Source organism: Eumetopias jubatus, unplaced genomic scaffold (genome assembly GCF_037043125.1).
Source record: "Eumetopias jubatus isolate StellerSeaLion01/CBP00866 unplaced genomic scaffold, mEumJub1_p1.0 scaffold_11, whole genome shotgun sequence".
NCBI classification, from domain to species: domain Eukaryota; kingdom Metazoa; phylum Chordata; class Mammalia; order Carnivora; family Otariidae; genus Eumetopias; species Eumetopias jubatus.
This window is the reverse complement of record NW_028274817.1, coordinates 21,257,498-21,329,586: the sequence shown is the minus strand read 5'-3', so window position 1 is coordinate 21,329,586 and position 72,089 is coordinate 21,257,498. Positions and strand designations below refer to the sequence as shown.

Genomic DNA, 72,089 nt, shown 5'->3' with positions numbered 1-72,089 from the left:
ATCTTGCCAAACCCTACCCCTGGTGTGACAGTAGTTTTGAAGGTGGCAGTTTGTATTCCCAGTGAGCGTACCTGTATCTTGAAGCAGCAGAATAGACCTTGTTTTCAAGTAATTGTGTTTGTCGTTTGACCTCTCTGTGGTTTCCCCTCGTTGTCCACTAAGAGATGCTTGCCTTTGTTTCACCTCAATCAGAACTCTCTCATGAAAGAAAAGCAGCTAAGTAATGTTCATCAAAAATGGTGAAAAGGAAATTAACAAACCCTGTTGCCTGGATCAGGATATTAGACTTGAGTCAAGCAACAGACATACCAAAATCTTAGGAAGAAAAGCTGGGGAGAGTATTACTTTGGGGGATATGAGTTTTAAAGCTCCTGAACTAATGGAGTATCTAGAAAACTGCATGCATGCCCATGGCTAAACATATGTTCTGAAAAGGACTAGGAAGATGATAAGCCTTCATCTATGGTTTATTTTGAGGATAGCCACGAGCAGGAAGTGAAAGCTAAGACAGAATTATAATAGACTTGGCTGTGTATTAAAGGTGTATTCCAACAGAAAGCCAATCTGCAAATATTACATAAGTATTTTTGAAATTATCTTTTGTTCTTTTTTTGACTCCATATTTTTCTTTTCAGAATTCTCTATCACACCACTAACTGACCAAAACTAAAGAACAGAGACTTCAGAGATCATATATATTAAAGAATACAGTTTTAAAAAATAGTTAGGAAAGCAAATTAAAAAAAAAAAAGGCAAGGACCAGTCACAGCAAACAACAAAACCTAGAGGAGGAGGGAGTATTTGATTTCTAGGATTACCACAATATATTATTCAAAATTTCCACTTTTGATAAAAGATTTATGAGTTGTTTAAAGAAACAAGAATATATGGCCCATTCACAGAAGAAACTGACAGAAACTGTGCATAAGGAAGAACAAGACATTGGACTTATGAGACTAAAATTTCAAATAAACTTTCTTAAGCTCAGAAAGCTAAAAAAAAAATCATGGATGAAGTAAATGAAATTGGCAAAACAATGTCTCAACAGAGAGGATATCAGTAAAGACAGAAATTATAGAAACTGAAAAAAATTTAAGATAAGAAGTATAATAGTTGAAATTAAAAAATACATTGAGTAAATCATTTGAACAGCATATTTGAGAATGCAGAAAAAACAATCAGTGAACTTAAAAACAGATTAAATTAGGGGCACCTGGGTGGCTTCTGACTCTTGATTTCAGCTCAGGTTGTGATCTTGGGGTCTGTGGGATGGAGTCCCACTTTGAGCTCTGTGCTCAGCATGAAGTCTGCTTGTCTCTCTCCTTCTGCTTCTCCCCCCACTCATGCTCTCTCTCTCTCTCTCTCTCTCAATCTCTTTCTCTCTCTCAGGTGAATAAATAAATAAAATTTTAAAAAAATAGGTTAACTGAAATTATCCACTCAGAGGAATAGAAAGAAAGAAAATGAGCAGAGGATGGGGGTGGGGAGGGAGGAAGGGAAGTGGGAAGGTCCAAAAAGCTATGTGAAGAAATATTGGCCCAAAACTTCCAAAATATGATAAAATACATAAATCTACAAATTCAAGAAGTTCAGTGAACTTCAAGTAAGATAAAAACAGATATACAGCAAGATACATTATAATCAAATTGCTAGGAACCAAAGATAAAGAGAGAATTGTCTTTGAGAAACAAGTTGTATACAGAGATCCTCAATAAGATTAGCAATTTCTCAACAGAAACCATAAAAGCCAGAATGCACTAGGATAACATATTTAAGTGGTGAAATAAACTTCAACCAATAATTCTAATCTGACAAAACTATATTTAAAAAATTAAGGAGAAATTAAGAAATTCCCAGATTAAAAAAAGGTTAAGTATTTCATTGTTCATAAATATTCCCTAAAAGAAATGCTAATAAAAATTATTTAGGCTAAAATTAAAGAACACCAAACATTAACTCAAAACCATAAAGAGGAATAAAAATAAAGAAAACACTGATAAAGTATCTTTTGAGTACTTGCTGAATTATTATTGAATTTCGAGTATTATTATTGAATTTTTAGTCATAACTCCTTTTCTTGAATATTATTTAAAACATAAATAAATAAAATAAATTATAAAATATAAATGGACACAAAATGTATAAAGATGTAATTTGTTACAGCAACAACGTAAAGGGAAAAGGATGGAGCTATATAAGAACAGAATTTTTGTATATTATTGAAGTTCAGTTTGCATTAATTGAAACAAAACTGTTATGTTTAAGATGTTAATTGTAATCTCTAGAAACAAAACAAATGAATAAAGGGGGGAAAGAGAGGGAGAGGTAAACCAAGAAACAGACGCTTGACTATAGAGAACAATGTGATGGTTACCAGATGGGAGTGGGACGGGGGATGGGTTAAATAAGTGATGGGGATCTAGTTGTGGGCGCACTGGCTGTTATATGGAAGCATTGAATCACTATATTGTACACCTGAAGCCAATATTACACTGTAAGTGAACTAACTGGAGTTTAAATAAAACTTTAAAAATACAGAAAAGAAAATAATAAAACTAAGGCGTTCTGTGTCAATAATTGGTATAAATGAGAATGAATTAAACTCTTTAAATAAAAGACAGAGACTGCAGTCATAATAGTTTGTTGTTGTTTTTATTTCAGCTGCAGGAAATAAAGGAGCCATATTTAGAAAAATGTTGGTATAGCTGATGTCAGAGAAATTACTCCCTGTGCTCCCTCCTAAGATTTTTATAGTTTCAGGTCTCACATTTAGGCCTTGAATATATTTTGGGTTTATTTTTGTGTATGGTGTAACAAAGTGGTCCAGGTTCATTCTTTCACATGTAGCTGTCCAGTTTTCCCAATACCATTTGTTGAAGTGACTTTCCCATTGCATATTCTTGCCTCCTTTGTTGAATATTAATTGACCATATAAGCATGGGTTTATTCCATAGTTCTCTATTCTATTCTATTAATCTATGTGTCTGTTTTTGTGCCAGTACCATACCATTTTGATTACTACAGTTTTGTGATATAACTTGAAGTCTGGAATTGTGATACATCCAGTTTTGTTTTCTTTTTCAATATTGTTCTGGCTATACATCAAAATAAAATGCTCCTGTGCAGCAAAGGAAACAAATAATGAAACTAAAAGAAAATCTACTGAATGGGAGAGATACTTGCAAACGACATATCTGATAAATGGTTAGAATCCAAAATATATAAAGAACTTATACAACTCATCACCAAAAAACCCACAAATAATCCAATTAAAAGTGGACAGAAGACATGAACAGATATTTCTCCAAAGAAAATATACAGATGGCCAACAGACCCATGAAAAGATGCTCAACATCACTTATCATCAGGGAAATGCAAATCAAAACTGTAATGAGATATCACTTCACACCTGTCAGAATGGCTAAAATCAAAAACAAAAGAAAAGGGGCACCTGGGTGGTTCAGTCATTAGGTGTCTGCCTTCGGCTCAGGTCATGATCATAGTGTCCCGGGATCAAGCCCTGCATTGGGCTCCCTGCTCAATGGGAAGCCTGCTTCTCCCTCTCCCATTCCCCCTGCTTGTGTTCCTGCTCTCGCTATCTCTCTCTGTGTCAAATAAAGAAATAAAATCTTAAAAAAAAATAACTGTTGGTTAGAATATAGAGAAAAAGGAGTCTTTGTGCTGGGAACGCAAACTGGTATAGCCAGTATGGAAGACAATACAGTTTCCTCAAAAAGTTAAAAATAGAACTATCTTATGATTCAGGGTATTGGTATTTCCCCAACAGTAATTCAAAAGGATACAAACACCCCTATGTTTATTTCAGCATTATTTACGATAGCCAAATTACAGAAGCAGCCCAAGTGCCCATCAACACATGAATGGATAAAGAAGAGTTTAATCATAAAAAAAGAATGAAATCTTGCTGTTTGCAGCAATATGGATTGAGCTAGAGAGTATTATGCTGAGGGAAATAAGTCGGTCAGAGAAAGAAAAATACCGTATGATTCCACTCTTATTTGGAATTTGAGAAACAGAACAAACAATGGAAAGCAAGAGAAAGAGACAAACCAAGAAACAGACACCTAACTATAGAGAACAAACTGATCATTACTGGAGGGGAGATAGTTGGGGGGATAGATTAAATAGGTGATGGGGATAAAAGAGTACACCTATCATCATGAGCACTGAGTAATGTATAGAATTGTTTTGTGCACCTGAAACTAATAAAACACTGAATGTTAACTATACTGGAATTAAAATAAAAACTTCATGTAAAAAGCTAAGTGGACACATTATGACAAAAATTAAATGAATTATCATATGTAGTGTTCTTTGAATATTGTCTGACACATAGTAGTTTCCCAATAAATGATTGCTATGAAAAAATAAATAAATACATAAAAGATATAGACTGGCAGAATGGGTAAAATATATATATAATCCAATTTTATGCAGTTTAGAGAGACTCATTTTAGATCCAATTTATACAAATAGATTAAGTGAAAGGATGCAAAAAAAGTTAAAAACTTATGAGACAAAGAAAGATATTAAATAGCAATAGGATTGTATATTCATCAAGAACATAAAAAAACATAAACTATTAATGCCTAACAACTGAGTCCCCAAATATATGCAGTAAAAATTGCCATAAGTGAAGAAAGAAATACAGTTCTACAATAATAGCTGGAGACTTCAACACTCCACTTTCAATAGTGCATAGAATAACCAGAAGATCAATAAAAGAAAAAGAAGATTTAACACTATAAATCAAGTATATCTAACAGATTAAACCTAGTACTATACCCCCAAACAGCAGAACATACATTATTTTCAAGTTCACATGGGGCATTCTCCTAGACCACATGTTAGCCCAATAACCAACTCTAAATAAATTTTAAAAGTTTGAAATCATACAAAGTATCTTTTTCAACTACAATACAATGAAACAAAAACAAAAAAAAAATCAATGACAGAATGAAAACTTGAAAATTCACAAGTATGTATTTTGGCAATAACTTTTTAGATACAACATCAAAGATGTGATCCATGAAAGAAATAATTGATAGGCTTGACTTTATTAAAATTAAAATCTTCTGGGGGCGCCTGGGTGGCTCAGTCGTTAAGCATCTGCCTTTGGCTCAGGTCATGATCCCAGGGTCCTGGGGTCATGCCCCACATCAGGCTCCCTGCTCAGTGGGAAGCCTGCTTCTCCCTCTCCCACTCCCCCTGCTTGTGTTCCCTCTCTCGCTGTGTGTCTCTCTCTGTCAAATAAATAAATAAAACCTTAAAAAATTAAAATCTTCTGTGCTCTGGAAGACATATTAAGAGAATGAGAAGACAAGCCACAGACTAAAATATTTGCAAAACACATTTCTTATAAAGGACTATTATCTAAAACATATAAAAAAAAACTCTTAAAACTCAACAACAAGAAAACAAATACTTCAATTAAAAATAAGCAAAAGTCCTGAATAGACATCTGATCAAAAATGTAGATATAGCAAATAACCATTTTTTAAAATGCTCCACATAATTTGTCATCAGGAAAATGCAGAAGAAAGCCACAATGAAATATCACTACAAACCTATTACAATGGCCAAAATCCAAAACATTGACACCACCAAATGCTGATGAGAATATGGTATAACAGAGTTCTCATTCATTGTTGGTGGAAATGTAAAATGATACAACCACTTTGAATGAGAGTTTGACAGATTATTACAAAGCTAAACATGTTCTTACTATACAATCCAGCAGTTGTACTCCTTGGTATTTACCCAATGGAGTTGAAAACATGTGTTTGCACATAAAACTTTATAGCAACTTTATTCATGATTGCCAAATCATGTGAGCAACTAAGATGTCCTTCAGTAGGTAAATGGATAAATAAACTGGCCCATCCAGAAATTGGAATAGAATTTAATGCTAAAAATAAATGAGCTATCAAGCCATGAAAAGACATAGAGCACACAAATACATATTCCTAAGTGTAAGAAGCCAATTTGAAAAGGTTACATATTCTGATTGCAACTACATGGCACTCTGAAAAAGCAAACCTATGCAGAAAGTAAAAAGATAAGTGGTTGCCAGAAGTTACTGGGGAGGGAGGAATGACTGGGAAGAGCACAGAAGATTTTTAGGACACTGAAACTATTCTGTATGATACTACAATGGTTGATACATGTCATTAAAGTTTATCAAAACCCACAAACTGCACAAAACCAAGAGTGAATCTTTATGTAAACTATGGACTTTGAGTGAAATTGTTTCAATGTAAGTTTATTGATTTAGACAAATGTACTACTGTGGTGCAGAATGTCAGGAGTAGAAGAGGTTATGTGTGGGTAAAAGTGGGAGACAGGGAAATATGAGTACTCTGTATTTTCCACTTAATTTTGCTGGTAACCTAAAATTGCTTTAAAAGATAAAGTGTTTTCTTAAATTTTATTATGTTATGTTAATCACCATACACTACATCATTGGTTTCTGATGTAGTGTTCCATGATTCATTGTTTGCATATAACACTCAGTGCTCCATTCAGTACATGCCCTCTTTAATACCCATCACCAAGCCAACCCATCCCCCCAGCCCCCTTTCCTCTAGGACCCTCAGTTTGTTTCTCAGAGTCCATAGTATCTCATGGTTTGGAGACGAACCAAAAATAAAGTTTTTAATTTAAAAAATCCAAATAAAGAAATCTCATTAAATAGATGGTTCATTTGTGAATTATATCAAACACTTAAAGAATACCAATCCTACTCAAACTCTTCCAAAAACAGATGATTAGGGAGCACTTGCTAATTTATTCTATGAAGATATATTTTCATAAAAGTTGAAGTACTCACATTCCATAGCCTTCTACAAAGCTACAGTAATCAAAACAATGTGGCATAAAGATAGATGTATAGAACAATGGATAGAATAGGAAAGAGCTGAGATGCCCTTCAATAGATGAATGGATAAAGAAGATGTGGTCCATATATACAATGGAATATTAGCCATCAGAAAGGATGAACACCCAACTTTTGCATCAACATGGATGGAACTGGAAGAGATTATGCTAAGTGAAATAAGTCAAGCAGAGAATGTCAATTATCGTATGGTTTCACTTATTTATGGAATATAAGGAATAGCACTGAGGACATTAGAAGAAGGAAGGGAAAAATGAAGGGGAGGGAATTGGAGGGGGAGACGAACCATGAGAGACTATGGACTCTGAGAAACAAACTGAGGGTTTTAGAGGGGAGGGGGCTGGGGGGATGGGTTAACCTGGTGATGGGTATTGAGGAGGGCATGTACTGCATGGAGCACTGGGTGTTATACGAAAACAATGAATCGTGGACCACTAATCAAAAATGAATGATGTATGATGGTGACTAATGTAACATAATAAAATTAAATTAAATTAAAAAATAGGAAGTCTAAAAGAAAATCATATATCTATGGATGGTTGATTTTCAATAATGGTATCAAGACCATTAAGTAGGAGAAGAATATTATCTTCAAAATCTTGTAAGAGGATAACTGAGTATTCATATGAAAAAAGCATGAATTTATATTCCTCACTATACACGAATACAAAAATTCACTCAGTTAAATATTATGAGAATGAGAGATATACTCCAGAAAGCTGGAGTAGCTATGTTAATTTCAGACAAAGCAGAACTCAGAGCAAAGAAAATTATCAGGGATAAAGAGGGACATTACATAATGAGAAAGTGGTCAATTATCCAAGAAGACATAACAATCTTATTTATGTGCCTAAAAACAGAGTGACAAAATATTTGAGGTAAAACCTGATTAAACTAAAGGGGAAAATAAACAATACACTTTTACAGTTGGAGATATCAGCACCTCTCTTTCAATAATTGATAGATCATCAAGCAGACAAAAAAATTAGTAAGAATATAATTGACCCAAACAACACTGTCAATCAACTCAATCTGATTGACATTTAGAGAATACTGTCTCCAAAAACAGTGGGATATACATATTCACAAACTCACATGGAACATTCCCAGAGTTAGAACCAGTCTGAGCCATAAAATAATATAACAAATTTAAAGTATAGAAATCATGCAAAGTATGTAATCAACACACAATGACATTAAACAAGAATTTAACAATAGATGATAGAAAATTCCGGAATAGTTAGAAATTTAAAAGCACACTCCTAAATACTATAAGAAGAACAAGTCTCAAGAGAAACTTAAAAATACTCTGTTTTAAATTAAAATGAAAATGATTTCAAACTTTTGGGAGCACACAGTAAAAGTATCAAAGTATAGAGCAATAAATTTGTATGTAAGAAAAGAAGATCTGAAATCAATAATCTAGGCCTCCATCTTAAGAAACTAGAAAAAAAAAGCAGTTTAATCCTAAAGTGATTATTAGAAAAGAAATAATGAAAGCTACAGCATAAATCAATGATATTGAAATCAGGAAAATAATAGAGAAAATTAATGAAGCCAAAAGCTAGTTCTTTGAAATGATCAATAATTTTGATAAACTTCTAACAAGGAAAATAAAGACACAAATTATCAATAAAATAAATGAAAGATAGTTCATCACTGTTATTACTATATTACTATGAACCATAAAATGATAAAATATAATACTATGAACAATTCTATGCCCACACATTTAATAACAAATAAAACGGACCAATTCCTTAGAAGACAAACACTACAAAACCTCATAGAAGAAGAAGAAAATAATCTTAATTGGACTATATTAAAGTATATGAATGAATAATAAATTTCCAAAGATTAAGCACCAAGAAAATCTAGTCTTAGTAGTGAATTGTACCAAATACTCAAGGAAGAAGTGATAGTAATTGTCACAATCTTTTCAAGAAAATAGAAGTAGGAGGAACATTTCCTAATTAAATCTATGAGTCCAGCATTACACTAATATTAAGACCAGATAAACACATTACAAAAAAAGAAAACTATAGTTCAGTATCTCTCACAAGCATAAATGCAAAAATCATCAAGAAAATAGTAGCAAATAATATCCAATGTGTATGAAAAGAATTATAGAGCACAAACAAAAGCTCCCGAGAGCAAACCCAAGCAGATTAATTAGCCTGACCCCAGCAAGGGTGGGGCAATTCCAACTCCGGCAAAGACATTTGAGAACCATGGCAACAGTCCCCTCCCACAGAAGATCAGCAAGAACAGTCAGCCAAGACCAAGTTTACTGATCAATGAGAACAGCAGAAATCCAGCATTAGGGCAATGGCTTCTTCCCATGATTCTTTAGTCTTACAAAGTTAATTTTTTTTAATTTTCTTTCTTTTCTTTCTCTTTTTTCTTTCTTTCCCTTTCTTTTCCCCGGTTTCAGGTCTCTTCTGATTTGTTTAGTATATTTTTTTCTGAGGTTGTTTTTACCCTGTTAACATTTTGTTCTCTCATTCATCTATTCTCCTCTGGACAAAATGAAAGGACAGGAAAAATCACCTCAAAAAAAAAGAACAAGAGGCAGCACTGACTGCCAGGGACCGAATCACTATGGACATTAGTAAGATGTCGGAACTAGAGTTCAGAATGATGATTTTAAAGATACTAGCTGGGCGTGAAAAAAGCATGGAAGATATTAGAGAAACCCTTTCTGGAGAAATAAAAGAACTAAAATCTAACCAAGTGGAAATCAAAAAGACTATTAATGAGGTGCAATCAAAAATGGAGGCTCTCACTGCTAGGATAAATGAGGCAGAAGAGAGAATTAGTGATATAGAAGACCAAATGTTGGAAATAAAGAAGCTGAGAAAAAGAGATAAACAACTACTGGATCACGAGGGCAGAATTCGAGAGATAAGTGATACCATAAGACAAAACAATATTAGAATAATTGAGATCCCAGAAGAAGAAAGAGAGAGAGGGGCAGAAGGTATATTGTAGCAAATTATAGCAGAGAACTTCCCTAATGTGGGGAAGGAAACAGGCATCAAAATCCAGGAGGCACAGAGAACCCCTCCCAAAATCAAAATTAGGTCAACACCTCGACATCTAATAGTAAAACTCACGAGTCTCAGAGATAAAGAGAAAATCGTGAAAGCAGCTCGGGATAAGAGATCTGTAACCTACAATGGTAGAAATATTCCATTGGCAACAGACCTATCCACAGAGACCTGGCAGGCCAGAAAGGACTGGCATGATATATTCAGAGCACTAAATGAAAAAAAAAATGCAGCCGAGAATAATATATCCAGATATACTGACATTGATAATAGAAAGAGAGATAAAAAGCTTCCAGGACAAACAAAAACTAAAGGAATTTGCAAACATGAAATCAGCCCTAACAGAAATATTGAAAGGGGTCCTCTAAGCAAAGAGAGCTTAAAAGTAACATAGACCAGAAAGGAAAACAGACAATATACAGTAACAGTCACGTTACAGGCAATACAATGGCACTAAATTCATATCTTTCAATAGTCACCCTGAATGTAAATGGGCTAAATGCCCCAATCAAAAGACACAGGGTATCAGACTGGATAAAAAAAAAAAGACACATTGATATGCTATCTGCAAGAACCTCATTTTAGACTCAAGCCACCCCCAGATTGAAAGTGAGGGGGTGGAAAACACTGTACCATGCTAATGAACACCAAAAGACAGCTGGGGTGGCAATCCTTATATCAGACAAATTAAATTTTAAACCAAAGACTATAAAAAGAGATGAGGAAGGACACTAGATCCTACTTAAAGGGTCTATCCAACAACAAGATCTAACAATTGTAAATGCCTATGCCCTTAACATGAGAGCAGCCAATTATATAAGCCAATTAATAACAAAAGCAATGAAACACATTGACAACAATACAATAATAGTGGAGGATTTTAACACCCCTCACTGAAATGGACAGATCATCTAAGCAAAAGATCAAAAGGAAATAGACTTTAAATGACACACTGGACCAAATGGACTTCACAGATATATTCAGAACATTCCATCCCAAAGCAACAGAATACATATTCTTCTCTAGTGCCCATGGAACATTCTCCAGAATTGATCACATCCTAGGTCACAAATCATGTCTCAACCAGGACCAAAAGTTTGGGATCATTCCCTGCATATTTGCAGACCAAAATGCTTTGAAACTAGAACTCAATCACAAGAGGAAAGTCGGAAAGAACTCAAATGCATGGAGGCTAAAGAGCATCCTACTAAAGAATGAATGGGTTAACCAGGAAATTAAAGAAGAATTAAAAAAATTCATGGAAACCAATGAAAATGAAAACACAACTGTTCAAAATCTTTGGGATGCAGGACAGGCAGTCCTAAGAGGAAATTACATAGCAATACAAGCCTTTCTCAAGAAACAAGAAAGGTCTCAAATACACAACCTAACCCTACACCTAAAGGAGCTGGAGAGAAAAAGCAAATAAAGCCTAAACCCAGCAAGAGAAGAGAAATAATAAAGATCAGAGCAGAAATCAATAAAATTGAAACCAAAAGAACAGAACAGATCAACAAAACTAGGAACTGGTTCTTTGAAAGAATTAACAAGATTGGTAAACCCCTGGCCAGACTTATCAAAAAGAAAAGAGAAACGACCCAAATAAATAAAATCATGAATGAAAGAGGAGCGATCACAACTAACACCAAAGAAAAACAATTATAAGAACATATTATGAGCCACAAATGGCAGCAAATTAGATAATCTGGAAGAAATGGGTGCATTCCTAGAGATGTATCAACTACCAAAACTGAACCAGGAAGAAATAGAAAACCTGAACAGACCTATAACCACTAAGGAAATTGAAGCAGTCATCAAAAATCTGCCAACAAACGAAAACCCAGGGCCAGATGGCTTCCCAGGGGAATTCTACCAAACATTTCAAGAAGAATTAATACCTATTCTCCTGAAACTGCTCCAAAAAATAGAAATGGAAGGAAAACTTCCAAACTCGTTTTATGAGGCCACCATTACCTTGATCCCAAAACCAGACAAAGACCCCATCAAAAAGGAGAATACAGACCAATAACCATTATGAATATGGATGCAAAAATTCTCACCAAAATAGTAGCCAATAGGATCCAACAGTACATTAAAAGAATTATTCACCACGACCAACTGGGATTTATTCCTGGGCTGCAAGGTTGGTTCAACATCTGCAAATCAATCAATGTGATATATTAACAAAAGAAAGAACAAGAACTATATGACCCTCTCAATAGATGCAGAAAAAGCATTTGACAAAGTATAGCATCCTTTCTTGATCAAAACTCTTCAGAGTATAGGGATGGAGGATACATACCTCAATATCATAAAAGCCATCTATAAAAAGCCCACAGCAAATATCATTCTCAATGGGGAAAAACTGAGAGCTTTCCCCCCAAGTTCAGGAACACGACAGGGATGTCCACTATCACCACTGCTATTCAACATAATATTAGAAGTCATAGCCACAACAATCAGACTACAAAAAGAAATAAAAGACATCCAAATTGGCAAGGAAGAAGTCACTCTCACTCTTTGGAGATGATATGATATTTTATGTGGAAAACTCAAATGACTCCACCCCAAAACTGCTAGAACTCATACAGGAATTCAGTAAAGTGGCAGGATATAAAATGAATGCACAGAAATCAGTGGCATTCCTATACACAAACAAGACAGAAGAAAGAGAAATTAAGGAGTTGATCCCATTTACAATTGCATCCAAAACCATAAGATACCTAGGCATAAATCTAACCCAAGATGCAAAGAATCTGTACTCAGAAATACTGAGTACATGAGTATAAAATACTCATAAAAGAATTTGAGGAAGACACAAAGAAATGGAAAAACGTTCCATGCTCATGGATTAGAACAAATATTGTGAAGATGTCAATGCTACCTAGAGCAATCTACACATTGAATGCAATTCTTATCAAAATACCATCAACTTTTTTTCAAAGAAATGGAACAAATAATCTAAAATGTGTATGGAATCAGAAAAGATCTCGAATAGCCAGAGGAATGTTGAAAAAGAAAAGCAAAGCTGGTGGCATCACAATTTCGGACTTCCAGCTCTATTACAAAGCTGTCATCATCAAGACAGTATGGTACTCGCACAAAAACAGACACATAAATCAATGGAACAGAATAAAGAGCCCATAAATGGACCCTCAACTCTATGGTCAACTCATCATTGACAAAGCAGGAAAGAATGTCCAATGGAAAAAAGACAGTCTCTTCAACAAATGGTGTTGGGAAAATTGGACAGCCACATGCAGAAGAATGAAACTGGACCATTTCCTTACACCACACACAAAAATAGACTCAAAATGGTTGAAAGACCTAAATGTGAGACAGGAGTCCATCAAAATCCTAAAGGAGAACACAGGCAGCAACCTCTTCGACCTCAGCCGCAGCAACTTCTTCCTAAAAAGACTGCCAAAGGCAATGGAAGCAAAGGCCAAAATGAACTATTGGGACTTTGTCAAAATAAAAAGCTTTTACACGGCAAAAGAAACAGTCAAGAAAACCAAAAGACAACCGACAGAATGGTAGAATTTATTTGCGAATGACATATCAGATAAAGGGCTAGTATCCAAAATCTATAAAGAACTTATCAAACTCAACACCCAAAGAACAAGTAATCTAATCAAGAAATGCGCAGAAGTCACTAACAGACATTTTTCCAAAGAAGACATCCAAATGGCCAACAGACATATGAAAAAGTGCTCAATATTGCTTGGCATCAGGGAAATCCAAATCCAAACCTTAATGAGATACCACCTCACAACAGTCAGAATGACTAAAATTAACAAGTCAGGAAACGACAGATGTTGGTGGGAATGCGGAGAAAGGGGACCCCTCCTACACTGTTGGTGGGAATGCAAGCTGGTGCAGCCACTCTGGAGAACAGTATGGAGTGGAAAAAGTATTTCAACTTTTCCTCAAAACGTTGAAAATAGAGCTACCATATGACCCAGGAATTGCACTACTGTGTATTTACTCCAAAGATACAAATGTAGGGATCCAAAGGGGTATATGCACCCCGATGTTTATAGCAGCAATGTCCACAATAGCCAAAGTGTGGAAAGAGCCCAGATGTCCATCGATAGATGAATGGATAAAGAAGAGGTGATATATATATATAATGGAATATTATGCAGCCATGAAAAGGAATGTAATCTTGCCATTTGCAATGCCATGGGTTGAACTGGAGGGTATTATGCTGAGCGAAATAAGCCAATCAGAGAAAGACATGTATCATATGATCTCACTGATATGAGGAATTCTAAATCTCAGGAAACAATCTGAGTGTTGCTAGAGTGGTGATGTGTGGGAGGCATGGGTTGGCTGGGTGATAGACATCGGGGAGGGTATGTGCTATGGGGAGCACCGTGAATTGTGTAAGACTGTTGAATCGCAGACCTGTACCTCTGAAACAAATACTACATTATATGTTAAAAAAAAAAAAAAAGATAGCAGGAAGGGAAAAATGAAGGGGGAAATCATTGGGGGAGATGAACCATGAGACACTATGGACTCTGAGAAACAAACTGAGGGTTCTAGAGGGGAAGGGTGTGGGGGGATGGGTTAACCTGGTGATGGGTATTAAAGAGGGCATGTACTGAATGTAGCACTGGGTATTAAATGCAAACAATGAATCATGGAACACTGCATTAAAAACTAATGATGTAATGTATGGCGATTAACATAACATAATAAAAAAATTCATTCCAGCCAAAATAAAAAAACTAAATCTAAATGAATTGAGTTTTGTGTGTGTTTATGAACTGGAAGATGCTATATTATTAATATGTCCCATCTTCCCAACTTTATCATTAGATTAGACACAACTCCAATCAAAAGCATAAGGCTCTTTTGTAGATTTTAAGAAACTAATTCTAAAGATTATATGGAAAGGAAAACACCTAGACTATCCAGCATAATATTGAAAAAGAAAACAGTTGGAGGACTCTCACTATCCAATTTCAAGGTTCCATATAAACCTACAGTAATGAAAATAATTTGGTATTAGTACAATAATAACTACATAGTTTAGTGGAACAATATAGAAATTCCAGAAATGAACCCACACAAATATAACCAACTGATCTTTGAAAATGGAGCAGAGCTAATTTAATGAGAAAGAATAGTCCTTCCAACTAATGTCACCAGAACAATTAGATGTTCATAAGCAAAAACAAAAATAAATCTGACAAAGACCTTACATATTTCAGCATAATTAATTCAAAAGGAATCATAGACCTAAATTTAAAATGTGAAACTATAAAATATATAGAAGAAAACATAGGAAAAATATTGGTGACCTTGGATTTAGTAATGACTTTTTAGTGTAACACCAAAAACAAGATTAGTCAAAGAAAACAAAATAATTTGGACTTTATTAAAACTAAAAAAAAAAAATCTGTTCTTCTGAAGACACAAGAGTGAAAAGACAAGCTACAAACTGAGGGAACATATTTGCAAAACACTTATCTGTTATAGGGCTTCTTTCCAATATATGCAACTCAAAAATAACAGAACAAACAACCCATAATGGACAAAAGTATAAAAAACACTTCATGAAAGAATTATTCAGATGGAGAATAATCATAAACATATGATGATCAGCATCATTTGTAATTAGAGTACTGTGAATTAAAACGAGTTATCTCTATATATCAATTAGAAAAGTACAAATAACTAACAATGTCAATTGCTAATGAGGATACAGACCAACAGGAACTCTAAATCATTGATGATAAAAGTGCAAAATGGTACAGCCACTTTGGAATACAGCTGGCAGTTTCTTACACAGACAAACATAGATAAACACAGTTTTTTCTATAAATAAACATGTCATAAACATGAATTTATGAACCAGCAATCATGCTCCTAGGGATTTATACAAATGACTTCAAAACATCCACACAGAAAGCTGCAGGCTGAATGATAATGTTTACAGGAGCTTTAGTCATAATTGCCAAAAGTTTGAAGTAACCAAAATACTGTTCAATAGTGAATGAAAAAACAACATTGGTACATTTATAAAATAAAATATTATTCCATGATGAAAATGAATGTTACCAAGTCATGAAAAGCCATAGATGAATCTTAAATGCATATTGCTAAGTGAAAAAAGCCAGTCAGTATGGGTTGCATACTGTATTTATATAACATTCCAGAAAATGAAAAATAAAACATAGCAACAGTAAAAAGATTGATGATTTTTAGGGCTTCGGGAGAAAAGGGGAGGGTTGACTAGTTAAAGCAAATAGAAATTTTCAGGGCAGTGAAACTAATCTTTCTGATACTAAAAGTGTAGATACATGACACTGTGCATTGATGAAAACCCATGGAAATTTATAGTACATGAGTGACCCTAAATGAATATAAATTTTAAAAAAATCACTTAGGAGATTAAGGGACCTCAGGATAGATCACATTATGTAACAAAACAATCTCACTGTATCAAAAATGTATACAAAATGCATGAAACAGACACACTCTAGAGGGTGAGGGATAAAGTTTCTAACCTAAATAGTTTTGGAAATGAGTGGAGATTAAAGGCAAAAGACTCTGTATATAAGCACTGGACTATAGTGAATTAAGTTATTTTCCTCAGGGTGGAGGTAAACAATTCTGACTCCACTATAAACATATGCTGAAATTGAACAATTAAATAAACATATAGTGCAAGGAGGGAGTCAGTTTTCTCACTGTTGGACTGGGAGGTTATAGGTAAGAAAGGGCAGGAAGGTAACATGATCAATGTGTTCATAAATTAGAGTTTGAAACATCAATATAAACTCAATTTAGCTTAATATAGGTACAAATGATTTCTTATAAAAATACTTATAGATAACTATGTACATGGGTTAGTATACATACGCATATTTCCATGCTTTGTAGCTGAGAGGGATAGAAATAATGCCACCCCAATAGCAAAGTGCACATCTAGCTACCAGATCTTGATTTCTATTACTATATTCTCTAATCAAAAAAAGTCAGGACATGTTGAAGAAAAACCTTAAGTTAGGACTATGGAAGAAAGTATAAAAAAGAACCTGTAGTGCCAAAAAGTACAAAAGTGCTAAAAATATGACTCACAACAAATTATTAAATGAGGCAACTGAAAGTGAATTCACCGTGGCCAAAGCTGTCTAGAAATGTGAGCAACAGAGTAAGTAAAGTTGTATGAAATAATAATCTAATGTTGAAAATAAATACCTTCAAATTCATGTTTATATTAATGAATGGTTGCAAGAATAAATAAATTAGGAAGAAGAGACAGATAACCCATGCAGAAAAATTTCCAAATAATTCATTTAGATATTCCACGTCCAGTGAAGTGGAGCATGTCTCTCCATACCTTACCTAAAGTTATGCTTTGCATAATGACTTCTTTCCAAAGAATACAGCACAAAAAAGGAGGAAAAAGTAACTTTACAGTGGATGAAACTAACAAATATTTCCTCAGCAGAGTAATCATGGTTAATATCAGTGATAAGTGATGTTGACAGAGTGTACCCTTGATATCATGTGAGGGAAATGGCAATTTATCTCTGTGGTATTCCTCCAAAACATCATAAATCCCAATCTAACCATGAGAAAAATATCAGACATCTTAAACTTTATATTTTCTATAAAGGTAGACATCCTACAATATCAATATTCCTCAAAATTACCAATGCTATCAAAAACAAGAAATGTCTAAGAAACTCACTGTCAAGAGAAACTTAAAGCAACATGATGACTAAATATAAAGCATTATCTTGGATGGGATATTGAAGCAGAAAATGACATTAAGTAAAAACTAAGTAAATCTAAATAAATTGTGGTCTTTTAGTTATAATAATGCATCAATATTGGTCCCTTCATTGTAGCAAATATACCACAATAGGGTAAGTTGTTAAAAATAGGGGAAAGTAGGTGTGTGGGAAATGGGAGCTCTTGTACTAACTTCAAATTACTTTGTAAATCTAAAACTACTCTAAAGTAAAAAGAATATCAGAAAATATACCTGAAAACATTCAAAATTTGGTGAAAAATATCATTATGCAGCAAATTTAAAACATACAAATAAAATAAAATCTAAGAACATCATAGTAAAACTGATGAAAACCAGAATACAGTGAAAATCTTGAAAACAGAAAAAAAGGCTATATTATAAAAGGAGAGAAATTTACACAAAATTGTTGTGACCTTCTTAACAGAAACAATGGAGGCCACATGATTCTAAAATGATAAAATTTTTTATACAGTGAAAAAATTTCTTATAAATGAAGAAAAATGAAGATTTTTCAGATAAACAAAAGATGAGTGAATTAATTACAAGAATACCCTTAAGAAATAATGCCGGAGGAAATTTTTTAGGACAATGGACAACCATATTAAATGGAATCTCAAATCTCCAGGAAGGAATAAAAATGCCAGAAATGGTTAGTATGTGGTTAAATATAAAAGACTATTTTTCTCTTAATTTCCATAAAAACAACTGACTTTTCAAAGTTTTTTTTTTGTATTTTGTTTTAAAATACTCATGGGACTAGATATGAAAAACAACAGAACAATTAATGAGGGTAAATGGACCTCAATTCCTATAAGAATCTTATATTTTATGTGAAAGGGTAAAATATTAATTCTAAGAAAGATACACATGTTGATCCCTAGAGAAATCAATAAAAATGCTAAAAAGTAGATGTAATACACCATTAGAAAAAATAAAATGGAGTACTAAAGATATTTTAAATCACTTAAAATTAAGGTAGAAATGAATAAGATGATAGACAAACATGAGACAAATAACAAATATACATATGTATATATGTAATATATTTTAATTTATAAATACATACAAATTTATATATAATTATATTTACTAATTGATAAGATAGTGCTACTAAGTTCTTATATAGCAATAATTATTTTAAGTGTAAATGGTTTAAATTCTCCAATCAAAAGACATTGAATGGCTGAAATGATTTAATAAACATGTGCAAGGCTGGCTTCATAGCCCAAGATGCCCCCAGGGCTGTCTTCCCCTCCACCGTGGGGCAACCCTGGCACCAGGGTGTGATGGTGGGCATGGGCCAGAGGACTCCTACATAGGTGATGAGGCCCAGAGCAAGAAGGGCATCCTGACCCTGAAGTACCTCATCGAGCATGGTATTGTCACCAGCTGGGATGACATGGAGATATGGCACCACAACTTCTACAGTGATTTGCATCTGGCCCCCAAGCAGCACCCCATGCTACTAACCAAGGCCATCCTGAATCCCAAGGCCAACCATGAGAAGATGACCCAGATCATGTCTGAGACCTTCAACATCCCAGTCATGTAGGTGGCCATCCAGACCATGCTGTCCTGTACTCCTCTCATTATATCACTGGCATCGTGTTGGACTTTGGTGACTGGGTCACCCACACTGTGCATATCTACGAGGAGTACACCCTTCTCCATGCCATCCTGCAACTGGAATTGGCTGGCTGGGACCTGATGGACTACCTCATGAAGATCCTCATGGAGCATGGCTACAGCTTCACCACCATTGCTGAGCAGGAAATTATGTGTGACATCAAGGAGAAGCTGTGCTACATTGCCCTTGACTTTGAGCAGGAGATGGCCACTGTGGTTTCCAGCCCCTCCCTGGAGAAGAGTTAGGAGCTTCCAGATGGGCAGGTCATCACCATTGACAATGTGCAGTTCTACTGCCCCGAGGCACTCTTCCAGCCTTCCTTCCTGGGCATGGAATCCTGTGGTATCTGTGAAACTACATTCAACTCCATCATGAAGTGTGATGTAAACATCTGCAAGGACCTCTACACCAACAAGGTGCTGTCTGGTGCGGCCACCATATACCCCAGCATCACTGACAAGATGCAGAAGATCACTGTCCTGGCACCCAGCACAATGAAGATCAAGATCATCACACCCTCTGAACACAAGTACTCTGTGTGGATCAGCAGTTTCATTCTGCTCTCACTATCCACCTTCCAGCAGATGTGGATCAGGAAGCAGGAGTACCACAAGTAAGGTCTCTTTATCATCCACTGCAAATGTTTTTAGGCAGACTGTTACTTTAGTTACACCCCTTCTTGACAAAACCTAACTTGTGCAGAAAACAAAGTGAGATTGGCATGGCTTTATGTGTTTTGGTCTTTGACTTTTTTTAAATTTCTTTTTATTTTGTTTTTGTTTGTTTATTTGTTTTGCTTTGTTTTACTTTTTGTTTTGTTTTTGGTGATTGACTCAGGATTTAAAGACTAGAACAGTAAAGGTAACAGCAGTTGGTTGGGGAGAGCATCCCCAAAGTGTTACAGTGTGGTCAAGGACTTTAAACATTGTTCTTTTTCTAAAATAGTCACTCCAAATATCATGAGATTCATTGTTACAGGAAGTCCCTTGCCTTCCCAAAAGCCACTCCATTTCTCCCTGAGATAGAAAGGCCAGTACTTGTGGAGTTCACACAGGAGAGGGTGATAGCATTGCTTTTGTGTAAATTATGCAGTCCATTTAAAAAAATCTTCATTTTAATACTTGTTATTTTTGTTTTATTTTGAATGGTCTGCAATCATGGCCCCCTTCTATGCCCCCGCTCCCCACAACTTGAGATGTATGAAGGCTTTTGGTCTCCCTGGATGTACAGTTGAGGCATGGAAGCTGCCAGGGCTTACCAGTACACTGACTCACTGACTTGAGACCAGTTCAATAAAGTTCACATCCTAAAGAAAAGAAAAAACAAGGTCCAACTATATGCTGTATATAAGAGACTCACTTGAGCTTTAAGGATATATAGATATAAGGATATCTATATAGATATATAGATATAAGGATATATATATATATATATATTAGCTCAAAGAGAAGGGATGGAAAAAGATAACCTATGTAAATGAAAACTACAAGACAAAAAAGATAGTTATATTTATATCAGACAAGATATACCTCAAGTCAAAAACTATAAGAGACAAAGAATACCATTATACTATGATAAAGGAATAAAATCAAAATCCTCCCAAGAAAAAAAAGCCCAGGACTTCACAGGTGAATTCTACCACACTTAAAGAACAGTTGATGTCAATCCTTCTTAAAATCTTCTAAAAATTCAAAAAGGAAGGAAAACTCCAATATTCATTTTACAAGGCCAGCATTACCTTGATACCAAAGTCAGGTAAGGGCACTACAAGAAAAGAAAATTATATGCCAATATCCCTGATGAATATTGATGCAAAAATTTTCAACAAAATATAGAAACAAATTCAAGGGCACATTGAAAGGATCATACAAAAATATGAAAAAAAAATAAAATAAAAGGATCATACAACATGATCAAGTGGAATTTATCTTTGGGATGGAAGAATGGTTCAATGCAGGTAAATCAATAAATGTGATACCACATTAATAGAATGAAAGATATAAAACATGATCATCTCAATAGATGAGGAAAAAGCTATTTTACAAAAGTGAACATCCTTTCATGACAAAAATTCTAATAAAATAGTTATGGAAATAATATACATTAATATAATAAAGACCATATAGGACAAGCCCACAGCTAACATCATACTTATTAGTAAAAAAGCTGAAAGCTTTACCCCTAAGATCAGGAAAAAGATAATGGTGTCCACTCTCACCACTTCCATTCAACATAATACTGGATGTCCTGCACAGAACAATTAGGGAAAAAAATATTAAAAGCGTCCAAATGAAAAAAGGATTAGTCAAATTTATCTCCAGTTCACATAATCTTAAATATGCAAAACCTTAAAAATTAAAAAAAAAAATGTTAGGACTAAAATAAATTCAGTAAAGCTGCAGGACACAAACTTAATATACAAAAATCATTTCTATTTCTATATGCCATCAATGAGCTAATCAAAAATAAGATTAAGAAAACAATTCTATTTATAATAGCATTAAAGTCTCTGCTGGTCTTGGAAGCTCTTTGCCTTTCCATCCATTCTGAATGACAGCCTTCCTGGATATAGTATCTTTGGCTGCGTGTTCTTCTCATTTAGTTCCCTGAATATGTCTTGCCAGCCCTTTCTGGCTTGCCAGATCTGTCTCTGTGGACAGGTCTGACATTATTCTGATGTTCCTCTCTCTGTACACAAGAAATCTCTTCCCCCTCACCGCTTTCAAGATTGTTTCCTTGGATCTAAGATTTACTAATTGTACTATTATATGTTGTGGTGTAGGTCTGTTCTCATTGATCTTGGGAGGAGTCCTCTCTGCCTCTTGGACATGAATGCTTGTTTCCTTCCCCAGATTAGGGAAGTTCTCAGCTATGATTTACTCAAGTATATCTTCTAGGCCTCTCTCTCTCTCCACCCCCTCAGGGATCCCAATAATTCTGATATTGGAACATTTCACTGAGTCATTAATTTCTCTCAGTTTGATCCCTTGGGCTTTAATCTGTTTTTCCCATGCCTCCTCGGTGTCCTTCTTTTCTATCATCTTATCTTCTAGCTCACTAATTCGTTCTGCCTCGTTTACCCTGGCAGTCAGAGGATCCAGTTTAGATTGCATTTCATTCATAACATTTTTAAGTTCGGCCTGATTAGATCTCATTTCTGCCCTTAGAGATTCTATATTGTCATTAATATTTTTCTCATGCGTACATAACAACTTCATAATTGTTACTCTGGAGTTTATTTCTGATGTCTTGGTTATATCCATATCCATTAGGTCTGTGGCAGAGACCACAGTCTCTGATTCTTTTCTTTGTTGGGGGTTCCTCCTCTTAGTCATTCTGTTGAGGGGTGGTTGAGGAAATGTACAGAGTCCAAAGTATTAACCACAACCTAAGCAAGATACACCTGCTTTATAGGGAACTTAGGGTTGTCATCCTCTTGTTCTTCCAGCCTGTCTTCTGGGGGAGGGGCCTGCTGGGCTGTTATTCAGGCAACCCTTCTTGGGCAGAGTTGCCCTGTCCCCTGTGGGTGAGGGGATAGGCTCAGTGAAAAACGTTTTTTTGGGGGGATTTATTCTCTGGCAGCTTTCCCCGGTGGCTTTCTGCAAGTCAGAGCAGAAGTGACTGCATCCAAACCTCTGTCTCACAACAGAGAGATCACAGTCTGCTCTTCAGTGAGCTCTCCAGGCCACAGTGTATGATAGATTAAAAAGAATAAGATACTTGGGAATAAATTTAACAATAGAGGTTAATAACCTGTACACTGAAAACTGTAAGACTACAAGACATTTATGAAGGAAATGAAAGAAGACACAAATAAATGGAAAGCATCCTATGTTTATGGATTGAAAGTATTAATTTTGTTAAATTCTCCATGCTACCCAAAGTAATCTACAAATTCAATATAATTCCTATGGCATTTTTTACAGAAACAGGAAAAAGCAATCTTAAAATTCATATGCTACCACAAAAGACACTGAATAGCTGAAGCAATCTTGAGAAAGAACAAAGGTGGAGACATCACACTTCCTCATGTCAAACTGTTATTACAAAGCTACGAAAACTGTATGGTAATGGCATAAAAACAGACACATAAACCAATGGAACAGAATTAAGAGCCCAGGAATAATTCCTCACATATGCAGTCAATTAATGTTTGTCAAGGTTGCTGAAAATGCACAATGGGGAAAAGATAGTCTCTTCAACATCATTGGCAAAACTGGATAACCACATGCAAAAGAATGAAACTGGATCCTTAACAAAAATTAACTCAAAATGGATTAAAGACTTAAGTGTAATACCCAAAACCATAAAACTCCTAAAAGAGACATAAAGAAAAAGCTACTTGACATGGGTCTTGACAATGAATTTTTGGATATGACACCAAAAGCAAGGCAACAAAAGAAAAAATCAACCATGGAACTACATAAAATTAAAAAGTTTTCTACAGTAAAGGCAACAATCAAAATGAAAAGGCCATCTTTTGAATGGAAAAAAAATATTTGCAAACTGTATATCTGATAAGAGGATAATATCCAAAATATATTAGGAATACCTACGACTCAATAGCAAAGTAACAAATGACACAGTTTAAAAATAGGCAAAGTTTCTGAATAGACATTTCTACAAAGAAGACCTACAAATGGCCACCAGATATATTAAAAAGTGTTCAACATTAGTAACCATCATGGAATCAAAATCACAATGAGAAATTACCTTACACTTGATAGAATGTCTATTATCAAAAACACAAGAGATAAGTTTTGGCAAGTGTGTAGAGAAAATGGAACCCTTATACAGTTTGTGAGGATGTACATTAATACAGCCATTATGGGAAACAGTATGAATTCTCCTCAAAAAATTAAAAATAGAAATACCATATGATCTAGCAATCCCACTTCTGGGTATATATCCAAAGGAAATTAAATCAGGATCTCAAACAGATATGTACATTCCCATGTCCACTGCAGCATGAATAATGTTATTAACAATATTAATAATAATGCTGTTATGAATAACAATAGCCAAGATATGGAAACAACCTTAATATCTGTTGTTGATAGATAAATAAAGAAAATATTATATATAAATATAATATATATTATAATAGATATCTATATATCTATGCATTATATATTATTATTACATATCTATTACACTATGTATTTATTATATATTACATGTTATATATGTATCTATTACAATATATATATATATGTATCTACATCTACATGTATTATATCTATAATATATATAATTGAATATAATTTAGTCATAAAAAGAAGAAAATCTTGCCATTTGTGACAACATGGATGAACCTGGAGAACACTATGCTGAGTGAAATAATCCAGACACAGAAAGACAACACTGTATTGTCGAATACTCATAGGTGGAATCAACAAAATCAAACACCTAAAACCAGAGAGTCAAATGGTGGTTGTCAGATGCTGGGTGGTGGGGGAAATGGGGAGATGTTGGCCAAAGGATACAAAATTTCAGTTATAAGATGAATAAATTCCAGGAGTATAATGTACATCATGATGCTTATAGTCAACAACATTGTATTATATATTTGAAATTTGTTGAGAAAAATCTTAAGTCTTTTTACCACACACAAAAAAAAGATAATTAAGTGAGATAATGAATGTATTAATTAACTTGATGGTGATAATCATCTTACAGTGCATGTGTATATTAAACCACAATTTTGTTTACCTTAAAAAAGTTATAATGTACAGCCTATATACATATAATTTTGATTTGACAATCATATTTCATTAAGGCTGAAAGAAAATAAAAATATTTAAATTGGACTCATTTCTTAAATAATGTGTATAAATTTTCAGATAGCTTAATGAATCAAAATTGAATTCAACTCTAAAATTTTTAGGAATATAGGAATATAGTATTTATTTAAGAAGATGAATGAGAAAGAATTATGAAAAGACAAAATCATGGATGCCACTGTCCCTAGAGATATGCGGATTCCAAACTCATTCTCTGAAGCCATCACATCCTCAGTTATAAAACTTCAGTAGACTAAAGAAAAAGATACTTTTTATACCAAACTCACTTAGGATCAGATTTAATGTTCTTAAATAAAATATTAGATCACCAAATATAGCCACCTATTAATAATATTTGTCCACATCAATTGAATAAAGGAGAAAAATATGGTTGCCTTAGTAGATGCCAGAATTGCATTTTGTAAATTTTACCATTTCCTAATTTTTTAAAAAATAGAAAAATATTTCTAAATTTCTAAAATTTTATGATAGTAACTTTCATAAATTTCTGGTAAATATACTTAATTGAGAAATATGTGAATTTTTCTTAATAAAGCAAAAGGAAATATATGAGCACCATATATCACACTAATATTCCAATACTATTTACTATTTCACTAAGTAATGAAAAATAAATAAATATTCTATACTAGAAAGAAAGAGACAAAATTATGGCTTTTTGCAATTGTGATCATCTACTTAAAAAATCTAATAGAATGATTACAAAATATTTTAGAATTGTCCAGAAAAGTGTGAAATATGAGATTATCATAAAAAAGTATATAGATTACCTATGCACTTGCAATGGTCAATTTGAAAATATTATAGACATATCTCCTATTCATAAGAGTACAAAACCATAAAAAATGTGAGACTAAATCTAAGATTAAATTTGAATGACCCAAATGAAAAACAATCTATGAAGTTTTCCTGAGTAAATAGAAAGTCATGGAATATTCCTGCATTGGAAGACTTACTATTATAAAGTTAAAAACTCTACAAATAGGGGCACCTGGGTGGCTCGGTCATCAAGTGTCTGCCTTTGGCTCAGGTCATGATCCCAGGGTCCTGAGACTGAGCCCCGCATCAGGCTCCCTGCTCTGCAGGAAGCCTGCTTCTCTCTCTCCCACTACCCCTGCTTGTGTTCCCTCTCTCTGTGTGTCTCTCTCTGTCAAATAAATAAATAAAATATTAAAAAAAAACTTTACAAACAAATGTATGAATTAAATATAATCCTAATGAAGTTTAGAATACTTTTTGTGGAAAATAACAGACTGATTCATAATTCATCTGAAAAAAGAAAATGGCAGGAATGCTGATGATAATGAAGAGAAAAATAAAGCAGGTTTGTAATACATGTCATGATATATTATAAATATATAGTTAAAAAGTAGTTGAGTTTCAAACTTCAAGTTAGAAATGTTAGAAATGTAGCTATTCTTCACTTCCTTCTTCTGAAAAGCATTCCCCAAAATAGTAATAGATAACACTCTATCATCAATTTAAAACAATGTCACAAACTGATACAACATACAAAACATCTGTGCAATAAGGACCAAAATGAGAGATAATATTTATATCCAGATATAATTTCATATTTACAATATGATACAGCTTTCTCCAAAAGTAAAATTCAGAGTTATAGTAGACATATGCAATAATAATCTGGATAAGTAGTAATCCAAATAAATAAACCTGAGAACATGAACAACACCAAAGGAGAAATGGGGACTGTTTCTGCAGATCAGATCTTTATGGAAGAAAAGCAAAGGATGTGGAGGTGAAAGAGAAATCATATCAATGGAACATCGTGTGTGTGTGTGTGTGTGTGTGTGTGTTTATTAGTTTCCCAGCTGACAAAGAGTGGTGAGCAATGGCAATTTGAAGAAGAAAGGATAATTAGCATTTTCCAGGTCACAATATAGAAAAATACTGACTTAACAGGTTTCAACATGATTTCCCACATAATTTTTGAAGGTCAGAATTTGATGAGAGGATTTTCCCCAGGGGAGAAGACATAAATTTGGTAAATAGGTCAATAAACACAAATTTAAGTTAAGGATTGTCCAGAATCACAACTCTCTCATGATAGGAGGAAGGAGACAATGAAGGAAGTGTTACTGTGCTAATTTCCTCATCTTTATAATAGTCAATAGATAATATATAGAGTTGAAACATGTAGTTAAAAATAGCCCAGAGCCTGAAAACGAAATTAAGAAAACAAAGTCAGTATACAGTAGCATCAAAAAGAAGAGAAAGCATATTTAGGAATAAATTTGATTAAGGAGGTACAAGAATAGTACACAGAAAACTGTAAAACATTGTTGAAAAATAGAACAAAGAGTACCTTAAAAATGAAAATATAAGGAGGGCATGTGTGGTGATGAGCACTGGGTGTTATATGCAATTAATGAATCGTTGAACACTACATCAATCAAAAACTAATGCTGTATTATATATATGTTGGCTAATTGAACATAAGGAATAAGAAAAAATATATTCTGTCTGAATGAATTGGAGAACTTGGTATTGCTTAGACAACAGTATTACTGAAAATGATATACAAATTCAAAATTAATAATTTAAGATTTATTAAAATCTTAACGGTGGTTTTACAGAAATTGAGAAACATAATCTAAAATTCATAAGGAATTTAAAGAGACCTTGGATAACCAAGGCAATCTTGAAAAAGTAGAACAAAGTTGGAAGACTCACACTTCCCAATTTCAAAATTTACTACCAAGTTATAGCAATCAAAACAGTGTGGTAGTGGCATAAGGATAAGCTTACAGATCCATGGAATAAAATATATATTCCAGAAATAAGTCCATATGTGTACATTCAATCAATTTTCTACTAGGCTGCCAAGAGTATACAATTGGAAGAGTCTTCTTAACAAATGACCTTGGGAAACCAGATCTCCACATGCAGAAGAATGAAGTTAGATTACTTATAACATATACAAATATTAACTCAAAATGGATTCAAAACAAACTTAAAAACTGGCACTATAAACCTCTTAGAATAAAACATAAGGGCAAATATTCACGACCTTCAATTTGGCAATGGTTTCTTAGAAATGACAGCAAAAGTACATGTAGCAAAAGAAAACATTGTTAAATTGTACTTCATTAAAATTAAATTCTCTTATGCATCAAAGGCCATTGTTCAGAGAGTGAAGTCAATCCAAAAAAATAGTAAGAAAAGAAAACCCACATATATGATAATGGTTATATAGCCAGAATATATAAACAACTCTGACAACTCAACAGCAAAAATAACAAACAACCCAATTAAAAATTGGGCCAAAGACTTGAATAGATACTTCTCCAAAGAGAATATGCAAATGGAAAATAAACATATTAAAAGATACTGAATATCACTAATCATTAGGGAAATTCAAATCAAAACAAGAGATACCGGGCACCTGGGTGGCTCAGTTGGTTAAGCGACTGCCTTCGGCTCAGGTCATGATCCTGGAGTCCCAGGATCGAGTCCTGCATCGGGCTCCCCATTCAGAAGGGAGGCTGCTTCTCCCTCTGACCCTCCCCCTTTTCATGTGCTCTCTCTCTCTCTCACTCTCTCTCTCAAATAAATAAATAAAATCTTAAAAAAAACAAGAGATACCTGTTCATATACTTTAGAATGGCTATTATTCAAAAACAGGAAATAATAAGTGTAGGCAAATATGTGAAGAAAAAGAACACTCATGCTTTGTGGTTGGGAATGTAAAATGAATGGTGCTGCTGCTCACCAAGCATTTAAACATAAAATTAACATATGACCCAGAAATTCCACTCTTAAATATACACCCAAAAGAGTTAAAAGTGGAGACACTGATATTTATACACCAATGGTTACAATAATGTGCCACCAAGAGTGAACTGAAACCCAAAATGGCAAAATAGTTTTACTAAACATCTTGCTTGAAGAACAATACCACCTCCCACTGGTGTTCCTATGATCTGACATTTAGACTTGTCCCCACCATGTAAGGTTTTTTAAGAAATCATCTTTTCTAAATGATAAATCTCCCAAACTCCTTGAGACTTTCAGGGATAATCCCCATCTGTTTAAAATTGTTCAGAGAATTCTCAGTGGATGCACCAATCCACACAGATAAACACCTATCAGAAGAAGCTGTGATATTGATGGGGGGGTCCCTTTGGAAGCCAGCTATTCCAGTTCTTTCATAAGATTTTCCTAAAGCCCAGAGAAGCAAGTAATGCCCCTAAACAACACAATTTTCACAAAAAGATTCTTCTGAATTTTAGTGCCACCCTTCATAATGCTGCTGGAGACTGTTTTTGAGAGTCCCAGATTGCGGATACCCAGCTGGTCAGGTGCAAAAAGAATCTCAGGCGTCTGGTACAGCTGGTTCTCAATACAGATGACATTCTCAATTGGCTGTTTAAATTCTCTCAGTTGGCATGCTATCATCTGGCCTCTTACATAGTTCTTTCTCTTGCTCCAAGGCCACATAACACAGCTTCTCTTTGATATCACCCAGTAAGACTTGTCAAATATACGAGGGAAGGTGCTCACACTAGTGAGGAGGAGCCAGGTGATATTCTCTGTGATGTCCTTTCTTGCCATTTAGAGCTTTGTGAGAGCATTTGGCAGGGAATAATCCTCAAAGATAGGGACAGTGCAAGGAACCCCATCCCCACTGTCCACCATTAGTCCCATGACAGAGGTAGAGCTGTATAAAGTACTACCACTGCATGGTTAAACAGGCAGAAGGCAGGCACATCGAAGGTCTCAAACATCACTTCTGCTATTTTTTCTCAAATCTCTCTTGGGTCCAAGAAGGATTTAGTCATGAGCACAGCCCATTGACAGGGTTTTACGTCCAGCTCCCACTCAAAAAGATACTTTCAGAGTTTTTCCATGTCATCATATCCTATTACCAGTCCATACTCATGGGGGTAGTGTAAATGCAAGACTTCATACTTGTACAGGGTTTCTTCCCTACAAAGTACTTTTTCTAACAGTCTCCTGACAAAAGCATATTTAATTTTGGATGCCCCATGACAAAACTGATGACATGATGGAGTCCAATCTCTCCAGATATGGCTGCTTTGCAGAGTCTTGGTCCATTGTCAAAAATTATAGCTGGAATATCTAATACATATGTGTTAAATATTTCTACAGTATGCTCTTCCAAACTTCAACAAAATAAAGGAAACTTGGTCACTTTGTAAGACAACAAGCACCTCTGGATGTTTTACAACCATAGGATTCCAAAGTTCTCATGTTGACACTCAGGCAGAGCTACCAGGTTGTCCCCAATTCCCCTAAACACACTGTCCTCAACCCATGAATCTTGCCTCCTTTCAGAGAGCCCAAGGCCCACTGAGGCAATTTCAGGGATGATTTTCCCCTATGTAACAATCTAGCCATAGCAAAAATAGTCCCCAGAGAATATCAGAGAGATTTTAAAGAGTATGGATTCTGAGCCATATGCATTTCCTGTTTGGTGAAACATAAGCAGAGTAAGGCAAATTATACCTATGAACAGCTTTGATAAACCTGTGAACTTGAAGCAGGGACCAAGCTTTAGTACCAAGGGAAGCTACAAAGCTATGTCCTTACCCAGAGAACTGGTTTCTTCTGCTCTGTTCAGCTGATGTTTATGTGGTGATGAAAATACCCTTCCCTTTGTAAGGGGAGAAGCTAAGCACCAGATACAAATTTGGGTCTGAGTGGGGATTCCTGTAACTCAGTTCCAGCACCACTCAGAACATTTGTCTTTCCCCCTTCTTGCAATTATTTTTAAACAACTTTATTGAGACAAATTCCACATACCATAATATTTACCCATTTAAAGTATATAACATGATGTTTCTTAGTATATCCACTGATAGGTACAAACATCATAGATATCAATTTAGAACATTTTCATCGGCTCAAACAGAATCCCATACCCTTCAAGCAGCACATCTTCAGACCATTCCCCACAAGCCCTAAGCAACCACTAATATATTTTTTGTCTTTATGGATTTATTACCTCTTTTGCATATTATGAATGGAAGCATAAAATATGTTAACTTTTGTGACCAATTTCATCTTCTTTATATATTGTTTTCAAGGTTCATACATTTCTTAGAGAGAGCACATTTTGTTTATCCATTCATCAGTTAACAGACATTTGGATTTTTCCCATCTTTGACTATTAAGAAATATGCTGCTAAAAAAATCTTGAATATGTTTTTGGAAAGACTTATGTTTTCATTTCCCCTGGTTATATATCTAGAAATGGAAAAGCTTAGAAATATGATAATACTATGTTTAATCATTTAAGAAACTTTCAGTCTGTTTTCCAGTGTCTGAGGCATTTTACATTCAAACCAGCAGTGTAGGAGAGCTTATACTTTTCCACATGATCACAAACACTAATTAGTATCTGACTTTTTTATTCTAGGCATTATATTAAGTATGATATGACATCTCATGGTGGTTTTGATTTATATTTCCTTGATAGCTAAAGATGTCAAGCATCTTCTCATATGTTTATTGGCCATTAGTTTATTGTTTTGGAGAAATATCTATTCAGTTGCTCAGTCCATTTTAAAGTAAGTTTGTAAACTCAAAATGGATGAAAGACCTAAATGTTTCTAAACTCAAAATGGATGAAAGGAATACAGCAAAATCCTAGAAAACATAGGCAGTAACCTCTGACATTGGCCTCAGCAACTACTTTCAAGACATGTCTCTAAAGACAAGGGAAACAAAAGCAATTTGTTTTTTCTTTTTGCACAACAAAGGAAACAGTCAACAAAACTGAGAAGCAACCCACAGAATGGGAGAAGACATTTGCAAATGACATTACAGATAAAGGGCTAGTATCCAAGATCTATGAAGAACTTCTCAAACTCAACCCCCCAAAAAACAAATAAGTCAAGAAATGTGTAGAAGACATGAACAGACACTTCTCCAAAGAAGATATACAAATGGCTAACAGACACATGAAAAAATGTTCAATATCACTAGCCATCAGGGAAATACAAATCTAAACCACAATGAGATACCTCCTTATACCAGTTAGAATGGAAAAAAATTAACAAGACAGGAAACAACAAGTGTTGGTGAGGATGTGGAGAAGGGGAACCCTCTTACATTGTTGGTGGGAATGCAAGTTGGTACAGCCACTTTGTAAAACAGTATGGAGGTTCCTCAAGACATTAAAAATAGAGCTACCCTATGACCCAGCAATTGCACTACTAAGAATTTACCCCAAAGATACAGATGTAGTGAAAAGAAGGGGCACATGAACCCCAGTGTTCATAGCAGCAATACCACAATAGCCCCCTGTGGAAGGAGCTGAGATGTCCTTCAACAGATGAATGGATAAAGAAGATGTGGTTCATATATACAATGAAATACTACTCAGCCATCAGGAAAGATGAATATCTAACATTTGCATTGACATGGATGGAACTGGAGGGGATTATGTCAAGTGAAATAAGTCAAGAAGAGAAAGATAATTATCATATGGTTTCACTCATATATGGAACATTAGGAATAGTGTGGAGGACCACAGGGGAAGGGAGGGAAAACTGAATGAGAAGAAATCAGAGAAGGAGACAAACCATGAGAGACTCTGGACTCCAGGAAACAAAATGAGGGTTACAGAAGGGAGAGGGTTGGGGGGATGGGGTGAAAGGGTGATGGGTATTAAGGAGGGCAATGAGCACTGGGTGTTATATGCACTAATGAATCCTTGAACACTACATCAAAAACTAATGATTTAGTATTATATGTTGGCTAATTGAACTTAATGAAAATAAATAAATAAAAAATAAAGTAAGTTTGTCTTTTATTATTGAGTCATGATAGTTCTTTATATATGCTAGATAAAACTACCTTATCAGGGGCACCTGGGTGGCTCAGGTGGTTAAGCGTCTGCCTTCAGCTCAGGTCATGATCCTGGAGTCCTGGGATCGAGCCCCACATCAGGCTCCTTGCTCAGCAGGGAGCCTGCTTCTCCCTCTCTCTCTGCTCCCCTGCTCCTGCTCTCTTTCTATCTTAAATAAATAAATAAAATCTTTTTAAAAACCTACCTTATCAGATATATGATATTCAAATATTTTCCTCATTCTGTGAGTTGTCTTTTCACTTTCTTGATAGTCTTTCAAATCACAAGCATTTGTATTTTTTTAAGATTTTTATTTATTTATTTGAGAGAGAGAGAGAGAGAGCAGGAGCGGGGGGGAGGGGCAGAAGGAGAGGGAGAAGCAGACTCCCCACTGAGCAGGGACCCTGATGTGGAGCTTGATCCCAGGACCCCAAGATCATGACCTGAGCTGAAGGCAGACACTTAACTGACTGAGCCACTCAGGTGCCCCACAGGCATTTGCATTGGTGATGAACTACAATTTACCTATTTTATCTCTTGTTGCTAGTGTTATCTGTGTCATATCTAAGACTCTATTGTCAAATCTGAATTCATGAAGATTTACCCCTGTTTTCTTCTATGAGATATACAATTTTAAATCAAACATTTATGTCTTAACCCATACTTATTTAACCTGGCATATGGTGTGAAGTAAAGGTGCAACTTCATTCTTTTGCATGTGGCTATCCTGAATACAGTAATTTATAAATAGAATAATATGCCATGACCAAGTGGAATTTATTCCAGCAATGCAAGGTTGGTTCAAATGAAGAAATCAATCAATATAATATATCATATTAATAAAAGATAAAAACCATATAATCTCAGTAGAGAAAAAACATTTGCCCAAATCCAACATCCTTCATAATAGAAACACTCAAAAATGAGTAATAGAATTTAACTTCCTCAAATTCATAAAGGACATCTATGAAAAAATCTATAGTTAGCATTATACATATTAGTGATAGACTGAATGCTTTCCCCTTATATCAGGAACAAAATGAGATGTTCATTCTCACTACTCTTATTGAATATTATACTGAACATTCTTGCTAGGGCTATTAGTCAATAAAATAAACTAAAAGGCCTCCAAATTGGAAAGGAAGATATAAAATTATATGCATTTACAGATAACATAATTCTATATATAGAAAATCCTAAGGAATCCACAAACAAACAAAATGTCAGCAAGGTTGTGGAATTTAAAAAAAAATCAATATAATTAATATTCAATTAAAAAATCAATATAATAATTTTTATTTTATACAAGGCCAATGAACAGTCTGAAAATGCATTTACAAGCAGGAATAGAAGGATTCCAACCGGTAGAGAAAAAAACATAAACAGAAACCATGGCAGATAGGTGTTGTGACTATTTGTAATATAGTAGTAAGTGCTATGTTGTACTGCCCAGTTCCCACCATTCAGAACCAATGTATTTTTATCTCCCAGCTGCCAGGAGTGTTGCCTGCTGATGACTCACAGCCAGGGATCTTCCTAGATATTCTTCTTAGCTAATGGGAGCTAAATTGCCTAAGGTTGTGTTGCCTGACCAGGAGCAGCCTACATCCAGTGATCAATGAGGGAGGTATCATCCTAGCCCCCTTGATCCAAATTGCATGAACTGTGAAGGCCCACACCAGGTCAATTGCTCTCCATGGGATTAGCTGAAGCTTGTTGTGCAAATAAACCACACAGTTCAATTTATGACTGCTCAGTTTTGCTACCCTCACTCCCTTCTATGTATTGCTGTCAATAGTACTCACCACAATACTCTCTGAATGCAAATATCAGTCTTAATGCCCATATCCCAGAAAACATAACATAAAAGCATTTGCCTCTGAAGTAATTTTAGGAAGCAGAATCTAAAATGGAATTTTGAATCTTAATAATTCACTGGCCAGGAGGCAATGACCCCACAGATGGTATCTATCATGCTCTAGAGGTGCAGTTGTAAAAGAAAAATAATCTCACCAGTGGTGGGCTGGAATCATATACTAATGAGAAGGAACACACTGGTGGGTGCTGTATCTCAGGATTCTGAGAAGTTTGGGGAAAGCAGGAATTATAAGGACAATGGAATTTGATGGCTCCTGCTGAGTAACATCATTACATTGGAGAAAGACAATGAAAGGTAATTAATCAACAATATAATGCAAAGTGCAAAAGTGAGGACCTCTTTGACAGTTTCTAAAGAGAATCTCATCTCTCACATCCAGAGGACAAAAATAAGTGAGAATCAGGTTCAGAATTTAATTATAAGGGTAGTGGGGTTCCAGATATGTTTTAAATCTCAGGCTTTGCATGGCTGCTATGTTAAGGTCAGGGTCCTATTTGGGAAGGACTGAGGCCCTGAGATATAAGATGGAGACATCCAAAGAAACAGACTTAAAAATCTTGAATCATCATATTGCACTGAAACATATGATTCGGCAAAGGTGGTCCCCTGCTCCCTGTTACAGTCTGATACCTTTCTTCTTTTAAGATGATGTGGAAGTCTCTGCATTAGAAAACTTCAAAGGTCCCTTCAGGCTTTTTTGTTAATGAATTTATTCATTTATTTATTATTTATTTATTTATTTTTAAATTTTATTAATTAATATGTAATGTATTATTAGTTTCAGAGGTAGAGGTCAGTGATTCATCAGTCTCATATAATACCCAGTATTCATTACATCACGTGCCCTCCTTCAGGCTTTATCTACAATAGTGCTTCTGGCCACTAAGACAAATAACTGTAGTCAAATCACAACATAATTTGAACAAGGAAGGGGTGGACCTGTTAATATCAGTTTTTAATAACAAAGCAGTAACTCTGGAAGATGGTACTAATGCACTTCTAAGATGGCTCTTAGGAAAAAAAAAGATGGCTCTTGAAGCTTAGGCAATGTGATGGCCCATCCTAGATAATGAAAAAATAAATGAATCCCCATGTAAGACAGTAGAAGGGATCAAAAGTTTTAGAAAAGTAGGACTGCCAGAGTATGTATACCACATAGAGATGATAAAAACCTACCAACCAACTACGTTCTCTGGGAGGGTTTTATTTTTCAAAATAATAAATCTGCTGGTGAGAAGGACACCAGCATTGTTGACAATCTTTTGGATATCCTCCAAAGGTCATGGCTGCTGGTAGGAGATGCTGTTATAGAATGGGTCTCCTTGATAGCAATGCCAATGATGGGTTCCTGAAATAATAAAGGCTAAGTGAAAACATTTATATGTAAGAAGTAAAGTAGGCATAATAAGCAGAATAGATAGCAAGTTAATAGTGGCATCCAGGGAAGCCTGTCCCAAAAAGAACTAAAAAGATGGTTAATAATTTTGGAGATTGCCCTTTTGGAAATGGAAATAGCATAAAAGTAAAAAGTGAATAATAGAGGCGGAACATGGGAAGATAGTGCAATAGGAGAATTCTAAGCTCACCTCACCCCATGGATATGCCTAGATAAAAAAAGCCACATCAGTATAACTAAACCAGAAAACAAACTGAAGACTGGCAGAAAAAGATTCTCCACAGTTAATCATAGAGAGGGGGCATATTAAACATCACAGGAAAGGTAGTGTCTTGAACTAGAACCAAGCTAACTTGCAAATAACCACATATGGGAGTGGCACCATGAGCAAAAAAAAGGGGGGGGGAATGGAACAGACTCCACACTAGGCACCCCACACAAGAAGGACCCACACTGGGAAGATGAGTACCCATTGTATTTGGCTGTGAATACCAGAGGGGCTTAACTCTGTAAGTTATTACAATTAGTAGGGCTTAACACTAGAAAATTTAAAAATCTCTGGGTCACCTTTGGTAGAGCTAGAGGGTGAGAGAAAATTGAGTCCTCACCCTTAAAGAGACAGCATAAAAAACAACCCTTCCAAGAAACAGCATAGAAGCAGCAGTTGGAAAAATTCCTGGGTTATATGTGAAGATTAATTTACTAATCTCAGAACATGTGCTTGAGAGGCAGGGATTTTTAGGAAACTTCTCCAGAAAAAAGAAAAGAGCAGGTTAGCACCATTTATCTCTACATATCCAGCCTAGATACCTACACACCTGTAGGAATCAGCATGAACACTCACCACCTAGCTTACAAATACTGCATGCTTTGCCCCTCATATTCTTTTGCAGACTGCCCCATCCAACCCACCCCACTGGACAAGATTATGTCCAAGGTGGCTCCTGTCATATTTCATTCTGTAAGAAGCCCTGAAAGTGGCCAACACCACTGCAAAGTGACTCCTGCCCTAGAGAAAGAGAAAGATAATCACACACACCAGTTCCACTGTAGCCCCAGCAGTGAGCTAGGAAGAGACAACTGATCTGACTGCTAGCCCCACCCACCAATACATACCTCACAGGAAGCAGCACAAAGAGAGAGCTCTGTAGATTGGGGTCACTGCAAACCCAACAGTTGGGGGGGGCAGACATCTGGTCTGACTGCAGGGCCTACATACCAATGAAAGGCTCTCAGGGGACAAGGCAAAGAGAGTCCCCTGCAGTTTGGCGTGACCACAGTTACAGCAAATGAACTGAGGGAAAGCATCTGGTTTGACCATACTATAAACTCAAGGCAGCCCCAAACTGGACCCTTAACTGCAAAGAGATGAAATCTGCCCAAAACAGGCTAAGAGGGCTATTACAGCCAACTGGACTGAATGCAAACACACCTCAACCACAACAGTAGGGCACATGCAATACACAAACGAGGCACCCCTACAGTGCCAGGAGCTGGTGAACAGTAGACATTGCATTACAGGGTACTACAAGACCTTTTCTTCATAAGGTCACTACTTTCAAGATCAGGAGGCATAGCTGACGTTCCTAATACAAAGAAACAGACATAGAAAGTTAGACAAAATAAGGAGACAGAAGAATATATCCCAAATGAAACAACAGGACAAAATCACATCAAAAGACCTAATTGGAATAAATATAAGCAATATGCTTGATAGAGAATCCAAAGAATGTTCACAAAGATACTAGATTTGAGAAAAGAGTGGAGAAGTTCAGTAAGACCTTCAACTGAAATTAAAAGTACACTAAAGAGAATAAACAGTAGATAACAGGGAGCAAAATGGATCAGCAAACTGGGAAGAAAGAGTAATGGAAAGCAACCAAGCTGAACAACAACAAATCTTACAAAGAGAGAATACCTTAAGTGAACTCAGGCATATCATGAAGTGTAATAATTTTGCATTATAGGAATCCCAAAAGAAAAAGAGAAGGGGGGCAGAAAACTTATCTGAAGAAATAAAAACATCCCTAATCTGGGGAAGGAAACAGACATCCAGATCCACAAGGTACAGAGAGACCCCAAAAAATGAACCAAAAAAGGTATACATCAAGACACATAAAAATTAAAATATCAATTTTAAAAGCAGTGAGAGAAAAGAAAAGTTATATATAAGGGAAATCTCATAAAGCTATCAGCTTATTCTTCAGTAGAAACTTTGTAGGCCAGAAGGGAGTAGCATGATATATTCAAAGTACTGAAAGGGAAAAAAAAAAAAAAACTGCAGCCAAGAATATTCTAACCAACTAAGCTATATGCAGAATAAAAGGAGAGAGAAAGATTTTCTCAGACAAATAAAAGTTAAAGAAATTCATCACCACTAAACCAATTCTATAAGAAATGTTAAAGGGAATTATTTGAGGGGAAAGAAAAGGCCATAGTCAAGAATGAGAAAATTAGGAAAAGAAAAAAATTCAAAGGTACATACAAACATGATAAAAGTAGTAGATTAATCACTTACAAAACTAGTACAGAGGTTAAAGAACAAAAGCAGTAAAATAAATTATATATAAAAATCAGCCAAGTAATTTACAAAATAAAAGGATGTAAAGTATGACATCATATACATTAAACATGGAGGAGGGAGTAAAAATATAGTGTTTTTAGTATTGGTTCAAATTTAAGTGATCATCATGCTAATATAGACTGTTATAAACTTAACATGTTATATGTAAACCTAATGGTAACCACAAATCAGAAAGCTGTAATAGATACACAAAAAATAAAGAAAAAGGAATCCAAGCGTATCACTTGGAAAACTATCAAGACACAAGGGATGAGTGCAAGAGAAGTAATGAACAGAGAAGAACTATAAAAACAATCATAAACACATAACAAAATGGCAATAGGTATACACCTATCAATAACTACTTTGAATGTAAATGGACTAAATATTCCAATCAAAACATATAGGGTGATGCAACTGATTTTAAAAAGCAAGACCCATTGATATGCTGCCTATGAGAGACTTATTTCAGACCTAAAGACACATGCAGACTGAAAGTGAAGGGATGGAAAAACATTTATCATTCAAGTGGAAGCAAAAAGAAAGCTGGTGTAGCAATACTTATATCAGACAAAATAGATGTTAAAACACAGACTGTAACAAGAGACAAAGGACACTACATAATCATAAAGGGATGAATCCAACAAGAAGATAAAACAATTGTAAATATTTATGCACTTAATATTGGAGCATTAAAATACATAAAGCAACCATAAGAGACATAAAGGAAGAAATTGATGGAAAAAAATAATAGAAGGGATTTTAACACCCCATTTACATCACTGAATAGATCATCTAGACAGAAAATCAACAAAGAAACATTGGCATTGAATGACACATTAGGCCAGATGGATCTAACAGATATATTCAGAACATTCCATCCAAAAACATTGGAATGCACATTCTTTTCAAGTGGAACATTCTCTAGAATAGATCATGTTAGGCCACATAATAAGACAAAACAAATTCAAAAAGATTGAAAACTTAGGAAAGAAAAAGATTGAAATCTTATCATGCATGTTTTCAGCCACAACGGTGTGAAACTAGAAATCAATCACAAGAAAATGTCTTAAAAGAACACAAATCCTTGGAAGCTAAATAACATGCTACTAAAAAATGAATGGGTTAACCAAGAAATCAAAGAAGAAATTTTAAAAAAAGAGAGATAAATGAAAATGAAAACACAGTGGTCTGAAATCTTTTGGATGCAGCAAAATCTATTCTAACAGGGAATATTATAGCAATACAGGCCTACTCCAAGAAGCAAAAACAAACAAACAAAAACCCACTCAAATAAAAACCTAATTTTATGCCTAAAGGAGTTAGAAAAAGAAGAAATAAACAAATCTCGAAGCCAGTAGAAGGAAGGAAATAATAAATATAAGAGCAGAAAAAAATGAAATAGAGACTTCTCTTAATCATAGGAAACAAACTGAGGGTTGATGGAGGAGAGGTGAGTGGGGGGATGGGGTAACTGGATGATGGACATTAAGGAGAGCATGTGATGTAATGAGCACTGGGTATTATATGCAACTGATGAATCACTGAACTCTCCCTCTGAAATTAATAATACATTATATGTTAGTTGATTTTAAATTTAAAAAAATAAAAATAAATATTGGAAAAAAATAAACTGAGAAAATTGAAAAAAAAAAAAGAACTCCAACAAACCAAAGTCAAGGACCAGATAGCTTCACAGGTGAATTCTACCATCATCTAAAGAAGAGTTAATATTTTTTTTCTTAAACTATTCCAATACATTTTTAAACAGGAAAAAAGTTTCAAATACATTCTACAAGGCCAGGATTACCCTGATACCAAAAACAAATAGAGACAATAAAAAAGGAAAACTATAGTCCAATATCTCTGATGAACATAGATACAAAAATCTTCAATAAAATATTAGCAAACCAAATCCAACAATACATTAAAAAATTCATCACAATCAAGCAGGATTTATTCCAGGGACCAAGAGTGGTCCAATATTCACAACTAAATCAACATGAAACATCATATTAATAAAAGAAAGCATGAAAACCATATAATCACTTCAATAGATGCCAAAAAAGCATTTGACAATATACAACATCCATTCACAATAAAAACTTTCAACAAAGTAAGTTTAGGGGGACCATACCTCAACATAATAAAGGCCATATATGGGAGGGCGGGGCAAGATGGGAGAAAAGTAGGAGACCTGGATTTCGTTTGGTCTCAGGAATTCAGCTGGATAGGGATCAAACCATTCTGAAAACCTACGAACTCAACAGGAGATCGAAGAAAAGAATAGCAACAACTCTCTGAACAGAAAAGTAACCACTTTCTGGAAGGTAGGACGTGCAGAGAAGTGAATTCGAAGCGATATTTGGGAGGATAGACAGCGGGGGAGGGGGCCTCCATCGGCCGCTTCTGGCAAGTGATAGAGCCACGGAGCACAAAATTGGAATTTTAGAAGTCATCTCCGCTGAGGGACGTCGCGCCAGTAGCTAAGCGGGGGGTGGAACCCTCGTGGAACAGTGTGGTCTCAGCACCCTCGGGGTCACAGAAACACCAGAGGTGCCTGAGTGCGGCAGAGCTCCCAGGTATCGGAGCGGGGAAGCTGGCGGCAGAGACGGAGCTGAGGCGCCGGCTCTCAGCTCAGCGTTGCCATAAATCATGATCCGCAAAACAGTCGGGCCACTGCTCCTCCAGCAGGGACCCAACAAGCGGCAGACCTGGGGAGACTCCCCTTCCTCCCCTGGGAGGAGTGGCATGGGAGCACACCACAGGGAATTGCTGGGTTTGGAGACTCCACACCAAGTCGGGTGCCAGAGATAGAAATGCTTGGTCACAGGTCAGTGAGCACGGAGTGTGGACGGAGACCAGGGAGAGGGGAGTGACTGACTGCTTTTCTCTGGAGGCTCACTGAGGAGTGGGGCCCTGAGTTCTCGGCCCCTCCAGAGCAGAGACTGGGGGGCCGCCATTTTCACTCTCGTCCTCCAAAGCTGTACCAAAAGCTTGCAGGGAAAAAAAGCTCCCGAGAGCAAACCCGAGCAGAATAATTACCCCAGACTGGCAAGGACCGGGCAATTCCACCTCCCGCAAAGACATTTGGGAACCATGGCAACAGGCCCCTCCCCCAGAAGATCAGCAAGAACAGCCTGCCAAGACCAAGTTTACTGATCAATGAGAACGGCAGAACTCCAGTGCTAGGGGAATACTGCACATAGAATTCATGGCCTTTTTACCATGATTTTTAGTTTTACAAAGTTAATTTTTTTAACTGTCTTTTTTTTTTGAATTTTTCTTTTTCCCTTTTTCAACCAACATCTTATCAATCCCTTTTTTAAAAAACATTTTCATTTTTCATTTGTAGAGTCATATTCTATCCCTTCATAGTAGTTACCCTTATTTTTGGCATATATATATAAGTTGTTCTCTCTTTTAAATTTTGAGATACAGATTCTTCTAACAGATCAAAATATACCTTAAATCTCTAGTGTATGGCTTTTTTCTAGTCTCCTACCTGATCACATTCTCTCCCATTTTTTTTCTTTTATTTTTTAAATTCTCTTCTTTCTTTTTTCAAACAACTTCTTATCTAATCAAATGCTTTTATATTTTTTTATACTTTTCAACTTTACAGTCATATTGCATCCCTTCATCGTATCAACCCTTATTTTTGTACATACATGCAGTTTTCTTTCTTCAAAATTTTGGGAGACACTTTCTTCTAACAGACCAAAATACACCAAACATCTAGTGTGTGGCACTGATCTAGGCACCAGCCTGATCATATGTGATCATATTCTGTTTTTTTGTTTTGTTCTGTTTTTGTTTGTTTTTATCTTTTTCTTTTCCTTTTTTTTCTTTTTTCTTTCTTTCCCTTTATTTTCCCCTAGTTTCAGGTCTTTTCTCATTTGTTTAGACTATATTTTCTGAGGACGTTATAACCCTGTTAGCATTTTATTCTCTCATTCATCTACTCTCCTCTGGACACAATGACAAGATGGAAAAAAATCACCTCAACAAAAAGAACAAGAGGTAGGACCAACTGCCAGGGACCTGCTCAATAGGAACATTAGTACGATATTGGACCAAGAGTTCAGAATCATGATTTTAAAGGTACTAGCTAGGCGTGAAAAAAGCATGGAAGTTATTAGAGAAACCCTTTCTGGAGAAAAAAAGAACTAAAATTTAACCAAGTCGAAATCAAAAAGGCTATTAATGAGGTGCAATAAAATGGGGGCACTAACTGCTAGGATAAATGAGGCAGAAGAGAGAATTAGTGATATAGAAGACCAAATGATGGAAAATAAAGAAGCTGAGAAAAAGAGAGATAAACAACTACTGGATCATGAGGGCAGAATTTGAGAATTAAGCAATACCATAACATGAAACAACATTAGAATTATTGGTATCCCAAAAGAAGAAGAAAGAGGGAGAGGGGCAGGAGGTTGGAGCAAATTATAACAGAGAACCTCCATAATTTGGGGAAGGAAACAAGCATCAAATTCCAGGAGGCACAGAGAACCCCTCTCAAAATCAATAAAAATAGGTCAACACCCCGACATCTAATAGTAAAACTTATGAGTCTCAGAGACAAAGAGAAATCTTGAAAGCAGCTCGGGAGAAGAGATATGTAATCTACAAAGGTAGAAACATTAGATTGACAACAGACCTATCCATAGAGACCTGGCAGGCCAGAAAGGACTGGCATGATATCTTCAGAGCACTAAACGAGAAAAATATGCAGCCAAGAATACTATATCGAGCTAGGCTCTCACTGAAAATAGAAGGAGAGATAAGTGTCCAGGACACACAAAAAGTAAAGGAATTTGCAAACACCAAACCAGCCCTACAAAAAATATTGAAAGGGGTCCTCTAAGCAAAGAGAGAGCCTAAAAGCAACATAGACCAGAAAGGAACACAGACAATATACAGTAACAGTCACCATACAGGCAATAAAATAGCACTAAATTCATTTCTTTCAATACTTACCCTGAATGTAAATGGGCTAAATGCCCCAATCAAAAGACACAGGCGATCGGATTATATAAAAAAACAAGACCCATTGATATGCTGTCTGCAAAAGACTCATTTTAGACCCAAAACACCCCCAGCTTGAAAGTGAGGGGGTGAAAAACCATGTACCATGCTAAAGAACACCAAAGAAAGCTGGGGTAGCAATCCTTATATCAGACAAATTAGATTTTAAACCAAAGACTGTAATAAGAGATGAGGAAGGACACTATATCCTACTTAAAGGGTTTATCCCACGAGAAGATCTAACAATTGTAAATATCTATGTCCCTAACGTGGGAGCAGCAAATTATATAAGGCAATTAATAACAAAAGCAAAGAAACACTTTGAAAACAAGACAATAATAGTGGGGGACTTAAACACCCCCCTCACTGAAATGGACAGATCATCTAAGCAAAAGATCAACAACGAAATAAAGACTTTAAATGACACACTGGACCAAATGGACTTCACAGATATATTCAGAACATTCTATCCAAAGCAACGGAATACACATTCTTCTCTAGTGCCCATGGAACATTCTCCAGAGTAGATCACATCCTAGGTCACAAATCAGGTCTGAACCGGTACCAAAAAATTGGGATTATTCCCTGCATATCTTCAGACCACAATGCTTTGAAACTAGAACTCAATCACAAGAGGAAAGTTGGAAAGAACTCAAATACATGGAGGCTAAAGAGCGTCCTACTAAAGAATGAATGGGTCAACCAGGAAATTAAAGAAGAATTAAAAAAATTCATGGAAACCAATGAAAATGAAAACAAAACTGTTCAAAATCTTTGGGATGCAGCAAAGGCAGTCCTGAGAGGAAAGTATATAGCAATACAAGCCTTTCTCAAGAAACAAGAAAGGTCCCAAATACACAACCTAACCCTACACCTAAAAGAGCTAGAGAAAAAACAGCAAATAAAGCCTAAGCCCAGCAGGAGAAGAGAAATAATGAAGATCAGAGCACAAATCAATGAAATAGAAACCAAAAGAACAGTAGAACAGATCAACGAAACTAGGAGCTGGTTCTTTGAAAGAATTAACAAGATTGATAAACCCCTGGCCAGACTTATCAAAAAGAAAAGAGAAATGACCCAAATCAACAAAATCATGAAAGAAAGAGGAGAGATCACAACCAACACCAAAGAAATACAAACAATTATAAGAACATATTATGAGCAACTCTATGCCAGCAAATTAGATAACTTGGAAGAAATGGGTGCATTCCTAGAGATGTATCAACTACCAAAACTTAACCAGGAAGAAATAGAAAACCTGAACAGACCTATAACCACTAAGGAAATTGAAGCAGTCATCAAAAATCTCCCAACAAACAAAAGCCCAGGGCCAGATGGCTTCCCAGGGGAATTCTACCAAACATTTCAAGAAGAATTAATACCTATACTTCTGAAACTGCTCCAAAAAATAGAAATGGAAGGAAAACTTCCAAACTCGTTTTATGAGGCCACCAAAGACCCCATTTAAAAGGAGAATTACAGACCAATATCCTTGATGAACATGGATGCAAAAATTCTCAACAAAATACTAGGCAATAGGATCCAACAGTACATTAAAAGGATTATTCACCACGACCAAGTGGGATTTATCCCTGGTCTGCAAGGTTGGTTCAACATTCGCGAATCAGTCAATGTGATACAATACATTAACAAAAGAAAGAACAAGAATCATATGATCATCTCAATAGATGCAGAAAAAACATTTGACAAAGTACAGCATCATTTGTTGATCAAAACTCTTCAGGGTATAGGGATAAAGGGTACATACCTCAGTATCATAAAAGCCATCTATGAAAAGCCCACAGCAAATATCATTCTCAATGGGGAAAAACTGAGAGCTTTCCCACTAAGGTCAGGAATGCGGCAGGGATGTCCACTATCACCACTGCTATTCAACATAGTATCAGAAGTCTTAGCCACAGCAATCAGACAACAAAAAGAAATCAAAGGCATCCAAATCGGAAAAGAAGAAGTCAAACTTTCACTCTTTGCAGATGATATGATACTGTATGTGGAAATCCCAAAAGACTCCACCACAAAACTGCTAGAACTCATACAGGAATTTCAGTAAAGTGGCAGGACATAAAATGAATGCACAGAAATCAGTGGCATTCCTATACACCAACAAGACAGAAGAGAAACAAATTAAGGAGTAGATCCCATTTACCATTTCACCTAAAACCATAAGATACCTAGGAATAAATCTAACCAAAGAGGCAAAGGATCTGTACTCAGAAAACTATAAAATACTCATGAAAGAAATTGAAGAAGACACAAAGAAATGGAAAAACATTCCATGTCCATGGATTAGAAGGACAAATATTGTGAAGATGTCAATGCTACCTAGAGCAATCTACACATTCAGTGCAATCGCTATCAAAATACCAACGACTTTTTTCAAAGAAATGGAACAAAGAATCCTAAAATTTGTATGGAATCAGAAAAGATCTCGAATAGCCAGAGGAATGTTGAAAAAGAAAACCAAAGCTGGCGACATCACAATTCCAGACTTCCAGCTCTATTACAAAGCTGTCATCATCAAGACAGTATGGTACTCGCACAAAAACAGACACATAAATCAATGGAACAGAATAAAGAGCCCATAAATGGACCCTCAACTCTATGGTCAACTCATCTTTGACAAAGCAGGAAAGAATGTCCAATGGAAAAAAGACAGTCTCTTCAACAAATGGTGTTGGGAAAATTGGACAGCCACATGCAGAAGAATGAAACTGGACCATTTCCTTACACCACACACAAAAATAGACTCAAAATGGTTGAAAGACCTAAATGTGAGACAGGAATCCATCAAAATCCTAAAGGAGAACACAGGCAGCAACCTCTTCGACCTCAGCCACAGCAACTTCTTCCTAGAAACATCACCAAAAGCAAGGGAAGCAAGGGCAAAAATGAACTATTGGGATTTCATCAAGATAAAAACTCTTGCACAGCAAAAGAAACAGTCAAGAAAACCAACAGAATGGTAGAATATATTTGCAAATGACATATCAGATAAAGGGCTAGTATCCAAAATCTATAAAGAACTTATCAAACTCAACACCCAAAGAACAAGTAATCCAATCAAGAACTGTGCAGAAGACATGAACAGATATTTTCCCAAAGAAGACATCCAAATGGCCAACAGACACATGAAAAAGTGCTCAACATTGCTCAGCATCAGGGAAATCCAAATCCAAACCTCAATGAGATACCACCTCACACCAGTCAGAATGGCTAAAATTAACAAGTCAGGAAACGACAGATGTTGGCGGGGATGCGGAGAAAGGGGAACCCTCCTACACTGTTGGTGGGAATGCAAGCTGATGCAACCACTATGGAAAACAGTATGGAGGTTCCTCAAAACGTTGAAAATAGAGCTACCGTACGATCCAGCAATTGCACTACTGGGTATTTACCCCAAAGTTACAAATGTAGGGATCCGAAGGGGTACGTGCACCGCGATGTTTATAGCAGCAATGTCCACAATAGCCAAACTGTGGAAAGAGCCAGGATGTCCATCGACAGATGAATGGATAACAAAGATTTGGTATATATATACTATGGAATATTATGCAGCCATCAAAATGAATGAGATCTTGCCATTTTCAATGACGTGGATGGAACTGGAGGGTGTTATGCTGAGACAAATAAGTCAATCAGAGAAAGACACGTATCATATGACCTCACTGATTTCAGGATTTCTTAATCTCAGGAAAGAAACTGAGGGTTGCCGGAGTGGTGGGGGGTGGGAGAGATGGGCTGGCTGGGTGATAGACATTGGGGAGGGTATGTGCTATGGTGAGTGCTGTGAATTGTGCAAGACTGTTGAATCATAGATCTGTACCTCTGAAACAAATAATGCAATATATATTAAGAAAAAAAAGAAAAAAGAAGATAGCAGGAGGGGAAGAATGAAGGGGAGGAAACTGGAGGGGGAGACGAACCATGAGAGACAATGGACTCTGAGAAACACACTGAGGGTTCTAGAGGGGAAGGGGATGGGGGGATGGGTTACCCTGGTGATGGGTATTAAAGAGGGCACATTTTGCATGGAGTACTGGGTGTTATGCACAAACAATGAATCACGGAACACTACATCAAAAATTAATGATGTAATGTTTGGTGATTAACATAACAATAAAAATTTAAAGAAAAATAGTAAAAAAAATAAAGGCCATACATCTAAAACCCACAGCTAACATCATACTTATTGGTGAAAAGCTAATATCTTTTTCTTTATGATTCAGGAATAAGAATGATGTCCACTCTCACCAATTCTATTAAACATAATACTTAATATCTTAGATACAGCAGACAACAAAAACAAATAAAAGGCATTCAAATTGGTAAGAAGTAAAACTTTCACTATTTGCTGATGGCATGATATATATACAGAAAACCATAAAGACTCCACAAGAAAACTACTAGAACTGATAAATGAATTCAATAAATTCACAGGATTCAAATTAATATAAAGAAATCTGTTGAATTTCTATACACTAATAATGAAATAACAGAAAGAGAAATTAAGAAAACAGTCTCATTTACAATTGCACCAAAACAAATAAAATACCTAGGAATAAATTTAACCAATGAGGTGAAGGACCAGTACTCTCAAAAATATAAAACATTGATTAAAGAATTTGAAGATGACACAAATGGAAAAATATGGCATGCTCATGGATTCAAAGAACCAATATTTTTAAATGTTCATACTACTTAAAGTAATCAACAGATTTAATGAATCTCTATTAAAATATCAAGAACATTTTTCACAGAAGTAGAACAAATAATCCTAAAATTTGTATGGAACCACAATAAGACCCAAAATAGCCAAATCAATATTTAGAAAGAAAAAGCTGGAGGAATCACAATACCAGATTTTAACATATATTACAAAGATGTATTAATCAAAACAGTATTGTAGTGGCACAAAAATAAACACATCGATCAATGGAACAAAAGAAAGAGCCCGGAAATAAACCCACACATTTATGGTCAACTAATCTACAACAAATGAGTGAGAATATACAATGGGGAGAAAGAGAATGTCTTCAACAAATGGCACTGGGAAAACTGAACAGCTACATGTAAAAGAATGGAATGGGATCACTTTCTTACACCACAAACAAAAATAAAATAAAAATTGATGAAAGAACTAAATATGAGACTGGAAACCAAAAAAAAAAAAAAAATCCTTGAAGAAAACTTAGGAAGTAATCACTTTGACATCATAGAAACATTTTTGTACAATTTTTCATATCTCCTTGGCAAGGGAAACAAAAGCAAAATTAAACTATTGGAACGAACCAAAATAAAAAGCTTTTGTTTACTGGAGAAAACCACCAATGAAACATAAAGACTGCCTACTGAATGGGAAAATATATTTAAAATGATATATTTGAGGGCGCCTGGGTGGCTCAGTTGGTTAAGCCACTGCCTTCGGCTCAGGTCATGATCCCAGGCTCCTGGGATCGAGTCCCGCATCGGGCTCCCTGCTCGGCAGGGAGTCTGCTTCTCCCTCTGATTCTACTCTCTCTCATGCTCTCTCTATCTCATTCTCTCTCTCAAATAAATAAATAAATAAATAAATAAATAAATAAATAAATAAAATCTTTAAAAATAAAAAATAAAATGATATATTTGATAAGGAGTTAGTATCCAAAATACACAAAGAACTTATACAACTCAACACTTAAAAACCTAATAATACAATTAAAAATGGGCAGAGGACATGGATAGACATTTTTCTAAGACATATGAAAAGATGTGTAATGGCAGTAATTATCAGGGAAATGAAAATCAAAACCACAATGAAATATCACCTCACACTTGTCAGAATAGTTAAAAAACAAAACAAAACAAGAAATAACAAGCGTTGATGAAGATATGGAGAAAAAGTAACCCTTGTACATTGTTGGTGGGAATGCAAGTTGGTGCAGCCACTATAGAAAATAATATGAAGGTTCTTCAAGAAATTAAAAATAGAATTACCCATGTGATCCAGTAAATCCACCAGTAAGAATTTACCTAAAGAAAAGGAAAACACTAATCCAAAAAACCATATGCACCTCTATGTTTATTACAGTATCACATACAATAGCCAAAATAAGGAAGTAACTCAAGTCTTTATCAATAGATGGATAAATGGATAAAGAAGAGGTGTGATCTGTATAATATTAATATAATATAATCTATATATCTATATACGTATTATGAGGAATATTATATATATAATGGAGTACTCAGTCATAAAAAAGAATGAAATTTTGCCATTTTCAATGACAGATGGATCTAGAAGATATAATAAATACCAAGTGAAATAAGCTAGTCAGAGAAAGGCAAACACTATATGATTTCACTCATATGTGACATTTTAGAAACAAAACAAAGGAACAAAGAAAAAAAGAGATAAACAAAACCAGACACTTAAATATAAAGAACAAACTGGTGGTTGCTAGAGGGGAGATGGGTGGGGGAAAAGGTGAAACACATGAAGTAGAGTAAGAGTATATTTATCATGATGATCACTGACTAATGTACACAATTATTCAATCATTACATTGTGTACCTGAAGTGAATCTAACACTGTATGTTAATTATACTGGAATTTAAAAAGTGAATAATGGAGGTAACCATTAAAAAGGAAAAAACATGAAATTTTTAGAAATACAAAAAAATATATAAATTAATAGATGGGGATTTTGGGGAATATGGTGGAATAGGAGAACCCGAAGCTCACCCTGAGCCACGTTTACAACTCAATATCACTCACATCAGAGTAAATAAACTGGAGAGTGACATGAAGTTCAGCAGAACAAACTCCACAACTAAATTTAGAGAAGAAACCACATCTGAGAGTTTAGGAAGGCCAGAAACAGTGGTCTGGAGCTGGCCACAGGAGGGAGGGAGCTGCAAGAACAAAGAGGGGAAAGCACCAGGGAGCCCACACAGGGAAATGAATCCCCATAACGTCTGGCCTTCAAAACCAGAGGAGCTGAAATCCATGATTTTATATAACCAGCAGGACTTGGAGCCTGGAGCATTAAAAGTCAGCTAACTCAGCACTGAGCAAGCTAGTAGGGCTAGTGGTAGCTGGGACCCTGCCCCTAAAGAGATAACAGCCCACAGAGAGGCAACATAGAAGCCACAGCTTGCACAAAGCATGGGACAAATGGGAGCTATATCTGCTTAAGTGGATTTTGGAGCATGTTGGGGAACTTTTCTGGGAACAAAGGAGATGACGGGTATCATTTTCCTCCCCTGCCCCCCAGCATAAACAGAGCTACCTGCGGGAGGTAGTGCTACACAGACACTTGCTACCTAACCTGCTAGCAGTGTACCCCACCTGAGTTCTTGTGAACACCTGCTCACTCCAAGCCTGTAGGCCTTGGTCCTGGGCTCAAAAAGCAATTTTTTTAAAGATTTTATTTATTTATTTGAGAGAGAGAGAGAATGAGAGATAGAAAGCACGAGAGGGAAGAGGGTCAGAGGGAGAAGCAGACTCCCTGCTGAGCAGGAAGCCCGATGCAGGACTCGATCCCGGGACTCCAGGATCATGACCTGAGCCGAAGGCAGTCGCTTAACCAACTGAGCCACCCAGGTGCCCTCAAAAAGCAAGTTTTTTAAAGCCACATGTGACCATCCCAGCTGACAAGCACCAATGGTTGCTGCACACTGTGCCCCAGTTGCTGCCACTGTCACAGGCCTCACCCCTAGTGGCCACCAAGCTTCAGGGGATCCAGCCTAGGACTAGCAGCTTAGCACAAATTTTGCTAACTCCATGTGCACCACACCCACCTGCCCCACACACAGACATCCTGCATTCCAGGCCACCACCACTGTCTTCAGATACAGCCACCTTGCACACAGACACTACATCTTTCACACAGCTGCTGCATCTCCCAGGCCACCACCATCTCTGTGCACTGTACTCCTGGCCACCACGGCCACTAAAGCTTACAATGTCCATAGCCACCACTGTACTGTGTCCTTGGTGGCCACCACACTTGGGGGATCTGGCCTAGGCTAGAAGCTCAGCACAACTTTTGCTAAAGCCTTGCTTGCAACCTGCCAAGCCACCACACACACAGACACCAGGCACTCATGCCCTCTTCAACACTTCTGTGCCTCATGACCTGACTGCCACCACTAGTGTGCACTTCCAGGATCTGGCCTAGACCTAGGACTCAAAGAAAATTTTGCTAACACCGTAGCCCCTTCCCCAGTCCTCCTGTGCCCTTGTCTCCTCAAAGCCAGCCTGCCTGCGTCTCACTGACACCGCAGAAAACAAGCACAGCCCACAACAGGCAGAGAGTCAGTGCCAACATCTGAAATGAAAGAAAAAGTGACTCAAACACAAAGGGTACAAACAACACACATAGAAGACTCCCCTGAAGTGCCAGGTTCTAGTCTACAGAGACAGACACAGATAGGTAGAAAAAATGAGGAGACATAGGAATATATCCCAAATGAAAGAACAGGACAAAATTACAGCAGGAGATCTAACCAAAACAGAAATAAGTAATATGCCTGATAGAGAACTTAAATGATCATAAAGATAGTCACTGGACTTCAGAAAAGGGAGGAGGATATCAGTGAGACCCTTGACAAAGAGATAAAAAATAATATATCAAAGATGAACTCAATAAATGAAATTAAAAATACAATAGATGGAATAAATAGGAGGCTACAGGAAGGAGAGGAATGTATCAGTGACCTGAGAATAGAGCAATGGAAAGCAATGAACAGGTGAGAGACACACAAATACTGCATAATGAGAATAAACTTAGAGAACTCAGTGACTCCAACAAGTATAATAATATTCACATTATATGTTTCCCAGAAGAAGGAGACAAAGGAGGCAGAAAATGCATTTGAAGAAATAATAGCTGAAAATTTCCCAAATCTGGAGACAGAAACAGAGATCCAGATTCAGGAGGCACAGAAATCCCTAAACAAATTCATCCCAGGAGGTCCACACCAAGACACACAATAATTAAAATGACAAGAAATAGTGATAAAGGAAGAATTTTAAGGGTTGCAAGAGAAAAGAAGACAGTTACATACAAAGGAAACCCCATGATGCTATCAGCTTATTTTTCAGCATAAATCTTGCAGACTAGAAGAAAGTGGCATGACATATTCAAAGTGCTGAAAGTTAAAAATCCACATCCACTAATACTTATTCCAGCAAGGCTATCATTCAGAATAAGAATGAGAGATAAAGGGCGCCTGGGTGGCTCAGTTGGTTGGGCGGCTGCCTTCGGCTCAGGTCATGATCCTGGAGTCCCTGGATTGAGTCCCGCATCGGGCTCCCCGCTTGGCAGGGAGTCTGCTTCTCCCTCTGACACTCCCCCCATCTCATGTGCTTTCTCTCTCATTCTCTCTCTCTCTCAAATAAATAAATAAAATCTTAAAAAAAAAGAATGAGAGATAAAGAGTTTTGCAGAAAACAAGAGTTAAAAGAATTCATGACAAGTAAATCATCCTGACAAGAAATGTTAGGGGGGACTCTGTGAGTGCAAAACAAACAAAAATAAGTAAGAGAAAAAAATAGGAAGCACAAAAGCAAAAAAAAAAAAGTGTACTTATAAAAATCAGTCAAGAAAAGCACAAAATAAAATGATGTAAAATATGATACCAAATATCTGAAATGTGGAGGGTAGAAGAGTAAAGAATGGGTTCAAAACTAAGTGACCATTAGCTTAATATAAACTGCTATATGCAGAAGATGTTATATATAAACCAAATGGTAAGCACAAAGCAAAAAACAGTAATAGATATGCAAAGAATAAAGAGTAAGGGATCCAAATATATCAGTAAAAACTACCAGCAAACCATAAAAGACAGAAAGAGAAAAAAGATCAGAGAAAAATTACAAAAACAAGTAACAAAATGATGATAAATACATTATTTATCAGTAATTACTTTGAATATAAATGGACTAAATGCTAAAATCAAAAGCTGTAGGGTGACAAAGTAGAAAAAAAAAGACCCATCTATATGCTGCCTATAAGAGACTCACCGCAGACCTAAAGACACCTGCAGATTGAAAGTGAAGGGATGGAGAAACATTTGTTATGGAAATGGATGTTGAAAGAAAGATGGAGTAGCAATACTTATATCGGACAAATTGGACTTTAAAACAGACTGTAACAAAAGACAAAGAAGTACACTATATAATCATAAAGGGGACAATCCAACAAAAAGATCTAACAATTGTAAATATTTATGCACCTAACATGGGAGCACCCAAATACATAAAACAGTAAGTAACAAACATAAAGGAACTAATTGATAGTAATACATTAATAGTAGAAGACCCTAACACCCCACTTACACTGATCAACAGACATTCAAACAGAACATCAGCAAGGAAACAGTGGCTTTGAATGACACACTGGATCAAATGGATTTCACAGATATATTCAAAACATTCCGTCCTAAAACAGCAGAATACACATGTTCTTCAAGTGCACACGAAACATTCTCTAGAATAGATCATATATCAGGCCCCAAAACAAGCCTCTCAAAATTCAAAAAGATTGAGGACATGCCATGCATTTTGTCTGATCACAACTCTATGAAACTAGAAATCAACCACAAGAAAACATTTGAAAAGACCACAAATACATGGAGGTTAAATAACATGCTACTAAATAATGACTGGGTCAACCAAGAAATCAAGAAGAAATAAAAAATACTTGGAGACCAACAAAGGAAAACACAATGGCCAAAAAACTTTGGGATGCAACAAAAGCAGTTCTAAGAGGGAAGTTTATATGAATACAGGCTTACCTTAACAAGCAGGACATACCTCAAGCAAACAAACTAACCTCACACCTAAAGAAAAGTAACAATAAGAAAACAAAAAAAAAAGCAGAAGGAAGGAAATAATAAAGAATAGAGCAGAAATAAATAATATATACAGTAAAGAAACAAAAAAAAGAGAAAAAAACAAACAAAACCCAACAGAACAGATCAATGAAACCAAGAGTTCGTTCATTGAAAATATCAACAAAATTGATAAACTTTTAGCCAGACTCATCAAAAGAAAGGGGGGGGACTCAAATAAACAAAATCACAAATGAAAGAGGAAAAATAACAACCAACAGCAGAGAAATTATAAAAGAATATTATGAAAAACTGTATGCCAACAAATTAGACAGCTTAGAAGCTACAGATAAATTCCTAGAAACATATAACCTGCCAAATTTGAAGGAGGAAGAAATGGAAATTTTGAACAGAACAACTACCAGCAAGGATATTGAATCAGAAATCAAAAAACTTCCAACAAACAAAAGCCCAGGACCAAATGACATCAGAGGCAAATTCTACAGAATATTTTTAATCTTTTTTTCCTTACCAAACATTTAAAGAAGAGTTAATACCTATTCTCTTCAAACTACTTCAAAAAATAGAAGAGAAAGGGAAACCTGAATTCATTCTATGAGGATAGTATCAACCTAATACCAACGCCACATAAAGATATCACCAAAAAAGAGAACTACAGACAAATATCTCTGATGAAAAAACATGCAAAAAATCTTCAACAAAATACTAGCAAACTGCATCCAACAACACATTTAAAAAAAAAATCATTCCCCAGGACCAAGTGGGATTTATTCCTGGAATACAAGTGTGGTTTAATATCTACAAATCAATCAATGTGATACATCTCATCAATAAAAGGAATGATAAAACCATATGATAATTTCAATAGATGCAGAGAAACTTTGGCAAAGTACAACATCCATTCATGATAAAAACCCACAACAAAGTCGGCTTAGAGGGAACATATCTCAAAAGACATGAATGGATACTTCTCCAAAGAAGACATCTAGATGGCCAACAGACACATGAAAAGATGCTCAACATCACTTACCATCAGGAAAATATAAACCAAAACTGCAGTGAGATATCACTTCACACCTGTCAGAATGGCTAAAATCAAAATCAAGCTATAACATGTGTTGGTGAGGATGTGGAGAAAAAGAAACCAACTATTTTTTTAAGCATTTATGTATTTATTTTAGAGAGAGAGAGTACATGAGAGTGGGGGGAGGGGAAGAAGGAGAGAATCTTCAAGTAGACTCCCCACTGAGCACGAAGCCTGAGGTAGGGCTCAATTTCACAACCCATGAGATCATGACCTGAGTCGAAACCAAGAGCTGGATGCTTACCCACTGTGCGGCCCAAGTGCCCTGAGAAAGAGAAACACCTCTTGCACTGTTGGTGAGAATGCAAAGTGGTATAGCCACTGTGAAATACAGTATGGAGGTTCCTCAAAAAGTCAAAATTAGAACTACCCCAGATCCAGCATTCACACTACTGGGTATTTATCCAGAGAATACAAAAACACTAATTCAAAGGGATATATGCACCCCAATGTTTATAGCAGCATTACTTAAAATAGTCAAATTATGGAAGCAGCCCAAGTGTCCACTGATAGATGAATGGAATATTCTTCAGACATATAGAAGAATGAAATCTTACCATTTGCAGTGACATGGATAGAGCTAGAGAGTATAATGGTAAATGAAGTAAGTCAGTCAGAAGAAGACAAATACCATATGATTTCATTCATATGTGGAATTTAAGAAACAAAACAATTGAGCAAAGGAGAAAAGAGAGAAAGAGAGACAAACCAAGAAACAGACCCTTAACTATAGAGAACAAACTGATGGTTACCAAAGGGGAAGTTGCACGGGGGGGGGGGGAGGAGTGTTGAAATAAGTGATAGGGATTAAAAAGTGCACTTGTGGTTATGAGCACTGGCTGATGTATGGGACCTGTTGAATCACTTTATTGGACAGCTGAAACTAATATAACACTGTATGTTAACTATACTGGACTTAAAATAAAATAAACAAAAATTACTATGGATTTAGATGGATAATGTTGACAGAGCAAAGAGCCTATAAATTTGAAAATTAGTAAATAGAATTAATGCAGCCTAAAATGGGGAAAAAAAAGCTGATGGAAAAAATAATCAGAGCCTCAGGAAACTGTAAGACAATGACAAAATATCTAACATACTTGTAATTGGTATTCCAGAATGAGAGGAGAGATAGATAGGAAAAAATAATTGCTTGACAAAAAAATGTATTCAAAAATTTAATGACAAAGGTAAATTTAGAGATTTAAGAAGGTTAGAGAAGGCAACCAGATACATACAATGAAAAGTATGTCTAAGCACATTATAGTGAAGTAGCTAAAGAAAAAAAAAAGAAAATCTTGAAAGCATAGAAAAACGGCACAGTAAATTAAAGGAAACAATGATTCTAATGACCACTGATATTAGAAACAATGTGGATCAGAAGAGAGGAGGAAATCATCTTTAAGATACAGAAAAAAAATACCTTCAACCTGGTATTCTATATCTGATGTAAATATAATTCAAAAATAAATGTGTACAAAACTAAATATACTCCTACCATACAAACCAGCAGTCTCACTTCTTGGTGTTTATCCAAGAGGGGAGGGAGCCCTTTTTGCAGAGAGAAGACCGGAAATGAAGGAGAGAGGGAGAGAGAGAGCAGTGTATTGAGTTCACGCAAGGAAACAGTCCCCCAAGACCATTGACTGGGAAATAGAGATGAACTGACTATGGCAAGTATTTTGCAAACAGTGGACCTCAAATTTCCTTTAACCTTATTACTATAGCTAAGTGTTTAACACATCATCTTAAAGAATTTTCTAAATCTGACTTTATATTTACTTTTACCAATGTATTGTATCTTGGTATGTTTTCATGTTACTAATTAGTGTCTTTGCATTTCAGCTTTCACCCATTTCTGCATTTCTTGTAAAGCAGATCTAATGATGATGTATTTAATTAGGTTTTGTTTGTCTGAGAATGTCTTTAATTTTCCTTAATTTCTATAAGGTAATGTTGATGGATAGAGTATACTTAGTAGATAATTTTTTTTAAACACTGAATCCACCATTCCATTCTCTCCTTTCCTTTTAAGGTTTTTGAGGAGAAATTCACTGATAGCCTAATCAAGTTTCCTTTCCAGTTTACAATATTTTTTCTCATGTTGTTGGGATTCTCTGTCTTTGATTTTTGATAGTTTCATTACAGTGTTTCTTAGAGAAGGTAATTTTTAATTGAAATAATGAGATATTATATTAACTACATGAACTTGGACATCCAAGTCTCTTCCCAGACTTTGGAAGTTCTCATCTGTTATTTATTTAAATAAATTTTAGCTTCCCCCTTCTCCCTCTCTTCTCCTTCTGGCAATCCAATGATTCTGATATTCTTTTTTTTTTTTTATGGTGTCCATGGATTATGTACTCTTTCTTCATTCTTTTTCTTTGGTCTCCTCAGACCGGGTTTTTTCAAAATTCCTATTCTCTAATTCACTGATTCTATCATCTGTTTGTTCTATGCTGTTGTAAATGCTCTTTATTATGTTTTTTTTAATTCCATTCATTGAGTTATTCAGCTCAAAAATATCTGTTATTTTAGGATTTCTATCTCTTTGTTAAATTTCTAATTTTGTTCATGTATGTTCTTTTAAATATTGGCTCTAGTTACACAATTTTATCTAAAAGTAGTACACCCTATGATTTACTATTTATTAGAGAAAAATTTTATACTATACTGCCATGTTTATATTTTGCAAACAATGCTTTGGTTAAAACAAAAGATTTTTTCTCATTATAACCTTGATATTTGGGATTTTAATATCTATTAGGAGCATAGTTTAAAATTTTTCTGAAACCAATCCTTTTGCAATAGAGATACTTGCCCAATTGTTAATTTAAACCATTAAATTTGGGGAGAATCATGTTTTTACATGTAATGATTAGGAAATGCTGCAATTGGAGGGAAGTTTCAAAGACATTTATGTATGCTCTTGGTGCAGCAGGACTTGTTCTAAGCTCTACATAATCTCTCTGTATATAAAATATACAGTCTTAGAACTCTGTATAGCCATGGCAAGAAAGTAAATAACACACCTAATTTTTAAAAGTATGGAGCAACTCATACAGCAATTCAGTAATGTGGCAGGATACAAAATCAAAGCACAGAAATCAGTTACTTTCTTATACACTAACAATGTAACAGTAGAAAGAGAAATTAGGGATTCAATTCCATTTACAATAGCACCAAAACCTTAAGATACCTTGGAATAAACTTAGCCAAAGAGGTAAAGGATCTATACTCTAGAAAATACAGAACACTTATGAAGGAAATTGAAGAAGACACAAAAAGATGGAAAAATATTCCATGCTCATGGATTGGAAGAATAAACATTGTTAAAATGTCTATGCTGCCCAAAGCAATCTATACTTTCAATGCCATCCAGATCAAAATACCAATGGCCCCATCCCTCCCACCCCGCACCACTCCAGCAACCCTCAGTTTGTTTCTTGAGATTAAGAATTCCTCATATCTGGGTGATAGACATTGCGGAGGGTATGTGCTATGGTGAGCACTGTGAATTGTGCAAGACTGTTGTATCACAGATCTGTACCTCTGAAACAAATAATACACTATATGTTTAAGAAAAAGGAGAAGATAGCAGGAGGAGAAGAATGAAGGGGGGGAAATCAGAGGGGGAGATGAACCATGAGAGACAATGGACTCTGAAAAACATACTGAGGGTTCTAGAGGGGAGGCGGTGGGGGGATGGGTTAGCCTGGTGATGGGTATTAAAGAGGGCACGTTCTTCATGGAGCACTGGGTGTTATATGCAAATAATGAATTATGGAACACTACATCAAAAACTAATGATGTAATGTATGGTGATTAATATAACATAGTAAAAAAAATACCGAGCAGTAAAAGTTAACTGTCATTAATTAAAAGTTTTAAAAAAAATACCAATGGCATTTTTCAAAGTGCTGGAACAAACAATCCTAAAATTTGTATGGAACCAGGAAAGACCCCAAATCGCCAAGGAAATGTTGAAAAAGAAAAACAAAGTTGGGGGCATCATGTTGCCTGATTTCAAGCTACATTACAAAGTTGTGATCACCAAGACAGCATTGTACTGGCACAAAAACAGACACATAGATCATTGGAACAGAATAAAGAGCCCAGTTATGGACCCTCAACTCTATGGTCAAATAATCTTCAACAAAGCAGGAAAAAATATGCAATGGAACAAAGTCTCTTCAATAAATGGTGCTTGGAAAATTGGACAGCTATATCCAGAAGAATAAAACTTGCCCATTCTCTTACACGATACAAAAAGATAAATTCAAAATGGATGAAAAACCTAAATGTGAGACAAGAATCAGTCAAAATCCTAGAGGAGAATATAGGCAGTAACGTCTTCTACATCAGCCACAGCAACTTCTTTCAAGACACGTCTCCAAAAGCAAGGGAAACAAAAGCAAAAATGAACTTTTGGGAATTCATCAATATAAAAAGCTTCTGCACAGCAAAGGAAACAGTCAACAAAACAAAGAGGCAATCTACAGAATGGGAGAAGATTTTTGCAAATGACAATAAAGACAAAGGGCTGGTATCCAAGATCTATAAAGAACTTCTCAAACTCAACACCCAAAAAACAAATAATCAAGTCAAAAAATGGGCAGAAGACATGAACAGACATGTCTCCAAAGAAGACATACAAATGGCTAACAGACACATGAAAACATGTTTAACATCATTAGCCATCAGGGAAATTCAAATCAAAACCACATTGAGATACCACCTTACACCAGTTAGTATGGCAAAAATTGACAAGGCAAGAAACAACAAATGTTGGGGAGGTTGTGGAGAAAGGGGAACCCTCTTACACTGTTATTGGGAATGCAAGCTGGAACAGCCACTTTGGAAAACAGTGTGGAGGTTCCTCGAAAAATTAAAAATAGACCTACCCTATGACCCAGCAATTGCACTACTGGGTATTTACCCCAAAGATACAGAGGTAGTGAAAAGAAGGGCCATATGCATTGCAATGTTCATAGCAGCAATGTCCACAATAGCTAAACTGTGGAAAGAGCCGAGATGCCCTTCAACAGATGAATGGATACAGAAGATGTGGTCCATATAGAGAATGGAATACTACTCAGCCATCAGAAAGGATGAATACCCAACATTTGCATCAGCATGGATGGAACTGGAGGTTATTATGCTAAATGAAATAAGACAAACAGAGAAAGACAATTATCATATGGTTTCACTTATTTGTGGAACATAAGGAATAGCATGGAGGACGTTAGAAGGAAGGGAAAAATGAAGAGTGGGAAATCAGAGGGGGAGATGAACCATGAGAGACTATGGACACTGGGAATCAAACTGAGGGCTTTAGAGGGGAGGGGATGGGGGGATGGTTTAGCCCGGTGATGGGTATTAAGGAGGACACGTATTGCATAGAGCACTAGGTGTTATATGCAAACAATGAATCATGGAACAATACATCAAGAACTAATGAGGTACTGGGGTGCCTGGGTGGCCCAGATGGTTAAGCGTCTGTCTTCGGCTCAGGTCATGATCCCAGGGTCCTGGGATCAAGCCCTGCATCAGGCTTCTGGCTCAGCGGGGAGCCTGCTTCTCCCTCTCCCTCTGCCTCTCCCCCTGCTCATGCTCTCTCTCTCTCTCTGTATCTCTGTGTCTCAAATGAATAATAATAAAAAAAACTAATGATGTACTCTATGGTGTCTGACATAACATAATTTTTAAAATTATAATAAATAAATAAATAAATGAATGAATGAATAAATAAAAGTATGAAGCATGCAGGGTCACCTGGGTGGCTCAGTTGGTTGAGCATCCAACTCTTATTTTTGGCTCAGGTCATGATCTCGGGGTGGTGAGATTCAGCCCCAAGTCAACTCTGCACTCAGCATGGAATCTGCTTGAGATTCTCTCTCTCCTTCTCTCTCTGCCCTTCCCCCTGCTCACGTGTGCTCTGTCTCTCAAATAAATAAATAAATAAATAAATAAATAAATAAATAAATAAAATATTTTTAAAAATTATGGAGCTTGCAGAATTCTAATTTGTTAAAAGAGTGGGTCTTTTATTAACTACACTTTCAAGTAAAATTGTATTTCCAAAGTATATTCTATTTAAAATACCTAAACCTGGGGCGCCTGGGTGACTCAGTCATTAAGCGTCTGTCTTCAGCTCAGGTCATGATCCCAGGGTCCTGGGATCAAGCCCTGCTTTGGGCTCCCTGCTTGGTGGGAAGCCTGCTTCTCCCTCTCCCACTCTCCCTGCTTGTGCTCCTGCTCTCACTATCTCTCTCTCTCTGTCAAATAAATAAACAAAAATCTTAAAATAAAATACCTAAACATTTATATTTTAAATTCAAAATATATTTTGAATAGATTTAAAATTCAAATATAGGGGCGCCTGGGTGACTCAGTCATTAAGCATCTGCCTTTGGCTCAGGTCATGATCCCAGGGTCCTGGGATCGAGTCCTGCATCAGGCTCCCTGCTTTGCAGGAAGACTGCTTCTCCCTCTCCCACTCCCCCTGCTTGTTTTCCCTCTCTCACTGTGTCTCTCTCTGTCAAATAAATAAATAAAATCTTTTAAAAATAAAAAATAAAAAATAAAATAAAATAAAAAATTCAAATATAGATAATTTTGAATAAACTCATAAATATTTCTTTAATATCTCAAAGTTTCTCAAATTTTTCATGCTGGTACATTATAAAACCTCTGTAAAAATATTCAGATAAGGATTCTAACACCAATATATTGAGAGGGAAACTGAAGGAAAGAATTAAAGTCTTTCACTAAAATCCATGGAATGACCTGAAGAGCTTTGAAAATTGTCTTATTATTATATTTAGAGATTCCAGTTTAATATTTCCTCTCTTAGGGCAGGATACTGTTTGTTTATTTATTTAAATAATGAATGAATGGTTAGCTCTAATTTATTAATTTGTCTAATTTATAGTGTTGTCCACTATATTGTTCTAACTCCTTCATTAGAAGTATAAGTATCTCTGTATGTATTGACACTGTAAAAAATTAAATAACCATAGTGTATTATTTTCTAACACTGCCATTAAAAAATCTCACAGACTGGATTACTTAAACAGGAATCTATTTTCTCACACTTCTGGAGGCTAGAAGTCCAAGATCTACACGTAGACCGGTTGGTTTCTTTTAAGGTATCTTTCCTTCACTTACTGATAGCCATCTTCCCTCTATGTCTTCACATTTTCTTCCCTCTATATATGTCTGTGTCCTATTTTTTCTTGTAAGACTACAAGTCATTGGACTAGGTACCACACAAATGATATCATTTTATTTTAATTACCACTTTAAAGGTCCTATCTTCAACTATGGTCACATTCTGGGGTACTGGGCTTAGACTTCAACATATAAATTTTAAGGGGACATAATTTAGGCCATAACACATAATTTATGTTAAAACAGCATTATAATAACCTATTTTGTAAAATTCACTTTCTCCTTCATTTTTGAGATTGATTTGGTTAGTAACCTGATGTTCAGACCATCTAAATAATATATTAAAGTATGTCCTGATGTTCAGACCATCTGAACAATATATTAAAGTATGTCTTTTTTAATTTGATATTTCCCCTTGCCAGTGTAAATTATATGATTTTCTTATTTTCTTTAATAAACTCTGCTTTATATGAACCTTGTGAGGAAACAGTTGGTAAGAAACATAAAAATGTGTTACATTTATGTTAAGTAGTCAACACTAACTTTGAAATAATATTTCAGTAAAATACTTGGGGAAGGGAATATTTTTTTCACACACTCTAATTAGCATTAGAATTGTGTCTACATGGCATTTGGTGTTAATGACTGAATAATCATTCATTCACTTTTTTCATTCAATGGTTATTTCCTAAATATCTGGTTTTGGTTCAATATATTATATTTGGTAATATAAGAGTTATCAAAGAAGTTTTATATAGCAACCCTGCTCTCAAGAAGCTTACTTAATGAAAGGAGAAGAAAACTAATGTTAACCTGAGACTAAAATAATAGTGTCAGAACAGAACAGGATTTTTTTTTTCCTTCAATATTATGTCCCAAAATCTCCCTCCCCTAAGCCTTGGGAAAAAAGGATATGTGAAAAATAAAAGGAAAGATGGAGAAGGTAAAAGAGGACAGGCACTACCCCTAGAGTGATGTGATCATTTCAAACCCCTGGTACCAAAAGATAACCAAGGTGTTATTCATTCATTTACTTCAAGCAAGTGAATGCCTGTGTAATGCAAACTGTACAAACAAGTCCTGATATATTCATAAAATAGTAATCTGCATGTGACAGTCAAAGATACAAAAATAAAACTCATTTCTCAATGGATGTTAACATTAAACCTCACAATAAAAGAAATTTGAATAAGAATAAAATTTTACAGACAAAAATTTATACTGAACAAGTATAAAACAATAAAAATTGTTCAAATTTCTGTTGTCCCCTATAAAAAAAGAAATCATTTGCATTATCTTTCATCCAATTTAACATTTCCAACGCATTTGGAGCCCATATATGTCTCCATGCTCACAGTGACACCATAGGATTTTAATATTTATTCTTTGTCTCTTTTCTGGCTTCTCTTCTTTGTCAATCAACTTGTTGGTTACGTCTCAATATAAAAAGGCTACCTGAACTAATAAAAAAATTAGTGAAGTTGCATAACACACAAACTAACACACATACACACACCAGCTTTGTTTATTTATGCTAAGAATGAACAATGTGAAAAGAAAGTTGAGAAAACAATTTCATTTATAATCAAAAGAATAAAATATATAGATATAAACTTAATCAAAAAGGTGAAAGACTTGTAAGTTAAAACTATAATATGTTGCTAAAACAAATTAAATCAGATCTAAATAAATGAAAACCTATCCCATGTTCATGGATAGGAGGAGTTAACTTTGTTAAGATGTCAATACTACACCCCCAGTGTACCTATTCCACAAAATCCCTATCAAAATTGCAACAGCATTTTTCACAGAAATGGAAAATCAGATCCTCAAATACATGTGAAATTGAAAGAAGTCCAGAGTAGCCAAAACAATATTGGAAAGGAAGAATAATGTTGGAGGACTCTCACTTCCTGATTTTGACATTTACTACAAAGCTACAGTAATTAAAACAGCATGGTGCTTTCATAAGAACAGACATACACAACAATGGAGTATATTAAAAAGTCAAGAAATAAATCTTCATACAGTCAACTGATTTTTAATAAGGTACCAAGAAATCAGAGACTCAACTCAAACAGATATTTGTACATACATATTCACAGCAGCATTATTCACAATAGGAAAAAGGTGAAAGCAACCCAGAAACCTGAGTGTTCATTGACAGATGAATGGATAACCAAAATATAGTATATACATAAAGTGGATTATTGAGCTTGAAAGAGAAAGGAAATTCTGACACATGTTACAACATGGATAACCTTTAAAGACACTAAGTAAAATAAACCAGTTACAAAAGGGCAATGTTGAATGATTCTACTTATATGAAGAATCTAAAAGAGTCAAATTCATAAAGACAGAAAGTAGAAAGGTAGTTGCCAGAGGCCTGGGTAGAGGGTAAGTAGTGTATAATGTTTACAGAGTTTCATTTGGGAAAGATCAGATAGTTTTGGAGAAGGGTGGTGATGATAGTTACACAACAATGTGAAAGTACTTAGTGTGACAGAACTGTGCACTGGAAAATGGCAATAAATAAAGCACTTCAAGGGAAATGGTGGAGTAGGAGGATCCTGAGCTTACCTCATCTCACAGACACAATGAGATAGCACCTACATCTGTAAAACTAACTCTGAAACTGACCTGAAGACTAGCAAAACAGACTTTCCACAGTTATACAGAGGATACCACATCAAAAAAGTGTAGGAGAGGTGAAGACATGGTTGGAAACCTGTATCTCCCACTCCCCTCCACATTTTGTCCATCCCCCAACTCCCCTTCCTTCTGGCAGCTATCAATTTGTTCTCTGTGTTTACAGGTCTGATTCTGCTTTTTTGTTTATTCATGTTTTATATGAATCAAATTATATGGTATTTTTCTTTCTCAACTTGACTTAATTCACTAGCATAATATCCTCTAGGTCCATCTATGTTGTCTCAAATGGCATGATATCAGCCTTTTCTATGATTGTGTAATATACCATTGTATGTATGTAGCACATTTTTCTTATCCATTTGCTTATTGATGGACTCTTAGATTGCTTCCATATCTTAGCTAATGGAAATAATGCTGTATTAAACATAAGGGTGCATATATCTTTTCAATTAGTGTTTTTGCTTTCTTTGGGTAAACACCCAGTACTAAAATAGTTGTATCATATCATAATTCTATTTTTAATTTTTTTGAAGAACCTCATACAGTTTTGCACAGTGGCTGTACCAATTTACATTCCCACCAACAAACTATAGTAATCAAAACAGTATGGTACAGGCACAAAAATAGACACATAGATCAATAGAATGGAATAAAGATCCCATAAACAAATCCATGCTTCTGTGGTCAATTAATGTATGACAAAGGAGGGAAGAATATACAATGGGGAAAAGACAGTCTCTCCAATAAATGGCGCTGGGAATACCAGATAGCTGCATGTAAAAGAATAAAAATGGACAACATTCTAACACCATACACAAAAATAAACTCAAAATTGATTAAAACCTAAATTGAGACCTGAAATTAAAAAATCCTATAAGAAACCACAGGCAGTAATTTATCTGACATTGGCCATAGCAACATTTTTCTAGATTATCTCCCAAGGCAAAGGAAAGAAAAGCAAAATAAACTATTGGGACTACATCATAATAAAAAGCTTTTGCACAGCATAGGAAACCATCAACAAAATAAAAAAGCAACTGCTGAATAGAAGATAGTGATATATCTGATAAAAAGGTTAATGTTCAAAATTTATAAATAACTTATACAACTCAAAATCCCCCAAAAGCAGAGTCTTATTTAAAAATGGGCAGAGGAGGGGTGCCTGGGTTGCTCAGTTATTTAAGCATCTGACTCAATTTTGGCTCAGGTCAAGATCTTGTGGTGGTGAGATTGAGCCCCATGTCACTTAAGATTATCTCTCTCCCTCTCCCTTTACCCCTTCACCCTTCTCTTCCTCTTAAAAAAAATGGGCAGAAGACCTGAATAAACATGTTTCCAAAGAAAACATACAGATACCCAACATATGAAAAGATGCTCAACATCACTTATCATCAAGGAAATGCAAATCTTTATCACTACTTTTTTGCCATTTTAATTATTATGTGTCTTGAGGTGGACCTTCTTGGGTTAATTTTGTTGGGAGACTGTGCCTCCTGGTTCTGAACATCTGTTTCTTCCCCAGATTAGGAAAGTTTTCAGCTATTTTTTCTTCAAGTAAATTTTCTGTCCCCTTCTTTCTCTCTTCTCCTTTTGGTATCGTATAGTGTGAATGTTACTATATTTGATGATGTCACTGTTATTACATTTTGATGTCATTACATTTGATGCTATTACATTTGATGATGAGGAGTTCTCTTAAACTATTCTCTTTTTTTTTTTTTTCTTTTTTGTTGTTTAGCCTGGTTGCTTTCCATTTACCTGTCTTCCATATAGCTGATACACTCTTCTGCCTGCTCTACTCTATTAATTCCCTCTGGTGTGTTTTTTAATTTCAGTTATTGATTTTTCATCTCTGGGTCTTTTTTATATATTTTTTTCTTTGTTGAATCACTCACTGAGATCCTTCACTCTTTTCTCAAGTCCAGTGGGTATTTTTATGACCATTACTTTGAATTATTTGTCAGGAATATTGATTATCTCCATATCATTTAGCTGTTTTGCTGTGGTTTTGTCTTGTTCTTTCATTTGGGATGTATTCCTCTGTCTCATTTTGTCTAACTCTCTGTGTTTGTTTCTATGTAGTAAGAAAGTTAGCTATGTCTCCTGATCTTGAAAGTAGGGGCATTATGAGGAGGTCCTGTGGTAACCTGCAGTACAGTGACCCCCATTCACCAAAACCAGGCATTCTAAGAGTGTCTCCTATGTGTGCAGGGGTGTGCCCTACTGTTGTGGCTGAGCCACATTTGCTTTTAGTCCAGTTGGGTGTTATGGCCCACCTGGCCAGTTGTGGGCACATCAGGCAGGGTTTGGTTCCTATGCTGTTAAGAGGTCAGTCTGGGAACACAGCAGTCTTTAGCTGGGTGGTGTCAACAGTCAGACAAGATACCTGCCCTTATCTAATATGCTGGGACTGCAGTTGCATTGATCTGCAGGGTGCTCTTCCTGCATTATCCCCTGAGAGACTTTTATTGTGGGCAGGGCCTGTAATCAGACCAGATGTCTGGCCCAATTCCAGGACTGATTGGTAGGACACTCTCTGTATTGCCAGCTATAAGCTTTGGCTATTGGGATTTCAGGTGCAATGGTGTGTGGTTATCTTTCCCTCTCCACAGGGGAGAAGACATTTTGGAGTGGTGCAGGTCCATCCTGGGGTTGCTTACAGGGTATATTGGTGCATGAGATGCTTTGTAGGAACACCTCCACATGGAGTATGTTTGATTGTGCAGATCCACTGGACAGTGAGGGGGCAAGATGTACAGTGCTGGCAAGATAGGTGGAGAGTGTTTGTTCTGGTTCCTTCAAGTGTCTGACAATCTAGGCCGGGGGGAGGGAAAGAAATGGCACCTGTCCTGCCAACACTTTGTTCTTGGAGAAGTCTCCTAAAGATCCCTGTCCCTCCAGTGGACATTTTGCAATTAATAAATATATTTTCTTCAATATACCCCAGGTGTTTTTTCAAACTTCTGCTTCCATGCTGTATCTCAGAGAAGTTTGTTATGCTGCCTTCTTAAGGGTAAAGGTTGAGTTGCCTAATAGCCCTCCAGCTCTCCTAAACCCATTAATTTTTATTTATTTATTTATTTATTTATTTATTTATTTATTTATTTATTTTAAGATTTTATTTATTTATTTGACAGAGAGAGAGACAGCGAGAGAGGGAACACAAGCAGGGGGAGTGGGAAAGGGAGAAGCAGGCTCCCCGCCGAGCAGGGAGCCCAATGCGGGGCTGGATCCCAGGACCCTGGGATCATGACCCGAGCCAAAGGCAGTCACTTAACCAACTGAGCCGCCCAGGCGCCCCTAAACCCATTAATTTTTAAAGTGTCAGAAGTTAATCCCAGCTAATTATAAAAACTTATGAAGTTAAGCCTCACTGGTTCTGAAAGCCAAATGCTATGGGGACTCATCTTCCCGGTGTGGGACCTGAGTCTGGGGTTCCTGATGTAGGGTCTGATCCTCTCGTTTTTCTGTGCTTTTGGTGTCCCTTCTATTTTTGGTTAGTCTTGCTGGGGAATTTGTTTCCCAACCGCATCTCTACCCCTCCTACCCTTTTTGATGTGGCCTCCTCTCTATGATTAACTGTAGAAAGTCTGTTCTGCCAGTCTTCACAGCATTATCAGAGTTAGTTACACTGATATGGCAGTTATCTTAATGTGTTCATGGAATGAGGTGGGCTCAAGATCTTCCTACTCTGCCATATTCCCAGAACTCTCCTATTTTGTTTTATTTTTGATAGTAGTCACCCTAATAGTTGTGATATAACAACACATTGTCACTTTTATTTGCATTTCTCTGAGATTGATGTTGAGCATAATTTCCTAGGCTTCCTGGCCATTTACATATCATCTTTTGGGAAATGTTTATTCAAGTCATTTGCCAATTTTTAAATTGTGTTGTTGTTGTTGTTATTTTTAGTTGTAGAAATTATCTAGTTTGCCCTACACTATTTGTTGAAGAGATAACCCTTTCCCCATTAAATGGTCTTGGCACCCTTGAGATCAATTGACAAAATACGCAAGAGTTTCTTTCTGGAATCTCTACTCTATTCCATTGGTCTACATGTCAGACTTCATGCATGTAATACACTTTTTTGATTACTGTGGCGTTGTAGTTTTTTGAAATCAGGCAGTGTGCAGTTTTTAACACTGTTCTTATTTTCCAAAATTGTTTTGGCTGTTCAGGATCTCAATATTCCGTGTGAATTTTAGAATGATTTCTTAAAAATATTTTTAGACTCTGAGAAACAAACTGAGGGTTTTAGAGGGGAGGAGGTGGGGGATGGGCTAGCTCAGTGATGGGTATTAAGGAGGGCATGCATTGCATGGAACACTGGGTGTTTTACACAATCAATGAATCATGGAACAGCACATCAAAATCTAATGATGTACTATATGGTGACTAACATAACAATAAAAAAATATTTTTGCAAAAACAGTCATTGGATGCTGATAGGGATTTTCTTGAGTCTGTAGATTGCTTTGGGTAGAACAAGCCTATTAACAATATTAAGTCTTTCAACCCATGAACATGGATGACTTCCATTTTTTGTCTTGTTTAATTTCTTTCAGCAATAATTTGTACTTTTCAGTGTATGTCTTTCAATTCCTTGACAAGTTTTACTCCTAAGCATTTTATTATTTTTGATGCTTTTATAAATAGAATTTTTCTTTATTTACTTTCCCAATTATTCATTATTAGTATATAGAAGCCTGACTTTTGTGTGTTAACTTGTATACTACAACTTTGATGAGCTATTTTATTAGTTGTAAACAGGTTTTGTGAAATATCTAGAGTTTTGATTATGCAAACTGTGAAAAAAAGATAATTTTACCTCTTCCTTTCCAATTTTGATGCCTTTTATTTATTTGTTCCTTAATTGTTCTTACTAGGAATCCCATTATTGTGTTGAATAGAAGTGTTGAGACAAGGCATCCTTGCCTTGTTCTGATCTTAGAAGAAATATTTCAGTCTTTCACTATTGAGTATGATGGTACACGTATGGTCTTTATTATGTTGAGATACTTTCTTTTTATTCCTAGTTTGTTGAGTGTTTTTATCATAAAAGGGTATTGAATATTGTCAAATACAGTTTTTTACATCAATTGAGAAGATGATGTGATTTTTGTCCTTCATTCTGTTAATATGGTGTATTTCATGGGGCATGTGGGTGGCTCAGACAGTTAAGCAACTGCCTTCAGCTCAGGTCATGATTCCAGGGTCCTAGGGGAGCAGCAAAGATGGTGGAGGAGTAAGGGACCCTATTTCAACCCATCCCCTGAGTAGAGCTGGATAGCTACAGACCACTCTGAACACGCAAAAAATCAGCCTGGTATGTAAGAAGATATATCTGGTTCTCTACAAACAAAATATCCCCAGGGGTTGGTTTCAAGGTACGAAGTGGGGAGCCATGATTCTGTGGGCAGATATCAGAAGATAAATGGAAGTGGAAGGGAGCTGCCAAGAGCACTTGAGCCAGGAAGGTGAAATAACACAGGAGCACAAAAGCCTCCCATGCGGGGGACCGGACACAAACTTGCAGACTGGTAGTGGCAGGGAAAGGACTTTAGGACAGCCCCCTGACTGAAACCTGGAGCTGTGGAGGCATATTGCTTGGTTTTAGAAGCACAAAGGGCAGAGACGGGCCTGGACATGGAAGCGAGGGCACAACCCAGGATGCTGATGTTTTAGCAGCATAGACAGAAACGGAGAAAGTGTGGCCTGGAAAGCTCACTAAAGAACAGACTGCAATCTCTCTGTTCTGAGGCAGAGATTTGGAAACAGTGACTTCTGCTCTGACTCTCAGAAGAGACGGGGAAAGCTGCAAGGGAAAGCCGACAGAGAACAAAAGGCCCAAAAAACTGGTTTTCACTGAGCCCAACCCCTGCCATGGGGGCAGGGCAACTCTGCCTAAACAGGGTTGCCTGAGTAACAGTGCAGTAGACCCCTCGCCCAGAAGACAGGATGGAAGAACAAAAGGCCGACAACCCTAAGGTCCCTATAAAACAAGTGCATCTTGCTTTGGTTGTGGTCAATAATTTGGACCCTGTACATTCCCTCAATGACCCCTCAACAGAATGACTAAGAAGAAGAACCCCCAAAACAGGAAAGACTCAGAGACTGAATTTGCCCACAGAACAAATGGATATAGATAGAAGCAAGATGTCAAAAATACACTTCAGTATAACAGTTATGAAGACGATTACTAGAATGGTGAAATCAATTAATGGCAACATAGAGTCTCTAGGGGCAGAAATGAGAGCTGATCTGGCAGAACTTAAAAATGTTATCAATGAGATCCAATCTAATCTAGATACCCTAACAGCCAGAGTAAATGAGGCAGAAGTACAAATTAGTGAGTTAGAAGATAAACTGATAGAAAAGAAGGAACACGAGGAGGCCTGGAACAAACACCTTAAAATCCATGAAAACAGAATTAGAGAAAAAAG

General features: G+C 36.0%; 2 pseudogenes; one reads left to right on the top strand and one right to left on the bottom strand.

Annotated features, from left to right (window-relative positions):
* The first annotated feature begins 19,014 nt into the window (after positions 1–19,014).
* On the top strand, positions 19,015–20,020 carry LOC114223760 (actin, cytoplasmic 1 pseudogene; annotated as a pseudogene).
* A 9,151-nt stretch (positions 20,021–29,171) lies between these two features.
* LOC114223751 (actin-related protein T2-like) lies at positions 29,172–51,849 on the bottom strand (annotated as a pseudogene).
* Between the last annotated feature and the right edge of the window lie 20,240 nt (positions 51,850–72,089).